The sequence below is a fragment of the Xenopus laevis genome, chromosome 1S, assembly GCF_017654675.1.
Source record: "Xenopus laevis strain J_2021 chromosome 1S, Xenopus_laevis_v10.1, whole genome shotgun sequence".
NCBI lineage: Eukaryota > Metazoa > Chordata > Amphibia > Anura > Pipidae > Xenopus > Xenopus laevis.
In genome coordinates, this window is record NC_054372.1 from 76,590,828 (window position 1) to 76,662,916 (window position 72,089).

General features: G+C 41.2%; 1 long non-coding RNA gene across 1 annotated transcript; it reads left to right on the forward strand.

Moving 5' to 3' along the window:
• Nucleotides 1-28,438: 28,438 nt before the first annotated feature.
• Nucleotides 28,439-55,485, forward strand: LOC108704106. The gene is made up of 3 exons (XR_001933532.2): nt 28,439-28,565; nt 54,058-54,093; nt 54,859-55,485. It is a non-coding gene; the product is annotated as an uncharacterized LOC108704106 (long non-coding RNA).
• Nucleotides 55,486-72,089: the final 16,604 nt, after the last annotated feature.

Consider the following 72,089-nt stretch of genomic DNA (forward strand, 5'->3'; position numbering starts at 1 on the left):
TTCCTTTTGGGGCCCCTATATGCCACATGCTTGGGTACACCTATACATATTGTGTATCAAACTGTTCAGAGGACCCTAGGCTTTCATATTTGGGGTGATTTCTCTTGATACCTAAAAGTATGTGGGAAATACGATGCTGCAGGGTGGAAAATTTGAGGTGATTTTTGAAAATGTCACCAGAATTGCCAAATTTAGGAACGTTTTGCAGCTTGGTGCTTTGGAGTAGAAAGACATGCATACCCAATTTGGATTCTTTGGAATGTGTTCTTTCAGAAAATATATGGTTTTCTCGGGTGAACGTACTTTTTTCTACCTTTGCCGCCCCCCAAAAATGATGTAAATGTGTTGATTTTGCAGTACCTGAAATGACAGACCATATGGGGGGTCTTCATTTTGGGGCCCCTATATGCCACGTGCTTGGTTACACCTATACATATTGGGCATCAAACTGTTCAGAGGACCCCAGGCTTTCATATTAGGGGTGATTTATTTTGATACTCAATAGTATGTGGGACAAACGATGCTGCATGGTGGAAGTTTTGAGGTGATTTTTGAAAATTGCCAAACTTGGGAAAGTTTTGCAGCTTGGTGCTTTAGAGTAGAAAGACATGCATACCCATATTGGATTCGGGGGAATGTGTACTTTCCGAAAATATATGGTTTTCTGGGGTGAAGGTACTTAATTCTAACTTTGCCCCCCCCCCAATCTATGTAAATGTGTTGATTTTGCAGTATCTGGAATAACAGAACTGATAGCTCAAATGAGGTGTCTACATTTTAGGGCCCCTATATACCACATGTTTAGGTAAACTGATACATATTGGGCATCAAACTCTTCAGTGGACCCCAGGCTTTCATATTTGGGGTGTTTTACATTGATACCTAATGATGTGTGGGAGATATGATGCTGAGTGGAAGCTTTGAGGTAATTTTTCAAAAAATTCACCAATTTCTATAAAACATTATAATTTTAGGAAACAATTGCAACTTGGTAGTTTGGAGTACAAAGATATATTTACCCATTTTTGATTCACCAGAATCTGTTCTTTCTAATAATGGGTAGTTTTCTTGGGTAAACCTACTGTTAGTGGAATGTTTGGCCTTGAAATCAGAAGTATGTCGTTTGGGGAGCGGTGCTTTGGAAATTTGGTAGTGTACTGCTTAGAGATTTTGATCTATACAAGTGAGAAATTTCCATAAAACTATATATATTTGGTATTGCCGCGTTCAGGAGACATAAACCTTTCCAAATCTGCTGTGTTCTCATACATAAAATAAATGATGTTTCTGATATATGTGATTGTTCTTTGTGAAACATGATTTTTTTCATTTTATTAGACACTTAGAAGCCTATATTTTTTTTCAGAAGTATAATTACAACAAAATTCTTGCATATTTTTAAAGTTCAGGTTGTCCTGAAAAAAACAATATATTGTTTTACTGGGTAAACTAAAAGACCGCCCCAGGAAAGGCCCTTAAAGTGAAAGAGTACAAAATGTCTAAAAACTGCTTGGCAGTAGATGTTCGCATCTAGGACAAAATGGCTTGGTTCCAACAGATTTAACAAACAAGGCATCTATTGTTTTTTTTTTATATAGCTACCTGACAATTCAGTGTTTCTCTATATTACAGTACAGAGAATAGGCACTGGAAGAATGGATTGTCTTTTTACATAGAAAAGCATCAGTGTATTCAAACACTACATAATGCTGAATGTGGTCAGCAGTATTGATGGTCTAATCTCTATCGCTTCGCCCAAAAATTCGCAAATTTCCTGCAAAATTTGCGAAATGGCAAAAAATTCTAAAAAAAACGTGGAAACGGAAAGTTCACAAACAATTCGTGAAATTCGGCCGTTTTCAAGAAAAATTTGTGAAATTCGGATTCCAAATAACCAATCACAGCCCTTATTTGGCACCTGAAACTTTTTTTCATGTGTGTTGCTCCCCAACTCTTTCTACAATAGAATGTGGCTCATAGGTAAAAACGATTGGGGACTTCTGCTCCGGAATTCCTGGCTTGTTAAATAAAGTTATTTTTAATATTGACATCACACTCTTTTTTTCACAATACAATCTAGTCTTGGGCACAGCCAAATTTTCATGCAATATTATCTGAGCGGGAAGTAACTAGGGAAGGCAGTGGTTTCTTTGATGCATGTGATCTGAGAAATTATTTGTATAAGCGAGCATACTTTGGTATTGGAGAAACTAGACTCGATAATGGCAGCTTTTCTGATACATGCTGGAAAGGGAGTGCTGGGGCAGTTCATCATAACTATCTAAATTATCTTTTACGGGGTTCCCTATCGTAGCAGGTTTTTAGGACCGGAAGGCTCCGACTCTGAACTCTGTTGGATCCGGTTGCAGGGAGCGGGTCTAATTAACAAACAGCTGATAAGGGAGTTAAGGACTGCCAAGTAGAGAGCGGCTTCTGACTCTGTATAGAGATTTATGGGGAATTCCTGCTGCTTGTATTATCAGCAGCAGCGTGGCTGCGGGGGCTGAAGGCAGAGCAGTAAGTCCTTCAGCTGCGGACGTGAAACAAAGTATTCTGTCTGCTTCCCCCTTCGTAGCAACAATGTTTCAAATCAGTCACTGACTGCCAACAAAGTTTAACTGAAAATAACAGCACCTGCTGAAAGCAAAGTCCAACACGGAATTACACCGAATAAGTTTTAGCCAATTTAACAGATTTTTCCCCAACCTCTTAACCACCGACCAAACCAACCATATTCCCAATTAACACAATCTGTAGCTCAAGCGGGGAAATCAGGTGACCAAGGGCTATAAAAAGCCTCCCCTCACAGAGGATTGGATGTCTGAGCTGAAGGTAATTTAAACCATACCTGGCTTGCAGACAACTCCTAGCCAGCTCCTAACACAGCTGTATTAGAGCTTAAATAACTGATTTCAACACACAAAATTTTAACAAAACATCTGGTACAAATCATGCATGTAGAGAATTTCTGTCAGAGTTGGTTATTTTAAAAGAGGAAGCTCTGATTTATATTTTTTAAGGGATTACCTACCACCAAAGGATTTATTAGACCTAACTGTCAATTAAAATCTGACTCCAACTGCATGAGGAGAAAATTAAGAGTCACAGAATTTTTTAATGATTTTATTTAGAAAATGTCTTATTTCAGTGTGGCTTCAGTTGTATTTTCCTAACAGCTCTACATTCTTTCTACCATTTAGCCTAATTCAAATTGCCAGTAATGATAAGCAAAAGTGCTCACTTTCTCTGTACCAAAACAAAAATTGTGAAATGGCAAATGCTTTAGACTCTATGTTCTTCAGCTCAACATTTTTTATCATGTCAAATGCATTGGAGTCAATGGGCTTTTTTTACACGTTTCTTTTTCTAGAACAAATTTTTTTTTTTTTTACTATTCAAACCACATGGAAAAATTCTAGTGCAGATTTGTGAATATTATCACCACTCAGGAAGGTATATTCACCCCAAATCTGTATCAGGAGTTTTCTCAGTCCTAATTACCAGATGTTCTGTCTTATTCTTTCCAAACTAGGTATAGCATCAGCCATTGGTGCCCACTGTCACCATTATTATTCACCATCAGTATATTACCACTGATTATGGCAATGCAGAACTGTCCTAATTATTTACTTTTAATGACCTAAAGTTTAGACGGTCAGTTTATAAACTGAGGATATCTGCAGAAGATTTATAATACACAAAATCTATGAATATCTTGTAAATTATATCCTTATAAACAGTGAGTCCTGATGTCATCAGTTATAAACGGTGAGTTCTGATGTAATTTCGGCCTCGTGTTTTTATATGGTCATGAAACTCCTCTGTAACTTATAATATCCTTATATTTTACAAGAGGGGGTACTTTTTCAGACAGAGTATGGACAAATGTCAGGTATAAGATACAGTTTGCCGAACCCCTTGCTAGAACAATTAGAAACTCAACTTCTGTCAAGGGAGTACTGGTGGCGAATACACAGCACAAACTCGCAATGTTTGCAGACGACATTATCTTTACATTAACAGACCCCGAATAGTGATGTGCGAATTTGCGCCGTTTCGCGAATTTCGCGCGAAATTCGCGAAATGGCGAAAAATTCGCGAAACGACGCCGGCGTCTCGTTTTTGACGCCGGCGCCCGTTTTTGGCGCCGGCGCCCGTTTTTGGCGCCGGCGCCCGTTTTTGGCGCCGGCGCCCGTTTTTGGCGCCGGCGCCCGTTTTTGATGCCAGCGTCCGTTTTTCGAAAAAAATTCGCTGCGAATTCGCGCCTGGCGAATAAATTCGCCCATCACTAACCCCGAACCATCGCTGGAAGCCGTCACACAGATTCTCCGAACTTTCAGCTCTATATCCTACTATAAACTTAATGAGTCAAAGTCACAAATTCTACCGATCGGAATGACGAGAGAGATCATACGAAAATTGCAAGCCAGATATACTTACCAATGGCAATCTCACTCCATAAACTACCTAGGTGTTGAGCTGGCCAGGACCGTAGCCGAAACATATGAGGCGAACTATCCCAAACTATTAGCGGATGTACAGGAACAACTACGGAAATGGTCTCTTCTATATATGTCTTGGCTAGGCAGAATTGCAACAATTAAGATGATGATATTGCCTAAATTCATTTATCTATACAGGACCTTACCGATAGCCGTTCCATTAACCTATTTCCGCAAAGCACACAGAACCATTCAAGACTTTATCTGGGCTAAACGAAAACCTAGGATTAAACAAAAATTTATGCGGCGAGGGACACGAGAAGGAGGATTCGGAGTTCCTTGTTTAGAGAAATATTACCACGCCACAATATTGGACCAAATGAGAGCTTGGAATCTTGCACTTACTGAACTACACTGGCTCCAGCTGGCACAAGACTTCCTATCTCCCCTCAAGCTTAAAGGACTCATATGGACTGAGAACATGAAAGACGCAGCATTGCCACACACAGCGTGCCATACCACTCAAACTGCTATGACTATCTGGGTTAGGATCACTAAAAAAGAACCACTCTTAAACTACCCAGCACATCAAGCAGGATTAGAGATGTTAGAAACCAACATCCCAAACCTAAACTTACAGAACTGGAAAAAAACAAACCTGACTACGCTGGGCCAATTGTACAATGGTAACCTCATTAAAACTTATGAACAGCTAACCAAGGAATACAACCTGCCACCACATGATTTCTACAAATACCTCCAGATAAAACACCTGTTAGGTACTACCAGGTCAACTAGCAGCACCAAACACACCCCATTTGAAAAATTACTTGCTCATAATCCACGTAGCCCCAAAGGCATAGCACAAATCTACAAACTGCTCACAGCAGACGATATAGAAGTTAAACCGAAGCATTTCGAGAAATGGGAACAACATCTCCAAGTCTCAATACCCATGCCACACTGGATAAAAATGCTTAACACTGCGTATAAACTTTCCAAATGTGTGAATCATATTGAAAACTCGAGAAAACTGTTTTACAGATGGTATAAGACTCCAACCGTCCTCCACCAATATTACCCAAATGTTCCTAATGTTTGCTGGAGAGACTGCAAGAGGGAAGGCAACCTAATACATATCTGGTGGCAATGCCCTAAGATTAAAGATCTATGGCTAGCCACTGAACAAATCCTGGTGCAGGCAACGCAGTTGCAAATACTATTGACTCCAACGCTTGCGCTGTTGAATTACAACCTTAACGAGTATCCGAAGCTAGTACAACACCTGATTTTTCACATATTGACAGCGACCAGGCTCCTGATTCCCAGATATTGGAAAAAGACCGAAGTGCCCAGCACACGGGAACTGATAACCTTAATTGACTCGAATCTCACATATGAACAGATGGTGCTCGGATCCAACAAACAATTACATCTCAGCTCAACCTCAATGCAAATGTGGAAGCGATGGAAAGCAGCCTATTTCTTCCAAGCCCAGACGTGAAAATATCCCCGCCAACAAGATGATAGGCAGACTGGCATAGACCCATACCCGGCGAAGACAAATGGAAGAATTGATGGCCACCAGGCCCCATATCTGTAGGTTAGCCCTATTCTAACGTCAATAGCCCCCCCTGCCCTTCCCTCCCCCTCCCCTCTTTTTCTTTGTTTTTCCTTCTTCTCTCATCTTTTTTTTTTTTTTTCCTCGTCTTGCTCTTCTATTCTAACAGCCTCTAGTGGGACGCTAGTCCTTCAGCAAGTCAATTTAACTAACTGTTTCCTCTGCTATACCAATGCTTGACTGGTGTTTACTGTGAGGCTGTGTTTGAAACTGTTAAAACAATAAAAACCTTTGAATTATAAAAAAAAAAGATACAGTTTGCCTCCACACCCTTAACTGAAACTCCTTCAATTAAACTTTTCATATAACTGAACTGAAACCATTAATAAATATTTTGGTATAAACTCAGATTATCTATCACTTTATTATCTAAATTAAAACAGGATTTTGTAAGTGAATGGATATTTACCTCCTCCAAACATTGGTATTTTTTTTTATAAATTTCTAGTTCAAATTCCAGACATATTATGTATTCTACAAAACATTTGGGCAGTATGTTTTGCAGCTTAAGTCAAACAGGCTAGGGATGGAATGGAGTGAATCTTACTCCCTAAGCAGAATGAGCTGAATTGGAAGTTAATTATATAAATTCCCCACATTTAGCTCCTCTGCTGTGGCCAAAAAGAGAAGCCTTAATCAGCTGAAAAGGGTAATTTTACACCCCACAACCCATACTATGCATATCTGGTTAAGAATTATGGGACCATTATGGAACATCTACATAACTAACCACCATTGCTCAAATATCCTATAACATTTCAAGCAGGATTTTAACCAGACTTGGTTAATGCACTGCCAGCCTCTGGAGATCTTTTTCATATTGGCAGACAATTGCATGGACAATTTCAGGATTTGAGAAGTGAACGTAACTTACGCAGTCTTACTATTACAATACCTCCAGATGAGACACGTAAAATAAAGATATATATATATATATATATATATATATATATATATATATATATATATATATATATATATATATATATATATATATATATATATCAATATCAAAACAAAAAAGTCCAGACTCCAATTGCAAGTAAAAAACGTCCTTCTTTGTCAAGCATCACCAAGAAGCGGGAGCTTCGAAACGTTACAGCAATTTTGCACATAAAGGACTTTTTTTACTTGCAATTGGAGTCTGGACTTTTTTGTTTTGATATATGTTTGTCCATATTTTGGACTAAGTCACGGACTGGGATACCGCTCCACCTCAGTTTGTACGTATATATATATATATATATATATATATATATATATATTCTCAAAGGAAATTAACTTCCCTATGGACTGTATCATCATCTTGATGATAGAGACCATACTACTTTGAGACACTGGTTAAACAGATTCCTTTTGTTTTAGACTCAACAAGAACTACTAACATTAATTTTAAGTAAGGAAATTCCTCACGAAGGGAAATGAAGGAAATAGCAGGTGCAGAGGATACTAACCTATACTTAGAAATGATTCATTGGACTCCTTTATCTGGGGAAGCCGTTCAGGAGTACTGACCAGAACATACCTGCATGCTCAGTATGTATTATTATGATAGTACTCACCATATCAGATCAGTTTGATAATGCTTTTTGAAAATCATACACAAGACAAGACACACATTAATTGGCACCAACAAAGTAAAATTCATCATTAAACAGTTACTTACTGTTGTATACCAAGTGCAATTCATTCTTTATATAATACCCTTTAAATACCACAACTTGAAAAGCATGGGGCCACATCCCTTGAATTGCAAGCTCACACCCATTTCTCACTTATTATTAGGAAACATATAATCAGCCAGTCTACCTGACATAAAGTGGCAACTAAAACTGGCAAACAACAGGAAAACTGAAACTGAACCAGTACAGCAACAGAAAAGCAAAGGATAATTAATTAAACACAAAAGTGGAATTTCCATTAGGCAAACAAAATTACATTTAAAAAAAAATGGTATGAGGGGCGTGGCATGATGTGGTGCTGAGCAGACCCGTGCAGAGTCAGCTCCCGGCTCGTACATTTTAACTACACCACTTTTCCAGCTGCTAACATCCTGAAATGGGCAAGAGTGGCAAGAAACCACCTTCGACCACCTCGACATCCACTCACAGTGGTTGAAACGACATGACCAGATACCTAAATAGACGCTCCAAGCACGGGGCCTTGCAGGAGGAATCCAAGATGGCGGAAGCAGGATCTACAGCCTCAGGGTTTAGCTCTGCATCTCTTTCACTGGACATACGCTCTATTCTTGCTAACTTACCAACTAAAGCTGACCTGAATGCAGTGGCACAAACAATTCAGGAAGCTCACAAAGCGGATTTAGTGGAACTCCGAGCTAACTTGCAGGCTATGGGTGATGCACAATCGTGACTCGACTCTAGGATGGAAATGGCCGACTCCAAATGCAGTATTCTCATTGATCGGGTTAACAATCATCATCGTTTGGTCTATTCACTGCGCAAACATATGGAAGACCTTGATAACAGAGGTAGGAGAAACAACCTCCGAATTCGGGGTATACTGGAGATGGTTCCACAAATTGAACTTCGATCCACGGTATGTGCCATATTTAATGCTATATTGGGCAAAATATCCACTGACCCCCTGGAACTAGACAGGGTACATAGAACTCTAGGACCCCAGAGATATAGGTCAGAGAGACCTAGGGACGTCATCTGTTGTGTACATAATTTCTCCATTAAGGAGGATATTCTACGTAAAATGCGTGATCAACAGACTTCTCCTATCAGACCTATGACGTCGACATTTTCCCAGATTTGGCGTGGCTCACACTGCAACAACGCAGAGCGTTAAAACCCCTAACAATGGCCCTATGAGATAAAGGCATTCCGTTCCGGTGGAGTTTTCCATTTGCCCTCATTTCCTCCAAGGACAACAAACAATACTCCTTGAAGGAACCTGACGACATTGATTCTTTTTGTCAAGCGATAGATCTCCTCAAGATACCACTTACTGATTGGGCTGGTTTAGCTTATAATGAAGATTTTTTGGACCAACTAAATACAGATCACTGGAAATCTGCACATCAACGGAGCATGAGGGGTATGGCAAAGGTCCCAATGGCAAAGGAATAGGGGTGAAAACCTTTATTTTGGCAGTAATGGCCTATAGGATGGATACTGTTTTTAGAGTTATCCACTTTATGCACATGCTCTAATCTACAACTGTTCATGGATTATCCCCACAGAATCGACCCAAAAGGACTGGGATATTCAACACTGCACTTTGTGTGCTAGACAAGGTACTTTTACCAGGTAACTAGTTCCGTCAGCAACGACTATTGGATTTTATCCGTACGATTTGCTCCTTCCCGACTCGACACCATACGAAGACCTATTTGACTTAACAGTGGATATGGACGGGTCCATGGCACAGTTGCAAGAGCCTTGGAGCATTCACTTATGTTCATATGTTGGAATGAACGGACCATCTAACAAAGCTGTTGGCTCTGGATCTCTCTCTACACTTACTGTGAACATTACAGGAATATGGAACCGTCAGTACCATATAAATAAAGGAAACTCGTATCTTAGATCATATGGACTGCTGCAAAATGCTGACAACTATCATGGATAAATGGGACTAGAGGCCTTTGATCCTACGTGGGAGACATACTGCGCTGCAGCTTGAACAACACATATACCTACATTACAAGCACCGGTTTTGGAAGACTTTGAGATGAATGTAGCTTTAATGATTGTTTCTTCAGTAGACTTTCTCCATATAATTTCTACAGTTCTCCTTTTCCCATTTCTAAGTATACTTTTTGTATTCTTGTTTACTTCCTTTCATGCTAGGGTGGGGGTTTTTTTGTTTTTTTTTCATAAGGGTCCTATATATAAGTGTTCAATAACGCAGAATAATACAGTCACAAGGACCCAATGGCATTCACTGCCATTGCTATTAAAGAAACTGAGAACTTGCAGATAGTAAGCTGGCGGGGTATTTTATAGCGTTCTTAGATTGGTACCTGGACAGTAGTTACAAATAGTTAAAGGGTGATGTCTATCTAAACTACCTCATAATACCTAATAAGAACCTATGCCCCACACCTCCGCCTACTGGGAATTTTTTTTTTTTTTTTTATCATTGGTACGATTACTTTGGATATAAGTGTTAAATTAAGCAAAATAATACTGCGCCATAGGCCAATAGCATTCAATACAATCGCTATTAAAGAAACCTGGTGGTTGGAGAGTGAAAGCTAGTGGGGTATTTTATAGATTTCTTAGTTTGATACCTGGGAAGTGGTTATAAGTAGATCAAAGGTGATATTTATCTCTTCTACCTCATAATGCCTAGTTTAGTTTTTTTAATTTTTTATCTTCAGGAAGATCCCCACTCACTCTTCCTTTAATTGGAAAGCAACTGGTTAATCATAACTTGAGTTATATTTCTGTCACTCATACTTACTTTGTTATTATAGTTAAACAGTCACTAGTTATTTTTACTTTATGGATACACTCCATTCCTATTTGGTGTATCACTATAAAAAATGAAGCACGAGCCGGGACAGACCTCTTTTTGGTCCCACCACCTACAACCCCCTTTAGTTGGTAGCCGGGAAGTTAAGACTGTACGATCTTATAGTACGGGAATTGGCTGTGTTTCTTTCATACCACTTTGTAATATTTTTTTTTACAATATGAAAAGTGTATTTGTTATGACCTATCTTTTCACTTACTCTCCTTCTAGTCAATTACTCATGCCAATTACTCCAGGCACACAAGGGGCATGAATAGGAGGTATCAGACCTCATCCACCCTCATCTCCTGATGGCTAAGGTAAACGTTTGTACCCTCAATTTGAAAGGTCTTAACACCCCTTACAAGCGCCACAGACTTAGTCAGGATATGAAACGCTTACATGTACACATTATGCTCATTCAGGAAACACATTTTAAAAGTGGACAAGTACCAAAATTACGGTTCAAAGGGTTCTCCACGTCTACACGAGTAAACCCCACTAAAAAAGAGTTACAGCGATTCTGATTTCAGATACCCTGGGATTCTCCCCACTTGATGTGCGATTGGATACCCTTGGTAGATATGTGTTATTAAAAGGTAGTATTAACAAACTATAGGCTCAATATATCTCCCTCCCACAGAACAAATATCAGCATTAACTGACTTCATTTCAATACTGAATGAATTCGGCCAAGGCACCTTGGTAATAGGAGGTGACTTTAATATCGCACTTGAACCTAAGCTTGACTCCTCATCGGGTCTGTCGAGCCTTTCTCGCAAAACCCTGACTACAGCTAAAACTCTGCTTAAAGACTGTCACGGCCTGCACCCAATACCAGAACAAATGCCAAGGACCCTGGTCTCGGCTTGGCTTCACCAGTAGTGTGACCACCTTTGGGCTTCGGGAGGAGCCCTCAGCTTAATTGGGTGCCACCTGGACTTAACGAGGGGTACAAGGCGAGGAGTTCTGGCTGGCAAAGGGGCACGACCGGATAGCAAGAGTCTTTGGGCAGAAGGTCAAGGACAAGGCGTCAGGTGGAAACGGAACAGACCGGATCAGGACAGGCAGATAACAGAATCGTCAGGCAGGCAAGGGGTCAAAACCAGATAATCAGACAGACTGGATAAGGCAGAAGGATGGTCAGACAGGCTGGGTCAAGGCAGGCGGATATCAGAATCGTCAAACAGGCAAGGGGTCAAACCGGGTGATCAAGCAAGGGGTTAAGCAGGAAGAGTTGTCGTAGGCAGGTAAGGGTCAGGATACAGAATGCAGAGTAGTCAGGAACAGGCTGGGTCAAACACGGATAATCAGTCAGGATAGCAAATTCAGAAACAGGTAGCCAAAGCTCAGGAAACCACAGGATATGATCATATAACAGGCACTTGCTACAGGTCTGAATGGGCCTTAAATAGGGAACCAATTCGCGCCAAAACGTGCGCAATTTCGCGCCGTTGTCTTTAAGAGGTGCGCAGGCGCGCCGCGCACGCCCTTGTAATCAAAGATGGCGTCGGCAAGGGCAGGATAGGAGCGGCGCAGCGGGTGTCCACGCCAAGGACGCGGCGTGGACCCCGCTGCCCACTAGACCACCAGGGTAAGTTTCTTACATTACCCCCCCTCTATGAGGGGTCACTGGACCCTCAACCTTAACAGGAGACCGGGGATGAGACTGTCTCCTAAGATGGTTACCCTTGTCATCTGATTTGGCCAGAGTCTTAGCCAATACTGGGGAAGGGCAGGATTGCTGAGGGACCTGTATGGCTGGTTTCAAAACAGAAACATGAAATAAATTAGATAACAGAAATAAATCAGGCAATTCAAGATGGACAGAGGTTGGGTCTACAATCTCCACTATGGGGTATGGACCAATAAACCTGGGCCCCTGCTTAAAAGATGGTATTTTAAGCTTGATATTCCCCGTGGAAACCCAAACCAAATCCCCAACCCGATATTTAGGTACCTCCCCATGGGACTTAACAGCTGACTTTTTCAGAGCTACAGGGTTAGTCAAAAGGGAACTATGTACCCCTGAACAGGACTTGGAGCAAAATTCAGCAGAAGGGAGTTTTGTGAGGGAAGCAGCTGCCACCCCAAGTGTGGAAACTAAACCGGAATCTTTACACCCAGAACCCCACTGAATAACCTCCCCAGTTACCCAATCAATGTGGGGGTTGTGTGCCTGCAGCCATGGTAATCCTAAAATCAGAGGAGAAGATAGAGAACCCTCGATAGCATGGAAGGATATCTCCTCTGAGTGCAAGTTGTCAATGCACATAGTCAAAGCCACAGATTTCCGGGTTACCAGCCCAGACTTCAAAGGGTTTTTATCAATGGCCAGAATCCTTACAGGAGGAATGAGAGGTGTTAAGGGAATATTAAACTTCTTTGCAAAGTTAGCATTTAAGAAATTCCCCGCCGCCCCAGAATCTACCAAAGCGGAAACCCTTACAGAACCAGCAGGCCAAATTAAATTAACAGGAACCACAATCCTGGAGGAAATTTGGGGAGAGGAAACTTCTTGACCCAAATGGAGCTCCCTACCTTCATCTAGGTTTTTGAAGCTTCCTGGCCTCTTAGGACACAGGTTAAGGAAATGACCCATCTCCCCACAATAGATACACAGACCCAGAGACCGTCTGCGAGCCTTTTCCTCAGGAGTTAAATGAATAGTACCCAATTGCATGGGTTCCTCCTGAGGCAGAGACACAGAGGGGTAAGGAGTTTTTACACTAATATCCTCGGGAAGAGAATAAGTGCCCTTTTCCCCCCTATTCTCCCTTTGTCTTCTATCAACTTGGATGGCTAAAGTCATTAGATCATCCAAGTTAGCTGATAGGGGGTAATTTACCAAGCTGTCTCTTTCAGACACAGAAAGCCCTAAACCGAATTGGCTGCGAAGAGCCGCATCGTTCCAACCGGTCTCCACTGACCACCGGCGAAACTCTGTACAATACTCTTCCCCATGCGAAGTTTACGAATTGCGGCATCAGCAGAGGAGGCACGATCCGGGTCATCGTAAAGGATTGCCATAGAATTAAAGAAAGCTTCAAGGGAAAGGCGGGCAGGGTCAGAGGGGGATAACCTTAGCGCCCATATTTGTGGGTCGCCCTGTAATAAGGTCATAATAAACCTGACTTTATCCTCTCCAGAAGAAAAGGAGTGTGGGAAAAAACTTAAATACAATTTACATGCCTCCTGAAAGACATAAAATTTGGTCCTATCCCCACTGAATTTGTCGGGGAAGGAGATTTTAGGCTCATGGATTTTACCCGACACTGCAGAAGGACCCACTAGCAACTGTTCAGTGGCATCCACTCTACTCGACAGGTCACGGAAGCCTTGCAGCAGGTGTTCTTGTCTTTGCGCCTGACTCTCCAAACGCTGCAACAGAGTAGAGAGAAGCAGTTCAGTGGTGGAGGGAGCCTCGGCAGCAGCGACTTGACCTTCTTCATCCATCATGGCCCGTTATAATGTCACGGCCAGCACCCAATACCAGAACAAATGCCAAGGACCCTGGTCTCGGCTCGGCTTCACCAGTAATGTGACCACCTTTGGGCTTCGGGAGGAGCCCTCAGCTTAATTGGGTGCCACCTGGACTTAACGAGGGGTACAAGGCGAGGAGTTCTGGCTGGCAAAGGGGCAGAAGGTCAAGGACAAGGCGTCAGGTGGAAACGGAACAGACCGGATCAGGACAGGCAGATAACAGAATCGTCAGGCAGGCAAGGGGTCAAAACCAGATAATCAGACAGACTGGATAAGGCAGAAGGATGGTCAGACAGGCTGGGTCGAGGCAGGCGGATATCAGAATCGTCAAACAGGCAAGGGGTCAAACCGGGTGATCAAGCAAGGGGTTAAGCAGGAAGAGTTGTCGTAGGCAGGCAAGGGTCAGGATACAGAATGCAGAGTAGTCAGGAACAGGCTGGGTCAAACACGGATAATCAGTCAGGATAGCAAATTCAGAAACAGGTAGCAAAAGCTCAGGAAACCACAGGATATGATCCTATAACGGGCACTGGCTACAGGTCTGAATGGGCCTTAAATAGGGAACCAATTGGCGCCAAAACGTGCGCAATTTCGCGTCGCGCCTGCGCCTTTAACAGGCGCGCCGCGCGCGCCCTAGTAATCATAGATGGCGCCGGCAAGAAGTGGTTACAGTATTACGTGACTATTTCAAAAACAATGCCACTGAAGATATGGCCCCATGGATAATTTGGCAAGTGCATAAATGCGTTATTCGAGGTGAACTCATCAAATTAGGTGCTAAAAAAACCCAGAAAAAACTCAAGCATTACAGCAATTAATTACTAAGATACACAACTTGGAAGCCCAGCACAAACAATCTGGTACTCAGATAATACTTACTGAATTAACGAACGCCAGAACACAGTTAAGAAACACATACACAGCGTTTACTGAAAAAGCGATAGACATGAGTTAAAGAATGTTTTTTGAGCATGGAAATAGATGTGGCAAATTCTCGGCCTCCGCCTTGAAGCAAAGACAAACACGACAACAAATTCAATCGATAAAATTCAATCGATAGCACATTTGTCATCAGATATAGCAGAAATTTTCAGAGATTACTATACCACTCTTTATCAATTACCCAACACTAAGGGGCCGATTCACTAAGGGGCCGATTCACCAAGGGTCAAATATCGAGGGTTAATTAATATATAATTAATATCGAAGTCGAAGGATTTAGCGCAGATAGTACGATCGAACGATCGCAGGATTATTCCTTCGATAGAACGATTAAATCCTTCGAATCGTTCGATTCGAAGGATTTTAATCCAACGATCGAAGGAATATCCTTCGATCAAAAAAACTTAGGAAAGCCTATGGGGACCTTCCCCATAGGCTAACATTGAGTTCGGTAGGTTTTAGATGGCGAACTAGGGGGTCGAAGTTTTTTTTAAAGAGACAGTACTTCGATTATCGAATGGTCGAATAGTCGAACGATTTTTAGTTCGAATCCTTCGATTCGAAGTCGAAGGTCGAAGTAGCCCAAAAAACACTTTGAAATTTGAAGTTTTTTTACTTCGAATCCTTCACTTGAAGTTAGTGAATCGGCCCCTAAGGGTCGAATATCGAGGGTTAATTAACCCTCTATATTCGACTAGGAACTAAAATCCTTCGACTTCGAATATCGAAGTCGAAGGATTTAGCGCAGATAGTTCGATCGAACGATAAATTCCTTCGAATCGAACAATTCGAAGGATTTAAATCCAACGATCGAAGGAATATCCTTTGATCAAAAAAAGTTAGGCAAGCCTATGGGTACCTTCCCCATAGGCTAAAATTGACTTCAGTAGCTTTTAGATGGCGAACTAGGGGGTCGAAGTTTTGCATGAATGGATGTGTGAAGTGTTCTGAATCCGTCGGGGTACAGATGTTAGAACAGCATTGTATGTAGCAGACAGGTGGTGTCGAAGGCCCCCACCTCTGTTCAGAGATGGTCTCTCCACCTTGACATGAATCGCCTCTTTCACGCCTCGTTCAAACCAGCGGTCTTCTTTATCCAAGATTTGGACCTTGCTGTCTTCAAAGGAGTGTCCCTTGTCTTTTAAGTGTAGAAAGACAGCTGAGTTTTGCCCTGTAGAGTTCTCCCTCCTGTGCTGAGCCATTCGCTTGGAGAGCATTTGTTTTGTCTCCCCAATGTATAGATCTGTGCATACCTCGCTACACTGGACTCCGTATACCACATTGCTTTGTTTTTCTTTTGGTGTTGGATCCTTTGGGTGTACCAGTTTTTGTCTCGGTGTGTTGCTAGGTTTGAAAAACACATGGACATGGTGTTTGTTGAAAATCCTCCTGAGTTTCTCTGACACTCCAGCTACATATGGGATGACTATGTTTCGCCTACTATGTGTCTCCGGGCAGTTATTTCTATTGGTGTTCCTCTTGGGCTTGGTTGCTGCTGTTTTGACAAAGGCCCAGTCTGGGTAGCCACACGCTTTCAAAGCTCCTCTGAGATGTTTTTGCTCTTTGTCTTTGGACTCTGTATCCGTTACCACACATTCCGCCCGGTGGTGCAGGGTTCGAATGACACCCAGTTTGTGTTCCAGTGGATGGTGGGAATCAAACAACAGATATTGATCCGTATGAGTGGATTTCCTGTATACTTCCGTCTTCAAGTTACCCCCCTCTTGGATACATATCAAACAGTCCAAAAAAGCAAGTTTGTTCTCGTGGACATCTTCCCTTGTGAACTTGATGTTATTGTCCACTGAGTTAATGTGTTCTGTAAAGGCCGCCATTTCATTGGATCTGATTTTAACCCAAGTATCATCCACATACCTGAACCAGTGAGTCGGTGTAGTTCCCTGGAATGTAAGTAAGGCTCTCCTTTCCACTTCCTCCATGTACAAGTTTGCTACAATGGGAGAGATTGGAGAACCCATTGCACAGCCATGTTTCTGTCTATAAAAAAGGTTCTTGTACTTGAAGTATGTGGTGTTAAGGCACAAATCTAGCAACACACAAACTTGGTTGGGACTGAGCTTCGTTCTGCTGCTGAGGGTGTTATCATGTTGCAGTCGATTTCTTACAGTCTCAATTGCCTCTGTAGTAGGTATACATGTGAACAATGAAGTGACATCATATGACACCATTGTTTCTTCTGCCTCTAGTGTAACACCGTGAATCTTGGTTACAAACTCTTTGGCATTCTGGATATGATGCACTGTATTGCCTACCAACGGGGCTAAGATGTTAGCCAAGAATTTTGCAATGCTGTATGTCATTGAATTTATGCTGCTGACAATGGGTCTTAGTGGGGCTCCTTCTTTGTGTATCTTGGGGAGTCCGTATAAGCATGGTGTGACTTCCCTGGGATACAGACGGTGGTGTAAAATTCGATCAATGGCTTTCTCCTTTTCAAGTTGTTGTAGGCAACCGATCACCTTTTTCTTGTAACCACTGGTTGGGTCTTTCCCTAAGGGTTCATATGTATTGCTATCACTGAGCAGAGTGGTTATCTTGCAGTCATAGTCAGTTGTGTTGAGCACAAGGTGGAGAGGTGGAGAGACCATCTCTGAACAGAGGTGGGGGCCTTCGACACCACCTGTCTGCTACATACAATGCTGTTCTAACATCTGTACCCCGACGGATTCAGAACACTTCACACATCCATTCATGCAACTCTCACAAGTAACACCTGTATCTAGGAGTCACATGACACATTGGATAATCCTATCGCAACTACACAGAATCAACACCTCTGTGAGTTTCTTCAAATGTCACCTCTTTGAAGAGTTACAATGTGCCATTGTAAATGGATTAGTGGAAGAGTTTATATGCCGAGAATTTCCCACACCAGTCAGTTGAACTGAAGAAGCTGCTCGGATGAGTAGTGAAACGTCTTCGTTGATTACTCAGCAAGTCCAGTTGTTTTTAGATTGACCTATACTAGATATACTATGACCTGGATGAATGAAAATCTTCATAGTCATTTTAAAGAGACAGTACTTCGACTATCGAATGGTCGAATAGTCGAACGATTTTTACTTCGAATCCTTCGATAGTCGTAGTCGAAGGTCGAAGTAGCCCATTCGATGGTCGAAGTAGCCCAAAAAAAACTTTGAAATTCGAAGTTTTTTAACTTCGAATCCTTCACTCGAAGTTAGTGAATCGGCCCCTAAGCATTCTAATTCGCAAAATACGCAACTGCAAGACATAATACGCTCATATTTAGCAGAGGCTCACTTGGGCAAAATAACGCAAGAACAGTCACAAGACCTAGATGCCCCTTAATAAAAAGCGGAATTCTTGCTAGCAATTAAAAAGGCCATAACAGGAAAGGCTCCGGGACCTGTTGGCTTCACCATTGCCTATTATAAGGAATTTGGAGATCTCTTGACTCCTTATCTTACCTCAGCAGCCAACTCTATAAATTCAGAGAAACCAATCCCCAAGGAAGCCCTTGAAGCTCATATCTCACTTATACACAAAAAAGGTAAGGACCCACAAGATCCGGGAGGGTTACAGACCTATTTCTCTACTGAATGTAGATCTTAAATTATACTCTAAATTGGTAGCGCAGAGGATCCGGACTCTTCTCCCAACTCTTACTAATCAAGAACAAGCTGGTTTTATACCTGGTCGTGAAGCAAGGGATAACACCGACAGATTATTTGCTTTTATGCACCACTCTCAAAAACAGAGGACACCACTGATTCTTTCATCAACGGATTCTGAGAAAGCGTTCGAAAGGGTAGATTGGAATTTTCTGATAGAGTCACTCAAAGCAATAGGAATAGGTCCCAAAATGCTCATCAGGATTACAACATTGTACACGGCACCCTCAGCTAGGTTGAGGGTGAATGGTACCCTGTCGGACCCTTTTCAGATCCGTAACTGTATGCGCCAGGGGTGCCCTCTGTCGCCCCTTCTATTTGCAATTTTGGTTGAGAGTTTCCTTAATCAGATCAGGCACAATCCGGATATTGCAGGAATAGAAGCGGGAGGTAAAACACATAAAATAGCGGCATACGCCACAGATCTCATTACCTAACCTACTGGCGGAATTCACTCAATTCAACCGGTTTAGCAATTTTAAGTTAAATTTATCCAAATCTGAAGCACTAAATTTAACACTACACCATAGGAAATATGACAATTAAATGAATAACTTTTCCTTCAAACGAGCCAAGTCCTACTTCACATACCTCGGCCTGAAAATCGGTAAAGTCAAATTACGAAGTACGGCATGATTTAAAGCAATGGGAAAAGCCCTCATTTTCATGGTTTGGTAGGGTAAACATAGCCAAAATGAATATCTTGCCAAGATTTCTATATCTGTTCCAAACCATCCCATACCCCCCACCTGAACACATTATTCCAAATCTTAGGCGGCTGATAGTACAATACATCTGGACTCGTAAAAACTAGTGATGGGCGAATTTGCGCCGAAATTCGCGAAACGGCGAAAAAAAAATCTCGTTTTTGACGCCGGCGCCCGTTTTTGACGCCGGCGCCTGTTTTTTTTACGCGAATTTTCGCAGGCGTTTCGCGAATTTATTCGCTGGCGGCGAAACGCGCAAATTCGCCACGAATTCGCGCATGGCGAATAAATTCGCCCATCACTAGTAAAAACCCCAGACTAGCGACCTCAAAAATAATAGCAATGAAATCAAACGCAGGCATTGGTCTCCCAGACTGGGATTCCTATCTTAAAGAAGCACAGATTAACTGCTGCATAGACTGGGCATTTTATGGATACCATAAACTATGGGTTTGCATCGAACAGGAATCATCGTGGACACCTTTATGGGCACTTCAGTGGCTGTCACCTATAGACAGACTTCTCATACAAAGTTGATGTATACCTTGCACACATGGGATAAAATTATTAAATCTGGAAAGTGGGTGGGTACAACTTCACGATTTACTCCAATTTTTGGCAACCCCTTATTCCCACATGGATTAGATCCACAACCTTTTCATCACTGGCCACTTAAGTTGTACCAGGGGGTACACTTCTTCCTGTCAGAACGATTTCCTACTTATATAAAAGCATATTGAATACTAAAACTTCACTGACTCATATTTTCAAACTTAAATGGGAAGAGGAATTAGGTCTTACAATAGAGGAAGAAGAATGGCAGAAAATGGTTAAGTTAATACATTCAACTTCGGTATGTTGTAAAATACAAGAACTGAATTACAAAATATGAAGTAAATGGCACAGGACACCGGTGAAATTTAAAAATTTATAGCACATTATCACCCGCTTGCTGGAGATGTAACACAGCACAAGGTACCTTATCGCACATCTTCTGGGGATGCCCGATACTTTCTGATTTTTGGATTAAAGTTAGGGAAATTATTAAAGTGGTTACTGACGTGGAGATACCCAATGCACCCCTACATATACATACTTCTAAACCGATACATGTATATCGGAAGTCGTTAGTTCCAATTATGTTGGATATGGCAAAAGCGTTAATTCCTCAGAAATGGAAACAAACTACAGCTCCCTTAATCACTGAATGGCTTAACAAAATTTCTGAAATAGAGCGTTTTGAACGTTATAAAACATCGACCACACAAGACACACAACGATATTCTCAAAAATGGATTCATTGGCTTAGTTTTAAAGAGACAGATCAATACAAAGAGCTTCTACAAACATAATTCGATTAAGTCTCAGTATTTGAGCCCCCCTCACACATTCATACTACATATCACTCTAGATGTGGCATTTGGGTGTTGGAGACCTTTCTGGGTGAGGTGTCACTTCATAAAAGAAGATTTCACAATTACCTGGCTTCAATTGCTATACTTAACTCAATGGACATAAGAGGCTGCTCTACCTCCTGCTCGCTCCCCCTCTTGAAACACGGAGTAAAGGAGGTGCCCCATATTGAGACATGCCTTGCACAGGACATAACCTCCTTTGCGGAAATACTATTAATACATCTTACTTTACTTACAAATTCCTATTGGCTAGAAGGACCTTTGCTCTTTTCTTTTTACGCTTCCTCTTTTCGGTTTTACTATCCCCTATTTCTTTTCTCTCTCTCTCTCTACTCAGGGACATAGCACTTGATTCTGTTAGACCTCCATTCTCTACAGTAATTTTCATATTACTTTACTCAGCAATATAGAGAATTGTCTTGACTTTCAGCCCTACTCTTCTTTTCTTTTTCTTCTCTCTTTCTTTTCCATTCTTTTATTACATGATTATTGTACATTTTCTGACTTGTTCAATATAAAACTTGAATTAAAAAAAAAAAATGGTATAGTGGCTTTTAATGTTCTCATGAGCATGTACAATCATGCAGTCACTGACAGTCATTCTAATGTAACAATGTCAGTTGGCCAGGTTCTACTTCTTCCAACTATATCAAACTGAATACTGCTGTTAGAGCATACCCACTTAAAAAAATATATGTGGCTGTATTATTACTGTAATTAGTGCCTAATAATTTGTAAAATGTGTGCACAAAAAAAGTGAACATTGCCTACTAATGCAAAATTGCAGTCTTTTCTGGTTTGTGCATTTCTAAGAAATAATTTAAATATAAATTATTGTATGAATAGGTCATTAACCATAACAAAAATAATATTTTCTTATGCATACATTTTCCTTGATTTATCCATCACAGATTCTACTAAGAACACTATGGACATGATTTTCATCTCTATCATTCAAAACTTTCTTACTTGCAAAAATAACTATTAATTGATTTGTATTCTCTCTTGGGAAATAAATATCAATCTATATTATATTTGTCTTTCAATAGTAGAAGGATACTACTAAAATATGCCCTTTGGAAGCTGAGAACATCAGCTCATATGACACCCAGTAAATAATTTAGTGGGCAAATGTTGCTGTTAGAGAAAGGTTGAGTAAAGTCTATTGTTATTTGTTATGCAGTGATCTAATTAACCTTTTTGCAGAATTAAAATGACCTTGAATCAAATTGTGACCTAAAATGCTTAATGTTGTTGATTTTTAACAAGCTTTTTGGGATGACTAGGAGCAGCATCTGGTGAAATGGGCAAAAGGTTGAATCCATTAATTTAGATGAGGCCCACCACTGTCTTGTTTTCCTATAAAAAAAAAATGGGAATGTGTGTATTAATGATATCTTTACAAAACTGATCAATTCATTTGAAGTATTTAAATTTTTTTCAAATACATTACATATTTGAGCCTGCTGAATCAAGCATGCAATCGTTTTTGAGGGTTTTCTTTTAGTCTTAGATAATGTAGGGCCAAATAAGTACTTTACTGACAGATGAAGCACACTACATGAAAATCAACATGATCCTGTTTATTGTACTGTAGTACAGGTATGGTAGCTGTTATTTAGAATGCTTGGCACCTGCAGATTTCCGGATATTTCTGTAATTTGGATCACCATACAAGGTATTGTGTTATTATTACAGAGAAAATTTTTTTTTTTTGAACATGTGAATTCATTGTTTAAAATGGAATATATGAGATGGCCTTCCGTGATGTGTAGCTTCTGAATAATGAATCCCATACATTTCTTAATCTTTTTTGAATGGGAAAAGAAAAACATTAAAAATAGAATTTGCTCAAAATGGCCTCTATAGTCTAGATGAGAAATTACCTCAAGTATAGAGGTAAGAATAAACCTCTCTTCCCATCGCCCATAAATCAAAACCCCTTTTATTATTAGTATTATTATGTTTCACCTGCAATATGTGCAAGTGGGTGGCTAGGGGGCAGCAGGAGAGCATGTGAGCATGCACTCAGCCCCACCAAAGATTTTTCTTTGGTGGGGGACCAGCACTGAGAAGGAACACCACTGGACAATACCTTGTTTGCCCTTCCTGCTGCTGACTGCCATTGCTTGCTATATGTACCCTGGTTTTTCTCCATAAAGGATCTGTCTAGCTTAGTTCCCATTAAGACTATGAATTGCTTGCAGCATTGAATCTCAAGTAATTTCATCTTCCCAGGCCTTCATTGCATTCCAGTGAAATGTTGCAGTTTCTATAATATTTTGGCAGTTCATACATCTATACATGGTATAGGAATACCACTTAGCCAGCAAGATTACCAGTTAGCCAAATTCCACTGCAAAGATGCCATATCCTTCATTGACTGTATTGCCCTGCATAGCTTTGGTTCATCAGCAAATACAGAATGCCCTCCTACAAGTTATTTATAAACAAACTGAATAAAACTGGACCAATAAAGAACCCTGCAGAATCCCACTAAGATCCCAACTCCTAGTACAGAATGTACAACTGACAACCACACTCTAAATCCCATAAGCAGATGTCTATCCATGAACAGTTTTCTTATGCAAAATAAGGCATATAGAGCACAAATATCCATCTCTTGGGTAGAAATACTTTTAAACCAATTAATAAATTATCTCACCCAGAAGAAAATCATACTCTCTGTGATATATGAGAGCCTCAACAACACCAATAGCTATATATTTTGTGGAGAAACAAGGCACATACTACAAACTTATCTTGCTTCTCTGAATAAACTACAGATTGTTTTTTATGAGTGAAACGAATAATGGATTTAATATTTGTTTCAAGAAATATTTTACTGCCACCACAAAAATAGCTGGATAGATAAAAAATAGGCTCATTTAGCTAACACAGGGCAGGGTGCAAAGTGCAAAAACACAGGCACAAACCACCATCTTTTTTGTACTTTTCCCCCTGTTCTTTGCTTATTGCCAGTAGGGACAGATCTTGGCAATTCAAAATGAGAACAAACACCTGTGCTTTACCTGTGGATATGATGCTGCCTAGTGATGAGTGAATTTATTCACCAGCCATGGATTCACAGCGAAATTCCGAATTTCGCCATGTGCGTGGGTTTTTTCGTGAAACTGCGGCAAATATTCGATGCAGAAAAATTTGCAGAAAAAAACGCCCATAAGAAAAAAAATGCCCATTGATTTTAAAGCATTTGACCCATTATAGACAGATCACATTGACCCTGTAGCACTGTGTGAAGGCTGCACTAAGGGCCACAAATTGTGAACATTAATGTCCTAGCAGAGGATTTCATAAAAGTCTCTCGCACCACAATAATTTATACAAAAGTATAAATGATTGTCATATTATCTATAAACATTGTAACATTAGACTAATACTGTATAGCTTTTCTAAGTAGAGCTCCATTAAGGTACAGTCATAAAGCCTCTGTTAAAAACAAAGCAAAGTTAATGAATATCTGGCTTTTGTGTAAATGTTCACATTACCAGATACATTTTTCCCCTGAAATTTTCCCTGAAATAAACATTTCTCCCAGGCAATTCTGCAGTCTGCTTATGTTAGCTAACTGTTTAAATGCCAACATTAAGTTCATTCCATTATCGTTTGTATCAGTTATCTGTTCTCAAATGGGAGTTAAATCACATATTCTATGCAGAGCATCGCACGCAATCTCATCAGAATCTTGTAGAAGGGGAGCACTGGGGGCTTTGAAAAGTCAGATCATGATGCAAAAGCCATTTGTAGTACATTAACATAGTGCATTAACATTTGCAAGGCACTGATTATTTTACATAATCAATACAATCAAGTGCCTTTTCCTTGGGACCTTGTGTTTATATACATCAATTCCACACACATCACTTTCCATCAAGAGCAAAACCGATTTTCTTGTCCTGCATATGCTCTCAAGATAACCTTAATTCCCCATAAAATAAATCTACGTGTTTTTATTATATTGTATCTGTTTATGCTCTAAAGTGAGGAGAAATTAATCTGAGCATGGCTATTAAGCAGGCCACTTGGTGTGGGAGCTCAGAATGTAATTTTTTATAATTATTTTACAGAAATATCTGTTTATGATGTGTTGCATTTGAGCCTAAGCATATTTGGTATATTATTCTTTGGGTACACTTGTCAGAACATGTGTGTGTGAATAAAAAACTAATGATCCATATTAAAATAATGACAATATAAAAAGAAAAATATCCCATACATGCAGCTATAATGTAAACCACAGACTTGATAAACCTATGGATAAGGCATAATCAGATAAAGCACTAGCCTGTTCCGTCTTTGAAAATTATATTTCTTGTACACAATGTTGGTTTTATTAAAACAAATTAATTCAGTCATTAAGGAATCATAAGGCAAGTGTCTCACAAGTCAGGACCTCCAGTGTAACAAATTGATTAAATGACTGTGTAATAGTCTCTTTAAACAAATCTAGTGTAAAAAGTCAATAGATCTGCTCAATTACTGTGCTAGGGTGATGAGGATTTGGGCCACTCTTTCATTAAATCTGTGAGATTGTTCTTGCCTTTTTTAACCTCATAAAATTGATCGCTGATCTAGCAATTAAAAAAAGGAAATCTGATGATTTTAGGTGACAGTGATATGGATCCAGTTTCTCAAAAATACTGTATTTTTGATGTTCTAACTTTTTATTAAAATTCTGGATAAAAGAATTATCCTGCATATACAAATTACGGCAAGAAAATATTAAACTGCAGTACGCATTTAAAAATTTTGGGACTTCCTTATCTGTGTGATTTTCAAGATTTGGATTTGGTTCGGCCAGGCACTTGGATTCGCCCAAATCCTTAATATATAAATTCCTAATATATAAAATGTAACACAATTTCAATATATAAAGGATGCATACCAAAAGTTTGGTGTATTTATTTTACTTAATATCTTTCCAAAGTCTCTCTCTGACAGAGTAGCCAGAGTAGAGAAGTCTCTCTACTTGGCATCAGAGGAGTATTTACCATATAGGCACTCGAGGGTCTGTGCCTAGGGTGGCAGCTTTAAGGAGGCAGCCCTCAGATGCCTATATGGTAAAGAGTCCGGCAGCAGAGGTGGGGGGGGGGAAATGCTTTACATGCTATTTGCAACCTTTTCTGTTGACAGGGCTTTTCATGCATGCTCAGTAGAGACTTCCTGGCAGGGTCAGACTGGGGCATGCAAGGTCCAATGGGGCTGCTACCCCAGGAGCCCCCACACTTTCTCTAGTGCTCCTGCCACCCACCCCCTCACCAGGACAGGGGGTCCACATTCAGAGCTTTGGCTGGAATAACTGGCAGTCCCCTTATTTTATTCATCTGGAAGAGCTTTACAATACATCCATCTAATGTCTGTATTTATTGTTTGTTTTTTTATTTACAAATTTTGTTTTTTCCACTCCCATGACTATTGCATGTTTGCATGTCTTAGAGAATAAAATAAATTACTTGGCTGCCGGGGCCCACCAACGAAATCTCAGGCAGCTCATGAAGAAGGTGGGATATTTTTTTTCATTTCTGTTATTATATAGTAACATAATAAGTTAGTTTAAAAAAGACACACGTCCAACAATTTCAACCTTTATATCTATATATAACCGGCCTATATATAACCTTCCAGAGGAAGGCAAAAAATACCCTCAGAAATCTCTCTAATTTGCCTCAGGGGGACAAAAGATGGCAATCAGATCTCACTAGCCATCCTGATTTCTGGGTGTGGGGTATACAGAAAGTACAGGGTTAAAGATCTTAGCACAAAGTTAATCCAGAAAATGGACCAATTGCATCTTGGAGTCAGGAAGACATTTTCTGAAGCAAATTGGAGAAGTTTTAGAAGGGCTTGTTCTCCTTGCTTTGTATCAAGGAGAAGTTAGACAGGTCTTTTTTCAACCTGAATTACTATGTTTATATATAATTATTATGCTGATGCAGTGGGATTGATGAATTTGAACAACTGCCTCATTATAATATAACATTGCTGTCTAACTAGCAGAAAAGGGATCCATGTAGTGAGAGATATTTGAATTTTTCACATTACTAATGCAGTCACTGCATGGCTTTCCCTACTACAGGTTACACAATGCTCCAGGCCTGCAGTTCCTCATACCTTGCAGTTTGGCAGAGCATCGGGAGGTGCTAGAACTTATAATAGGCTTGGAGTTTCTGTGCTAACTGATTACTATTATTAGGGATGGGCAAATTTTTTCGCCTTGTTTTGCCGCGGAAATGACGCCCATAGACTTGTATGGCATCACGTGTCAAAAAAAAAGACGCGTGTCAAAAATATTTCGACCACCTGACAAAATTTTTTTGACACCCATAGACTTTAATGGGCGTCGGCGACATTTTGTGGGCGGCGAATTTTTGGCAAAACGAAACTGGTTAAATTCACCCATCCCTACTTACTATATAATGCATTCTTGTATTTATACCTACTTACTGATATTGTGGTACCTTCTCTATATTATGTTCTTGGGAGATCAGTACCTACTGCTCCTTTGTATGTCTTTTGAGTACCTCACAGTCTCTGCATGTAATGTACATTAGGTGCCAGAATCTTTTTCCCCCTTTTCCCATAATGTGCTTGTAGTGCAGCATTCACAGCTCTCAGTTAAAATTGTACATGTGGAGTTAATACCCCCTTCCTGCAGTGCCAAACTTTTGCCCCTACTGCTATAGTTTGCTTTTCCTGAAAATTCTGAAAAGTGCTGTCTGTACTATTCTTCCTGCCCCCCCCCCCTCCACAGCTGCCTATGCTGTTTAACAGGCATGGATGTTTCAGTAAAAAGAAGAATTTGGTTTACATATTTAATTTGAAAAATATTTTTATAATACAGCTTTTTAAGTCATGATTACAGTGTAACGAACATACCTGGTGGTCTAGGGGGGGGGACGACAGGGACGCCTGTCGCCCCCTCGGCGGGGACGCCCGCCTCGACGAGCGGCTCTGTAGGCCGCAGGCGCCGGCGTCTTAGGGCGCGCACGGCGCGCTCTGGATTTTCTTAAAGGCGCAGGCGCGCTGACGTAGTGACATCAGCGCGCAAGGGCGCGCAATTCAAACACTATTTAAAGCCCATTAGGGCTGTGGGACTTTGCCCGTGATAGGATTTCGTTCCTGGTGCTTTTTGAGCTTTTGCTTTATTCTGAACCTGTTTGATTCCTGTTTTTGACCCCTGCCTGGCTATTTGACTATTCTGAATTCTGGATCCTGACCTTGCCTGCTTACGACTACTCTACTGTTTAACCCTTCGATTGATCACCCGGTTTTGACCCTTTTGCCTGTTTGACGATTCTTGTTATCTGCCTGCCTCGACCCAGCCTGTCTGACGATTCTGTTGCCTGTTCCGTTTGTACCGTGACCTTCGGCCCAAAAGACTCTGCTACCTGCCGTGCCCCTCTGCTAGCCAGAACATCTTGCCTTGTACCCCTCGTTAAGTCCAGGTGGCACCCAAGTAAGCTGAGGGCTCCTCCCGAAGCCCAACGGTGGTCACACTACTGGTGAAGCCGAGCCGAGACCAGGGTACTTGGCACCTGTTCTGGTATTGGGTGCCGGCCGTGACAGACAGGTTGCAAGTAAATGTATAAGAGGCCTGCATACTTTTTCATCCCAGGTGTATGAACTTACATTTATTGACATTGAATCTCATCTGTCACTTAGCTGCCCAGATTGCCAATTTGTCAAGATCCTGGATGGAATTGAATGGGCTGCATACTTACAACACCCTCCCCTGAGTCATCAATGAACAAGGAAACAATTAATGAATAATGAAAAAGAATTTTACCAAACAGGTATATATATTTCAGTAAATATTGCTCTTTTACATCTCTTGCTTTGAACCACAATTTTGTGATGGTCTCTGTGCTGCCTCAGAGATCACCTGAAGGAAATACTCCAGCTCTAACTGTAGAAGGAAGAAGTGTAGAAGCAAAAGACAGAACTCTGTCTGTTAATTGGCTCATGTGGCCTAACATGTATGGATCAAAGAGGCTGGCCCTTATTTTTTAAAAGGCAATTTTATATTTATGATTACCCAATGGCACATACTACTTAAAAAGTATATTATTATGAAAATGGTTTATTTACATGAAATGGTGTTTTACATATGAGCTGTTTTATGCAATATATTTTTATAGAGATCTACATTGACTGGGGGGGGTATAGTTTTCCTTGTACAATCACCCTCCTTATCTAATAATGTAACTGATTACTGAGACCAGCATACCTTAGTTTAGAAAGTAGTCATTTGCGGGGTACTTTATCAAAGACTTTGGCAAAATCCTAATAGATCACATCTACTGCTCACTGTCCAACGTCTTACTAACCTCATCATAAACAGTATAGCAATTAAACTTTAAACTTTAATATTATTTCTGATTTGCATGGTTTATACAGTTTACCATTATGTCTATTATGCAATGTGCTTAAAAATGCCTAAAGCTTAAATGGCTTTGCCTATTATTGGCCACCTGGAAACTATGATGTGTCTCTCATACACAAAACTGTGTACTTACCCTTTTTTTGCATGTTTTGTAAAAAAAAAAAAATCTAAATACAGAGTTTAAAAAAACTTCAATATTGGAAAAATGGTCACAAATATAAAATAGCAAGTAACTGAAAAAAGTCTTTATTTCTGGTGGAATATCTGGAAAAAAATGAACTGAAAAAAGTGTTGGAAGGTGAACAACCCCTTTACAACTGGCACCATTGTGAGGATTTTGCTTTATTAGCACCCCCAACCAAGTCTTCATCCCCATTTTCCCTTACTATACCCACTACATCATCTAACCTATCTTCCCCAGGTTAACTCACTGCACCATACCCCCCTGCAAGGCTCTGCTGGGGCTTGAAACCAGGACCTCCTGGTTGTTGGCTATCCACTGGGCCAGGAGAGGAGCCCATGGGGCAAATTCACTTAAGGACGAAGTGGCTAACGATAGCCACAATTCAGCAGAGTTGTCATCAGCAGGGACATCGTCAATTCACTAACAAGGCGTAGATGACTATATGCTTGTGAAGTAGACCATCGCTAGCACGCTTTCGCACAGGCATATTTTTGCTCTGGCGAATGAGCACTACTCCACAAATTCACTAAATATTTTCAACAACATTACCTCTTTTGCCAGAGTTTCCTTCGACAGCTTAGACCAGGCAAACTGAGAAGCTACATCTTGCACACTGTTGTACCACTTACATAATTACTCTATTAAAATTCCGTCACATCCTGGAGGAAAAAATGCCTGCGACTTTGCAGATTGATAATGAATCCCAATTTAACACCTGCTGATGGTTGTGCTCCTCCCACAAACATTATTATTTGTAACTGTAACAATGTGCATTCATGCATGGTCAAATCCTAACCTATGTACGTGACTGTTTACAAACATAAACAGTCACGTACATAGGTTAGGATTTGACCATGCATGAATGCACTCACAACTGGAAACCCCTTTGTTGCAATGTCTTGTAGTGTTGTAGTTTAACTATAACAATCATGTTTGTTTTCAGCTTCTCCCTTTTTGTTTTTCCTGTACCTGACAACAGAAGAGTGTTCTATGTGCCGTTTATGTTTATCAATTTTTACCCCTTACACATTACAATAATATCCTATCATGTACATTCTTTCTAACATATATTTAGCATCAGATTTGTAAAAAAAAATTCCAAAAATGTTTTTAACTTTTTTTCTCCTGTTCCAGGAGCTTCACCCTTTTTTTTAGTAGCTGGAGTAAGGGTGGGCTCCTGGCTTGCTCCCTCCCGGCTCCCTTCCTGCCTGGCTTCCAGGCTTGCCTGGCTTTCTGGCTCCTGGTTGGATTGGGTTTGGCCCGCCTGGCGTGGGCATGGATTTCTAAGTAAAATTTATAAAGATTGTGTTTTAGTTATGTTTTTGTTGTTCCCTTCATTTCATGGTTTTCCCTTTTTACAGGGTTTTAGCTCATTAACACTTCAAGAGAGTGATGGGAAAACAAGCTTCAAGGAAGACATTCATACTAAAAATTACCTTCCGATGTTGGGCTTATTTGTGGTGACTGCCTAAAGTCATTCACCCAGATGTCTAAGATAAAATGATGTAAAAATGGCATAACGAAAACAACACAATATTTAAATAAATACACACATACTACTGCATCACATGTCCTAATTTTTGCCCAACATAACTTCAATGAACTGTCAATGTAGTCCATTTCTCATCACAATATACGTACTGGGATAGTCATGGAGATGTCTTTGTGGTTAAAAATGTACCTTCCCCTATATCCAGCTCTCCTCCCTCCTCCAGTTCTGCCTCTGGTGCAGGAGCTTCTCCCTCCTCCAGCTTTCCCTCTCCCTCCTCCAGCTGTCCCTCTCTCTCCTCCAGCTGTCCCTCTCCTTCTGGAGCAGGATCTTGGGGCTGTTGCTGCTGCTCTTCCTCGACCACATCCCCTTCTGCCTCCTGCTGCACAAGGGCAACTTGTCTTCCTTAAGTCAAAGAAAGCATTGCTGTAGTACATTTTTAGCTTTAAAGCATTAACCCTTTTGGACTAAACATGTAACTATTTACTTTATAGATGCAGCTGAACTTGCATCACAAATTTGGCCTCCCTCCTTTTGATGTCACTCCACATCCTTTGCAGGATGCGGAGCTCAAATGTTGTTCCGCAGAGGCACCGAATCCTCTGAGTTGGTCAGCAAAAAGCTGACCAACTCAAATGCTGCCTGGTCACTCAGGGCCCCAAGTCCAGGCATGTTTACCCTTTCTCAGTGTGTGCTGTGTACAACATTATGGTGTTATTTGTTAGGCACTATTTAACCTGTCAAAAGAAAGCGCACGCATTCCTGCAGCCAGCCGGTGAGGTAAAAGAAGAAGTTATCTCATTAAAAGTCAAAATGTCCTAACGCGTTTCGTATCGATGGGCCCCGGGTGAGCTATGGTTTCACAAATATACATAGTAGTTTTGTTTCTTGATTAGTTTTTCCATTTAATTGGTAGCAGGACTAGAGCCAACACATTTGCCCTTCACTATTTAACCTGTGCCATATAGGCTTTTTCTATGTCCACCATTGCTACACAGCAGCTTGTTTAGATGAACTATAGTAGTGTTTCTGAAGCAAACACTGCATTTTTACCAGTGCAGGGTACCAGTCCTCGATTTTTTCATTGCTTTAAAACTGTTTATTTTTTTGCTGTTACTGTTACTTTCAATATTCAAAACCAGGCACAGATGTGATACACCATTTCCCATAGAAAAACAGTGTGTGATTGAAGAGTGATTGTTGTCCTGAAGTCCAGATTCCGCTGCATGGACAAGTCTGGAGGCTGCTTACTCTATGAGCCCAAAAAGGTAACCAACATGATAATAGTGTGTTGCATCTTGTACAACATTGCACTGAAACATCGAATGGCAATGGACATTGCAGACAATCTGATGCCAGAATTTCAAGGCCAAATAGCCACAGAGGGGGATGCTACTGAGACTGGAAGACGTATGCCAGCACAACTAATCACTTTTGACTACTAAGCTTCTTCATTTCACAAACTTCACTTCAAACAATCAGTGTATAAATGGATTTTCATTAATGCCAAAACCACACTTTTTCTAACAAGCTTACATTGTAAGTTCTTCCATACAAAATCAATTATTTAGATTTAGGTAACTGTTTTTTTCTTTTTTATTAGATTGTAAGGAAAACATGTGGGTAGTTAAATGATATTGCTGCCAAACATATGTAGATAGTGGTGAAAGTTGCTGATTATATAATACTATTGAGGTCAACTTCAACTTAAATGACCCTAAATACCTGATCAAATGTGTTTTTCTATTATAATGTAGCATGTGGTGGTTTTGACCTTAACAAAAAAAAAATTACAAATCAAACAATTTAAATAATCAAAACATTACATTTTAACATTAAAATATTTAATTTAATTTGTCAAGAAATGCATGCCAGCAATACATCACAATTCAAACACCCCTTGATGAAGGCCTCCCCCTAACTTCAGGGCCAACCCTTTTAGAAGTAGTCGACCCACAAGCATGTACGATGGAAGGGCTCAAATGTTCCATGAAAGATTCCCCTTACTTGAGAATTTGTCTGATGAACAAATTGTACTAATGTTTCGCTTGAACCATCAGGCAATTCTTGAGCTATATGCTTATATAAGCCAAGACCTTGAATCCTTGATGGCTACAAGTCATACTGTGCCTGGGATGTGTAAGCTTCTATCTGTGTTATATATTCTAGCTAACATGCCAACATTTGTGACTATACTAAAAAGTAGTATAGTGATCTGAAAATTACTACTTAGATAATGACATTAGTGTGGTTACTCTACAATTAGTAATTACATGTACTAATTACATCATTACATTAGTGTTGTAATCCCATAGTAACCCTTTTTAATTATTTACATTTAAATACAAAATGTATGTAAGCACATAGTGAAAGGTTAGGTACTTAAAATATTTTCCTGGACTTGCTATCGGACATGTACTATAGCAACTACATTCTAAGCACTTGCAAAAAGACACTTATGTTGCTATGGGACAAGTACTATAGCAACTACATTCTAAATACTTGCAAAAAGACACTTATGTCGCTATTAGACAAGAACTATAACAACTACATTCTAAACACTTGCAAAAAGACACTTATGTTGCTATGGGACATGTTCTATATAATTACATTATAAACACACGCAAAAGCATGGTTTTTCATGTAGTTGCTAAACTGCATGTACCATAGCAACAAAATACTTTTCAGGAGCTGTGACAATATGATAATGGACAAACAGTTTAGAGAAACGTGATGGTTCATAATTAACTCCTTTACAATAATTTCAAGACAAAACACATAAACAGGAGCAATGTTAAAAGAAAACAAAAAGAAGCATTGGAAATATTTTGTAAAAAAGTATGTAATAGACCAACCTTTTAATTTCCAAATATTCTTTATTATTTTCAAAAAAGAAAAGCAAGTTGGGTATACAGCATATTTTCATTCAATATACATATTTCTCTACACATTACTGGGTATACCATAGGGAAAGGGAGGGAGGGTCGTTAGTGAGGATAAGTATATGGGTAGAGGTGAAGAGAGAACAAAAGAAGAGGGGTGAAATAGGCACTTCCTGTACTTAAACCATAATCTTATTGCTCCAAAAAAAACAAACAGCGTATTACATAGTACATTCCGATCAGGTTGATCGGACCGTTGACCCTTGAGTAGATAATGCCTGCACAAGTCGAGCAGTTGAGTGCGTCTCCACACTCTCCATATGGCTGTGTTTTGGGTTGCCCGTTTGATATCACAGTCAATTAATTCCTCCATTGACATGCTGTATTGAGCATCTTTAATTACTTGATGTATTGTTGGTGCTGTATTTGCCTTCCACATTCTGGCTATGGAGGCCCTTGCCGCAAACAACATGTGATGCAGTATAAATTCTTCTTCACGTTCAAGATTTGTTGGGAAATTATGCAAAAGAGTTATAGCTGGTGTGAGTATTACTGATATATTCAGCTTTGTTGTAATGAGTCTCTCTATATCCTGCCATAGCGGCTGAATTTTGGGGCAGTCCCAAAAGACATGCTGTAACGTACCAACAACTCCACATTGTCTCCAACAAAAAGCAGAGGTGGTAGGATAAATATGTGCTAACTGGTGTGGAGTCAGGTACCAGTTAAGTAGGAGCTTGGTATACTGTTCCAAATGATTGCCACATCTGGTGGCCCTTTTGACGTGTTGAATGACTCTTTCCCAGTCAGCAGTCTCCAATTGTAATTGAAGCTTAGTTTCCCATCCTTTCATTTGGTTACTTTTTGTCTCTGAATATGTCGATAGCAGCAGTTTATATAAAGAGGATACCAGGCCTTTTAATGGCTTATCTTGGAGGCAAACAGTTTCTAGCCAGGTTTTCATGTCCAAAGGGAAGGTTGCTTGAGTGGAGAGATAGTGGCGTACTTGCAGGTATTTGTAGTGATCAGCATTAGGTTACCCATATTGTGGCACCAGGTTGGGAAATGATTGTATATTACCCTTACTTGTAATCGATGCTATATTTTGAATGCCTTGTTGTTTCCAGGTTCGTAGTGACAAATCCGGTATAGCTTTTTCCAAGCTGGTTATTGGTTGCAATTGAGATAACGTAAAAGCAAACTTCTAATGTTTCCTGACTCGTCTCCAATTCAGGAGTAGATCTTTGATAGTTTGTAAAGCAAAATTACATTTAAGTGGATTAATTGCTTTTTGAGACCAGAGAAGTTCTACAATATTCAGCGGGCATACAGCTTGTTTTTCAATGTCAACCCAGTGTTTGTTGGGTTTAGTTATTGACCAGTAGAGAATTGCCTCCAACATTATTGCCTTGTGGTATTCCCTGAGGTTGGCAAACCTAGACCTCCTGAGATCCTTGGTCGGAATAAAGTATCCTTAGCAACCCGCCTTCTTTTGCCATTCCATATAAAGTCCAGTATTAGTCTCTGAACTGACATAAAAAAGATATCTGGAGGTAATATGGGTATCGTTCTGAGCATGTACAAAATTTTGGGTTACATCAACATTTTAACCACAGCAACTCGTCCCAACCATGAAACATATGTCATTTTATACTGCAAAATCTCTCTGTTTAAGACTGTTGTCAGAGTACAATGGTTTTGTTTATATATAGTGTGTATAGTTTTGGTGAGCCTAACACCTAAATAGTTACAGTGATCTGTTCTCCAATCAAAAGTGTATCGTTGTTGTAATTCCGTTACCACTAGTGAACTGAGGCCTATTGGCATCGCCTGCGTTTTTTCTGCATTGATCCTGTGAGATGGCACCAAAGTCTTTTATAATTTGTAAAAGATGTGGGATTGCATTTTGAGGGTTAGTGGTCATGATGATGACATCATCAGCATAAAGCCCTATGTTATGTTCCGTTCCTGCTACATTAATTCCATCTATCAGTTTGGCTTGCCTTATTTTTTGGGCTAGAATTTCCATTGTCAGGTCAAATATGATCGGGGATAAGGGGCAGCCCTGCCTTGTGCCATTCGTAAGGGAAAATTGATGGGATAGAAATCCAGCTGCATTGACTTGGGCCTTTGGGTTGGAATATAGGGCCAATGTAGCTCTTATAAATAATGGCCCTAGTTCGAAGCGTTTCATTGCTTCTTCAACCAAGCCCCAGTGAACCGGGTCAAAGGCCTACTCTGCATCTAGGGCCAATAATAACATTGGAGTATGTTTATGTTGAGCTATTTGTATAAGGTCTATCATTCGTCTTGTTGCATCCGACGCTTGACATTGTCTAATAAAGCCAACTTGATCCGGGTTCACTAGGAATGGCATGAGTCGTTGGAGCCGAGTGGCTAACAATTTGGCATAAATCTTTACGTCCGTATTAAGGAGCGCTATTGGACGGTAATTCGATACCAGTTCAGGAGCTTTACCTGGTTTTGGAATAATGGTAGCTCTAAGCATTTCTGCCGGAAATGACATTTGTCTTTGTGCTTCCTGAAATACCAGGAGAAGACGGGGTGCCAGGACATCTGTAAATTCTCTATAATAAACATTAGAAAATCCATCTGGGCCTGGTGCCTTGTGGAGAGGCAGAGCCTTAATAGCTTCTTGAATTTCAATTAGGGAAAAAGGGGCATTTCATCGTTCTTGTTGTTCCAATGTCAATTTGGGGAGAACTAAACTGTCAAGGAAACCTTGAATTGCCTCTGTGGTAGGTTGAGATATACTGCTTGTCTTCTTTAAGATTGTACAACTTGGTATAATAATCAGCAAATGCGTCCGCTATTTCTTTTGGGTTGTAAAGGATACTATCTTTGTGCTTAAGTTTGACTATTGAGTTTCTGCCTCTTTGGTGTTTGACCTGTCTAGTTAAATAATTTGAGGCCCTATTACCCTTATAGTAATGCTGTAATTTAAGTGATCAAAGGGCAATCTCGCAGTTAGCCATGTCTAGTTCTTGCAACTGATCTCTAATTTCTTGGATTTGGGTCGCCCTATGCCCTGTTGGGTTCTTTTTATTAAGGGCTGTTAAACTGGTCAATTTTTCCCCATAAGTCTTTTTTCTTTTGAGCCTTTTGCTTTTTGATATAACTGTTTTGTTGAATCAGTAGTCCCCGAATTGTGGCTTTATGTGCACACAATATAGTGGCCTGCGATAAATTGGGAGTATCGCTATCAACAAAAAAGTTGTGGACTGCTGTTTTAATTGCCTTATGAAACTCTGGATCAGCAAGTAGAAGTGGTTTTAATTTCCAGCCTTGGGTTTGTGGCAAAGAAGCACCATTATCAATTTGCATTGTTACAGGACCATGGTCTGACCATGCTATCGGGCCTATATTGATACTAATGGCACGTTGTAGTAATGTTACATCAGTAAGGAACAGATCTATCCTAGAATATTCCTTATAAGTGGGGGAATAATATGTGTAGTCCCTTGCCGTAGGATATAGGGTTCTCCATATTTCATATAAATCTTCAGTATGAAACAATTTCCTAAGTTTTGCTGCATTTTGCTAATATCCGTTTGTAATATCCATTAATGGCGTGGGTGGAGTATGCCTGATTAGTGGTATCTATTGTTGGGTCTGGGGGGAGATTAAAACACCTCCTATTATCAAAAAACCTTGTTTCATCTGATTCATTTTCGAGAAAACTTTGTGTAGAAAGGGATTTTGACCTTCATTGGGAACATATACATTTACCAAAGTATATTTAACTTTCTTAATGCAACCCACTACAATAAGGGCTCTACCAGCTGGATCAGATCATTCATCAGTTATCTCCAAACTTAAATCGTGTTTGACCAAAATGGCAACCCCAGCAACCTTAGTTGGAGCAGATGCCACTCGTATAACTGGATATTTTGCATTATGTAATTGCATAGGATCACATTTCCTAAAATGGGTTTCTTGTAGCCAGATTAAGTCTGGTTTCTGAATTCTGGCTTCGTTCCAGAGTTTCGATCTCTTGTAGGGGGTATTGAGACCTCATACATTAAGTGACATACATTTCATTGACATTTTGGTCGGTTGATAACTGTTATGGGGTGACCCACCTGGCTATTTGCTCGAAAATAATTTGTGAGCAAAGATAGTACATACAAATTCTATTTGTTTGGAAGTGCCTGTAAAAGTATTAGTAGAAAGTAAAGAGAGAAAGATTAACATATTAATCAAAAACAACTGGGTAGCATAGCATTCTGGAATCCACATAGCTTCCGGTGCTAGCCAGCAATAGAAATATTTTCCCATGTGGGGGGAGGTAGTAGCATCTGCAATATAAAGGCATTTTAACAAAAAACAATAAGTCCAGAAAAACAAGCCAGTGCTGTGATTCTTAGAAGAAAAAAAAAACCAAAAGAATAAACAATAGTTGGTTTTTTAGGTATATAAATTGAAACAAAAAATAAAAGCTTTTGCTTGTGTCCTTCCATATAAACATGTAAAAGTGAAGTAAGAATAATGCTGCGATCAGCATATCATGCCACAAGTATAGGCAGGTAAACAGTCTAAGTTATCTAGAGAAAGAAAAGACTTGCGCCATTGTCTGGGCTTATGTAGCAGTGGTGCTATACTCACTCACTTCTCGATGGGGAAGTTTGCCAACTTGGGCCAACTTTAGGGGAGTGCTGTGGTGATGCTTGCTTCGATGTGTCTGGTACACTAAGATCCCACTCCTCAATTAATCGCTGCCACTGGCAATTGTATGAAGATGGGCTTATTTTCTTTCATTATGATGAGCTTGGTGGGAAACCCCCATCTGTATAGTATCCCATGATTGCGGAGTATTAGGGTGGCCTGCTGGAATTCCTTCCTCCGTTGTATCGTCTGCGTTGAGAGATCCGTGAAAATTTTAAGATCTTTGTAGGGATCCGGTAACTGCTTCATATTGCGATGAGCTTGTTGTAGTTGCTCTTTGGCATGAAAGAAATGTATACGGGCAATGGCGTCTCTTGGGGCTGCTTTAGGCGCGTTCCTGGATTTAGGGAGTCTGTGCACTCTATCGATCTGTAGTAGTGTCTGTTCCATCTGCGGTAATAGCACTTTAAAGAGTCCTTGCAAGTAGTCCTCTAACCCCGAAAGCGTAAGTTGTTGCGCCTATTACGGTCTTCTAAATCTGCCAATTTAGATTTACCGTAAGCCCGGCCACTTCTTCCTCCAATGCATGCGTTGTATATACAATGTTATTGTGTGCCATGACCATCTCCGACATTTTACCTTCCAAGTGGTCAGTGCGTTCCCCTATGGAGCATAGTTCCAACTTCAGCTCTTTCACTGCCCCCGCCAGGTCTGAACGTAGGTCCGTTCGAAATTCTGCCAGCATGTCTTTAATGGCAGGTAAGGGGACACCTCTGCAAATCCTAAGTCCTGTATGTGAGACACGGTTTGGATTGAATGGCTCTGACGCAGTTCTCAGGGTCTGTGGACTGGCGGCTCCGCCATCTTGGCTGTCTTCCATGCGGTGGGCCGAGTCTGGAGTTTTCTTACCATAGAATTCAGTTAGTTTCAATGGTTGCTTCTTGCCCCTCTTTACCATGTTGCCAGAGTGCTATACAGACACTCCACTCTGTTTGAATTCAATAGTCGGGCAAATCTCTGAAAAATATCGCCTTCACATGCAGGAGCTCTTACAGTGCGCTGCTACTCCATCAAGGACCAAGTCCCGCCCCTAGACCAACCTTTTAATATCAGCCAAATGCTTCTGACAATTCTTGATGCTTCTATTTTGGCACCCCATAGCATTGACAGATTGAATTTCTGTCCATAAAACTGTTTTGTGAGCCATGGAGGTGTGCTGGCAGTCCTTTCCAAACAATTTGGGTCAGTGTCTAACTACATGATGTACTAATGCAGTGTTTTCTGCAAAAGAGAAGGCTACAGCCCTATGGCCCTTTTCACAAAATTCTACATTTTACTGGAGGAGGAAGAGATGATGCTGAACTTGGACCCTCACCAGGGTCTCATTTGGGGGCATATTTATCAAGAGTCAAATTTTGAATAGGTTCTAGGAGGTCCCCCATAGGGTAAAATAGCAATTCGGCAGGTTTTAGATCACGAATGTTCGACATCTAATTTTTAAAGAGACAGTACATGATAAATTTCGATATTTGAATTTTCAAAGTTTTTTTTCAAATTCAAATCAAATTTGGGCTATTCCCTAGTTGAAGTACACAAAAAATAGCTCAAAATTTTAATTTTTTTCATTCAAAAATTCACCTCGACCTTTGATAAATCTGCCCCTAAGAGAAGAATAAAAACTGTTTAAAGTTACATTACTAGTTAAAGAAGAAGATCTTGTTAACTGTGCAGCAGGACCAGCAACAGGAGTTTGAAAAATAAAGGATCTGTGTCCTCCTCTTCAAAGGTGGAGGATGATCTTTTTGTTTGTGTAGGCTAAGTCTAATGTGACATCAACAGTTTCTTCACCAGTGATTTTCCACTGGAGGAGAAACAGCTGATTTAGTTCCATATTATAAGCATTAGAAAACTTATAATTCACCTGAGCACAAAGGTGGCTTATTGTCTAAAAATGCACTACAATATGAAATCTGTCACATTCATGGTCTGACTTAAGACAAAGGGGCTTGCCTCGAAACGTTGCACTTCCGGTAATAAAACTTTGCAAGGTGTTCACCTGCATTCACAGCTTGTGTGCCAGTGTGCCTTTTCTTAGTATCTGACTTAAGACCTTCTAACGTATGGGCCCACTGTCCTCTTGCTTCTTTGAACATTTGGAGTACCGTGGAAACAGGCACATGTCTCCCAGCAGATTTAGCAGCATCCCAAAAAGGCAACGCTCCAGCTGCTTCATATATACCCTTTAATTACATTTCATTGGACACTAGCGTAGTAGAATAAGTAGTAGAATTTTCCCGTCAAAACATATGCTAGCGCAAGAACGCCTGGCGAATTGTGCGAGGTATGGCAAAGTGGTTACTGGCGACAATTCGCCCTTTAGTGAATCTACCCCCAAGAGTTCTCATCTCCATTATTCCTGTTGCCCTGGGTCTGTTGAATCACCCCAGCAATCTTATTGGTTGGGATCAGATAATCAGGGCTGACTGCCCAGCCCTCCTCACAATGCCTGAGCATTGGCCTTGTTCTGAGCATCGTGTCTTTGCTCTAGCTCACATGCTTTGTCTTCTCTGTCTTTTATTCCTGCCTTTGTTATCTCGTCTGCTCTTGCCCTAATCCTGCGTTCTTTACTCTATTCCAGTCCTGTTTCATCACTTGCTCCATCCTGCCTAATCTAGATTCTTTGCCCATGTCAAAGAATCTGTTGAACCTGTTCCTGCATCACCCCTTCTTGTCTATATTCACAGTAGCAGCTCTGAAGGACTTAATCCCTTCTTTAAAGAAATCCCTTACACCCCCATGCCTAGTTTGAAATGTATTCCATACCTCTAGCCATATTCCTAATCCATTCTATCTTTATTGGAACTTGGTCATCAATCTGTATAAACCACACTTGTCATTTAGTAGCCTGGAAATGGTTATGCACTAATTTCCTTAATTTATTATGAATGGATATATAAAATGAGTCTCAATGCTGACATTTTAGAACAGTAAAAACATATCCTTCGAAGAGCCCTACTTTATACTGTACTTCACCATAACATTGCAGTTATGCACTTATGCTAATTTGAATTCTACATTATGACACCCCATGGCTAATAACAGAGAAGCAAATCCCACTACCAATTTATGCAGTTTGACCTGTAACTGCTGATCTTTCCAAGCACATGTTAATATATGTAATATATATCAATTTAAACATAATAACATAGTAAGTTACATGAAAAAAGACACACGTCCATCAAGTTCAACCAATTAACTCTATTTATCCTGCCTTACTGCTAGTTGATCCAATTTGCCTCAGGGGGGAAAATCCTTTCTGACTCCAAAATGGCAATTGGACTAGTCCCTGGATCAACTTGCACTATGTACTATCTTCCATAACCCTGTATTCCCTCACTCAACCCCTTCTTGATTTCCCCAATCAGCATGTACGACTGATTTGGGGAAAGAATTCCACATCTTCACAGTTCACTGTAAAAAAAAGAAACCTTCTGAATATTTAGGTGGAACCTCCTTTCTTCTAGTCGGAATGGGTGACCTTGCGTCAGCTGGAAAAACCTACTGGTAAATAAAGCATTAGAGAGATTATTATATGATCCCCATATATATTTATATATAGTTCTCATATCACCCCTTAAGGCTTCTTCTCCAGCGTGAACAACCCCAATTTGGCCAGTCTTTCCTCGTAGCTAAGATTTTCCATACCTTTATCCAGCTTAGTTGCCTTTCTCTGGACTCTCTCTAATTCAATAATGTCCTAGTGCAGTCCCATTAAGGGTATAAGTGGCTTGGATATTTTTACATCCCAGGTGCATGATTTTACATATATCAACATTGAATCTCATTTGCCACTTAGCTGCCCAGATTGGCAGTTTGTCAAAGTCCTGTTGCATCCTGGATTCAAATATGAATTACCGTATGTTAGAATAAACAGTGTGTAAGACACGCCGGGAGATCAGTGCCTTCCCTTACCTCCCGGCTCGTCCGTCAACGGGTCCTACGGCACATGCGTGTTTGGTGCACAGTCCCGGTTGTCGCAGGTGTCCGATGTCCGCACACTTTTTGATGCAAGCATTTTGACGCGGAGCTTCATGACGTCATCAGACGGCGTGAGGCTCAAAAATGGCCGCCAAATCCCTTTTAAAAGCTCTGCTCTTTCTGGTAATAGTGCCCAAGCTGGCTTCTGTTTACAGATCCTGCCGAAAACATATTATACTTGATTGATTCCTGGTTTTTTACTTCTGCCCGTTTGACCTTGATTCCTGCCACGTGCCCAGAACTTCTTGCTTGTTTGTTTGCCGACAATTTGCCTAATCCTTGCCAGTACCTCGTTATGGACTTCTTACTACCCAAACACACAAAAGGGCGTCAGTGAACACCGGAATCCACAGGGGTTCCCTTGTGCACCTGAGTGTACAGCTGCCTTCAAGGTTCCTGTATGATGAGTATGTTATAGTTAGCTTGGGCCCTTAAAGATGGAACCTTCCCAGGCTGCTGCGTCCTCTGTGTTGGAGGGCTACTTTGATGTGATGATGAAAAACCCTTGATAGTCAAGAGGCTCAGCAAGCGCATCTGTCACAGGCCTTGCAGCATATTACGACTCACCTGGAGGCCCTTCAGATTTTCAGGACCACTGTTCATCACTCCGTTTCTGCATAGTCCTCTCAGGCTGCACGTCCTTTGGTTCCCAAGATTCCAGCCCCGGTTCATTACGGTGGTGATCCAGAGGCTTGCCGTGGGTTTCTGATGCAGTGCAAAATTCAGTTTGAGGTGGCTCCTTAACAATTTTCGTCCAAGAGAACGAAGGTGGCGTATATTATTGCTTTTATTCTTGGACAGAGATGACCCTTTGGTACCTGACTCTACTGCTTTTCTCACCACTTTTTACCAGGTCTTCGATGCTCCTGGTCTCAAACTCAACACTTCCGATTGGCTCATGAAAATTTAGCAAGGATCCTTTTCAGCCTCCGAATATGCTTCAGGACCCTGGCTGCAGAGGTTTCCAAGAATAACGAGGCCCTTGTGGCAGCCTTCTGGAGGGGATTAAGTGAGGATCTAAAGGATGAGCTGATAACTCTGGATCTTCCTACTTTGTTCGAAGAATTAGTTTATTTTGTTACATAGTTACATAGTTACATCGGTTTGAAAAAAGACAAAGTCCATCAAGTTCAACCCCTCCAAATGAAAACTCAGCATCCATACACAGGATTCACCAATTCTTATCGTAAGTTCATAAAGAACTTCTCTCAGATAGTGGCTCCCATTACAGTCCTCACAAAGAAACCATACAGACTTCTTGGACTCCTGAAGCACAAAAGGCTTTCTGTAGACTCAAACAATTGTCCAGTTCGGCTCCTATACTCACTCATCCAGATCCTGCTCATCAATTTATTTTAGAGGTTGATGCCTCTGAGGTGGGCGCAGGTGCTATGCTCTCCAAAAGAGTGGAATTCCAAGGAACCCTTCAACCTCGTGCTTATTTTTCTCACAGGCTTTCTCCAGCAGAAAGAAATTATGATGTGGGCAACAGCAAATTATTGGCAGTAAAACTCACTCTGGAATGGCGTCACTTGTTGGAGGGTGCTAATCAACCTATTACCATCCTGACAGATCACAAAAATCTAGAATATATTTCTTCTGCCAGAAGGCTCAATCCTCGTCCAGCTCGGTGGGCCTTTTCCTTTCCAGATTTAATTTCCTAATTTCTTATCGACCGGTTTCCAAGAATATGAAGGCAGATGCCCTATATAGATGTCTCATGGAAATGGAAGCTGGTCCAAATGTACCTGGATTTTACTCCTGAATGTCCATCTTGGCAGATTTTTATTCCTCAACAAATAGTTCCTCAAGTTCTCAAGTGGTCCCTTTCATCTAAGATTTCTGGTCATCCTGGGGCTAAGAAGACGCGCGAGTTTGTGTCAAGATACTGTTGTTGGCCTTCACTTGCCAAAGATGTCAAGTTTTTTGTTTCAGCCTGTTCTGTCTGTGCACAACAGAAGATACCTTGTTCCTTATGTTGTGGTCTTCTTCAACCTTTGCCTATACCTACTCAGCGTTGGCTAGACATTGACATGGATTTCATCATGGAATCGCCTAAATCGCCGGGATGACTTCTATTCTAGAAGCAGTCGATAGATTCTCCAAGATGGCTCATTTTATTCCTCTGAAGAGACTTCTTTCGGCTGCTGTTCTAGCCCAGGTTTTTATCAAGGAGGTCTTTTTGTCTGCACAGTGTCAATCTATTGTGTCGGACCGAGGAGTGCAGTTTGTCTCCAGATTCTGGCGTTCCTTCTCAAAATTTTGAACATTTGGAACTCTTTTCATGTATCATTGATCAAACCTCTGGTAAGAAACATTTTTTCCTGTGATCAACCTCCTCCTGCTTCCATTTTTTTCAGTGATCATCAAGAGTTTGAGGTCCAAGAGATTCTGGATTCTCAAAGATTTAGAGGCAATGTTCAGCATTTGGTTCAATGGAAGGGGTTTGGGTCTGAGGAGAGGTCATTGGTAAAAGCTTCCAATACCCGGTTGATCAAAGCTTTTCACAGAAGATTTCCTGACAAGTTATGGTAGTCCCCGGAGGGTACTCCTGAAGGGGGGGTACTGTAAGACGTGCTGGGAAATCAGTAACTTCCCTTACATCCCGGCGTGTCCATCTTCGGGTCCCACGGTGCATGCGAGTTTAGCGTCCAACGTCCGTGCACATCATGGCGCTAGCATTTTGTTGCGAAGTTTCATGACGTCATCAGGTGGTGTGAGATTCAAAAATTTACACCAAATCTCTTTTAAAAGCCCTGCTCTTCCTGGTTACAGTGCCCAAGGTGGCTTCTGAAAATGTATTATACTTGATTGATTCCTGGTTTTTGACTTCTAGCCATTCGACCTTGATTCCTGCCACCTGCCCTGACCTTCTTGCTTGTTTGTTTGACTACGATTTGCCTAATCTTTGCCGGTACCTCGTTACGGACTTACTACCCAAATGTACAAATTCCTTGTTGGTTTGGCACCAGGGCCCAAAAAGGGTGTTGGTGGACACCAGAATCCACAGCGGTTCCTGTGAGAACGCACGCTTGCGTCCTGTCCGGCACAGGCGCGGACGCGCTAATGCGCGTCGGCGTCTGACGCGGGACACTGGCGATGGTCGCGGGCGCAAGGACGTAGGCGGAAACGCCTGTGACGGACGTGCTGGCGTCAGTTCCGCGACGTCAGCGCAATGACGCCAGTTTGGCGCCAAAACCTCTGTATTTAAACCCAAACCAGATTAACATGCATTGCCTGGTTATTAGGTTATTTGACTGAAACCCTAGCGACTCTGAACTTTGGATTCCCGATTACTGACCCTTGCCTGAACCTGGACTTTGATTACTACCGCCTGTCTCGACCTTCTTGCCTGTTTATCGTTTACGAATATTGCTGCCTGCCTTTTGACCTCGGATCTCCTGACTACGACTTTGCCTAATCCCTTGTACTTCGCTGATCGTCTCACTGGCTACTCTCCACAACCCTGCTCCCTGTTCCACTCCAGGTGGGTAGCGGTTGTGTGAGGCGCTTGTGGGTTCATTAACTTCTGCTCCAGCCTCTTCTACGTCTGGATTATACTGGTAAATCCTGACAGGTTCCCTTGTGCACCTGAGTGTACCAGCTGCCTGGTTTTGCCTGGATTGACGAATATGTTACACAGTGTAACTTGAGTTTTTTTTTTACCTCACACATTTTCTGAAGTACAGTACCTCTCTGCAATAAATGTCAGTACACAAAGCTTAAAAATTCTTGAAGTGTTTCCTTTAGACATCTTCAGGTATTACTGGGGAATCAAAGAGAAAAAAAGGAAAAATATGGAAAAGGAGACAAGAAAAATATTAAAAGTAGAAATGGAGAGATCAAGAATGAAAAATAAGATGGTGGTAAAAACTAGAAAAATAATTCCAAACAAAATAAAGAAAACAATTGCCACTCCAACCCAAACAATCTCTCTACTCTGTCCAAAATATGCACATTGCAGTTCTCAAAGGAGGACTGCTCAGTCTTGTCCTGAGGATTTAGCCCTCCTATGTTGGCCCATTATTTTGCTAAATGGTTGTCTAATCTCCCCCATTGTATAGATCTAAGCATTCTTCACTCCATGTGAAAACCTAAAAAACTTTACTTTTTATGTGCTTTGGTGTTGGGTCTTTTGAGTATACAAACTTATATCTCAAGGTGTTGCTTGGTTTGAAAAACACATCATAGGACAGCATTGTCTCACCTGTCTTGAGCTTTACCTTGAGTACTTTGTTGACATGGAGTTCTGAATGTGTTGTTCTGTGCTACCAGCTTACATGTTGGCCACATAATTAGCAGTGTTATTAGTAACAGAGTTGATGCTGCTGACAATTGGTCTCAAAAGGGCTCCTTCCTTCAATATTTTTGAGAATCATATAAGCATAGAGTGGCTTCACATGGGTAAAGCTGACAATATGAAGCTGTTGCATGCAGTCCATAATTTCTTGCAGCTGCTCATATGATCATTCTTGAGTGAAAGACTGTTGTGTTTAGTACCACTGTACATTCTTTTTATCTGCTGGCAGAATAGTGACACTCTCTCTACTCTGTCCAAGCGAAGCAAGAGAAGCAAGAGTCCTCCTCTCCAGCATATTTAGTGTGGAAGGGGAAGCTTTAGCATTGGCTATGGCCACTGATACTTTCAACCAGATGTTTTCAGCCTCATCCAATTTTTTATTTTTTAGATTTTAATATTGTGGATGAAAGATTCTGTGGCTATGGAAATTCAACACTGAAACATACCGTTCCACAATGAAGTTTAGTCCTTTGGCTAAGACTTCCTTAGATCCTTGATGTTGTGGGTGTCTCATTTTTATCTTCCTTCCTCCCAGCCCAGCCAAAAATGTTAAGTTAAGAGGAAGTAGCTGCGAATCAATCATAATGGTGCGGTTCCGGGCCTGTGCTGATTGCTCCGCTGGGGAGGTTGGGCTGCCAGTAGACAGTAGAGCTGCTGGAGCAGCAAATGGGTACTTGGTGGAGTGGCAGCGGGGCCCACTAGGTCCAGGGGAGGCCATATTGCTGTGGGAAACAAATATTTGTTTGCATAAAACTGAAGCGCATGATCAAAGCACTGGAAAAATTGTAGGGTAGCGAATGGTCTAGTGGACCCAGGGGCCCACAAGGACTGGGGCCCACTGGGATTTTTCCAAGTGTCCCTGTGGGCCAGTCCAACCCTGACTGCAAGGTATTCAGTCAAATATACTCAGTTTTTAACCATTCAGTTTTATCTTTGTAAACTTCTTCTGTGTTGTTATCCTGCAAATTAAATCCCCTAAAGCCTAGAGCAAAGTTTACCAGTTATTCAAATTTTTGACTGCCAGCTTTAACATTTTTTGTCAAATGCAATAAGCAAATTGTATTTGGTGCCTGTGTCCCGAAGGTGTTGATGATCCTTCTATACAGGTATGGGACCGGTTATCCAGAATAATCAGGAAATGGGGTTTTCCAGATCTGTCATTTAGATCCTCACACCTTAAGTCTACTAGAAAATCATTTAAACATTAAATAACCCAATAGGTTGGTTTTGCCTCTAATAAGGATTAATTAAATTTTATTTTGGATCAAGTACAATGTACTGTATTATTTCAGAGAAAAAGTAAATAGTTTTTAAAAATTGGGATAATTTGTATAAAATGGAGTCTATAGGAGATGGCCTTTAGAGCTTTCAAGATAACGGGTATCCAGATCCTATGCCTTTTTTGAAAAAGAAAAAATTAACTAAACTAAAACAGTGACTGCAGATATGTACAAGATTAACTGACAACATAACTGCAAGTCTGCTACATAGTGATGAGACTACACCTAACCCAACATGATACACATGTACAATATCAAACTTCTGAAATGACCAATTCACTGCACTACATGATTGCTTGGCCTACCTTGTGTAACACCTATTTGGGCCACTCGGGGTTAATTCACCAGCTAGAACACTAGAGTATGGGTTACACATAGGGATGTAGCGAACGTCGGAAAAAAAGTTCGCAAACATATTCGCGAACTTGCGTCAAAAATGCGAACGGTTCGCGAACGTCGCGAACCCCATAGACTTCAATGGGAAGGCGAATTTTAAAAGCTAGAAAAGACATTTCTGGCCAGAAAAATGATTTTAAAGTTGTTTAAAGGGTGCAACGACCTGGACAGTGGCATGCCAGAGGGGGATCAAGGGCAAAAATGTATCTGAAAAATCCATTGTTGACACAGCGCTGCGTTTTGTGCTGTAAAGGGCAGAAATCACACTACATTTCTAAACCTGTGTAATAAAATGCTTTAAAACGTCCGGCGTCTACATGCCAATCAAGTCGTGTAAAAGTTACAGCCTGTTCACACGCAAAGACGAAACGCGGTGCTTACTGCAACGCTAAAAGACGCAAAGAGCTTTAATGAATGATACCGTCAAGTGAGCAAATAATAGTTTTTAATTACTAGTTGCTTGTCACCTCCAGGATGTTCGTCCTGTTGGTGGCAATATTTCTGTAGTGGTGTGTTTAGCAGTCACCGTGCTTGTGCGCACGTGCACGGTCAGGCAGAGGTAATTCAATGTACAGTGAAGTGAACCAAAAAACACTGATTCTGCAGTGTGGGTCCAGTTTTGGTCTACTTTATTGATCACCTGCGGTGACCATAAAAGATGCGATTTTGCCACTGTTGCAGAACCCTGAAAAATTAGGCATGTGTACTTTCCTGAAAAATTATGTTTTTTTTGTCGCAGCCACTGAACCAGAAGTCCAGAAACAATATGCCATATAAATGCTGAAAATATTAATTTTTTTTTGTGGCAGCCACTGCAGCACAGAGGCCAGAAAAAATATGCCATATAAATGCAAACAATATTAATTTTTTTTTGTCGCAGCCACTGCAGCACAGAGGCCAGAAAAAATATGCCATATAAATGCAAACAATATAAATTTTTTTTTTTGTCGCAGCCACTGCAGCACAGAGGCCAGGAAAAATATGCCATATAAATGCTAACAATATAAAAAAATTTTTGTCGCAGACACTGAAGCACAGAGGCCAGAAAAAATATGCCATATAAATGCTGAAAATATTCAATTTTTTTGGTCGCAGCCACTGAAGCACAGAGGCCGAAACAATATGCCATATAAATGCTGAAAATATTCATTTTTTTGTCACAGCCACTGAAGCACAGAGGCCAGAAAAAATATGCCAAATAAATGCTGAAAATATTCATTTTTTTGTCACAGCCACTGAAGCACAGAGGCCAGAAAAAATATGCCATATAAATGCTGAAAATATTCTGTTTTTTTTGGTCGCAGCCACTGAAACACAGAGGCCAGAAAAAATATGCCATATAAATGCTGAAAATATTCATTTATTTTTGTCGCAGCCACTGAAGCACAGAGGCCAGAAAAAATATGCCATATAAATGCTGAAAATATTAAATTTTTTTGGTCGCAGCCACTGAAGCACAGAGGCCAGGAAAAATATGCCATATAAATGCTGAAAATATTCTGTTTTTTTTGGTCGCAGCCATTGAAGCACAGAGGCCAGAAAAAATATGCCATATAAATGCTGAAAATATTCATTTTTTTGTCACAGCCACTGAAGCACAGAGGCCAGAAAAAATATGCCATATAAATGCTGAAAATATTCATTTATTTTTGTCGCAGCCACTGAAGCACAGAGGCCAGGAAAAATATGCCATATAAATGCTGAAAATATTCTGTTTTTTTTGGTCGCAGCCACTGAAGCACAGAGGCCAGAAAAAATATGCCATATAAATGCTGAAAATATTCATTTTTTTGTCACAGCCACTGAAGCACAGAGGCCGAAACAATATGCCATATAAATGCTGAAAATATTAATTTTTTTTGTCACAGCCACTGAAGCACAGAGGCCAGAAGACGAGGTAGAGAGCGAAGGAGGAGTAGAGGTGGTGGCAGAACCGCGTGCAATCCGTGGCGGTGACACCAACTCCACTGTCGTTGTTGAGCCACACATTTCCTGCTTCCCAGCCATGACCAAGTTCACCCAGTGGGCAGTGTAGGTGACATACCTGCCCTGACCATGCTTGGAGGACCATGCGTCAGTAGTCATATGGACCTTTGGCCCAACACTAAGTGACAGAGATGCGGTGACTTGGCTCTGCACATGGTGGTACAGGTGTGGTATTCCCTTTTTTGAAAAAAAATTGCGGCTGGGTACCTTCCACTGCGGTGTCCCAATTGCTACAAATTTGCGGAAGGCCTCAGAGTCCACCAGCTGGTATGGTAAAAGCTGGCGGGCTAAGAGTGCAGACAAGCCAGCTGTCAGACGCCGGGCAAGGGGGTGACTCGCAGACATTGGCTTCTTACGCTCAAACATGGCCCTCACAGAAACTTGGCTGGGGGCAGATGACTGGGAATGGGAACTGGTGGTCAAGGTGGAAGGCGGAGTGGAGGGTGGTTCAGACGGGTCAAGGACAGCAGAGGTAGAGCAGTAAGATGCTGGACCAGAAGGAGGGTGGCTTTTAGTTTGCCTGTTGCCTTTGAGGTGTTGCTCCCAAAGTGCTTTGTGCTTGCCGTTCATGTGCCTTCGCATAGAAGTTGTACCTATGTGGCTGTTGGGCTTCCCAAGACTCAGTTTCTGACTGCACTCATTGCAAATTACAACGCTTTTGTCAGAGGCACACACATTAAAAAAATCCCACACTGCTGACCTTTTTGAGGCTGGCAATCTGGTGGTAAAAGTAGAAGTCGGCGGCGTTGGCGGCAATGGCGGGTGCGTTGGCCGGCTGACCACAGGTGCCGATACATGTTGTTGCCCTACTGTTCCCTGCGAGCTGTCCTCCCTGCTTCTTCTAAGTCTTATTCTCCTCCTGCCTCTCTGACTCTCCGTCTCTCCATCTGAACTATCCTCCTCTTGCTCTCTTCTACTGGGCACCCACAAAACATCAATCTCCTCATCATCATTCTCCTCAGATGCATCAATTTCTTCTAACAGCTCACAGAAGGAAGCAGCAGCGGGGACCTCCTCGTCATCACTCATTATGTCCATCTCTGTTGTGTTCTCTGCCAGAATTAAATCTGGTGTAACGTCCTCATCTCCTTCATCTTCTTCTGCCAATAATGGTTGCGCATCACTCAGTTCAAGAAACTCATGTGAAAATAACTCCTCTGACTCCAGTGAAGAAGGGGCGCCGGTGGTGGAGGAAGTGTTACGTGGGGTGCTCATAGCAGTGGAGGATGAGGATGTTGTGGTAAAGTTAGAAACGGTAGAGGATGGGGTGTGCTGTGTAAGCCAGTCAACTACTTCTTCAGCATTTTGGGAGTTCAGGGTCATTGCCTTTTTAAAACTGGGCAATTTCCTAGGGCCACAGGATAGCATAGCAGCACGGCCCCTAGTGCCTCTGCGTGGCGGCCTGCCTTTGCCTGGCATTATTTTTAAAACAAAAACAACAACAACTCAGGTGGTGTTTCTGGAGACGGTATTATTATTGATATTTAGACAGAATGTGAACAAGCTCACAGAGCTAGATGGGAGTTGTTTGAAAATGAAGAAGAAGAAGAACACACTGGGCAAACAATGCCTACAAGGTCAACGTATACACTACAGCAGTGGTGGATACGGAATATATTATTGCTGCTTGAAAAACGTCACTCAGGTGGTGTTTCTGGAGACGGTATTATTATTGATATTTAGACAGAATGTGAACAAGCTCACACAGCTAAGTGGCAGTGGTTTGAAAATGAAGAACACACTGGGCAAATAATGCCTACAAGGTCAACGTATACACTACAGCAGTGGTGGATACGGAATATATTATTGCTGCTTGAAAAACGTCACTCAGGTGGTGTTTCTGGAGACGGTATTATTATTGATATTTAGACAGAATGTGAACAAGCTCACACAGCTAAGTGGCAGTGGTTTGAAAATGAAGAACACACTGGGCAAATAATGCCTACAAGGTCAACGTATACACTACAGCAGTGGTGGATACGGAATATATTATTGCTGCTTGAAAAACGTCACTCAGGTGGTGTTTCTGGAGACGGTATTATTATTCATATTTAGACAGAATGTGAACAAGCTCACACAGCTAAGTGGCAGTGGTTTGAAAATGAAGAACACACTGGGCAAATAATGCCTACAAGGTCAACGTATACACTACAGCAGTGGTGGATACGGAATATATTATTGCTGCTTGAAAAACGTCACTCAGGTGGTGTTTCTGGAGACGGTATTATTATTGATATTTAGACAGAATGTGAACAAGCTCACACAGCTAAGTGGCAGTGGTTTGAAAATGAAGAACACACTGGACAAATAATGCCTACAAGGTCAACGTATACACTACAGCAGTGGTGGATACGGAATATATTATTGCTGCTTGAAAAACGTCACTCAGGTGGTGTTTCTGGAGACGGTATTATTATTGATATTTAGACAGAATGTGAACAAGCTCACACAGCTAGATGGCCACTGGGCAAATAATGCCTGCAAGTGCACTACTATTGGTGCACTACTATGAAGAACAGCAAACAGCACTGGACACCTTAAAGAACAGTAAGATAAGTAAAATAAAAAAAAAAATTATATGTATATTAAAAAAAAAAAATATTCTCGGGTTGGTGCTGCTGAACTACTAGGAGCAGCACAGTAGCACACCAGTCCCACTCCCCAACACTGCTAGACTAATAGCACTTAAAGTAGCAAAGTAAAACAACAAAAAAGAAAATAAAAGCAGTCCTTACAAGGACTATTGGGTTATTACAGCAGTCAGCAGATGAGATCAGAAGAGATCAGTGCCCACAGCAGGCAGCTACATACAGAGCACTGCAGTAGAAGGTAGATTACTAGCCAGCAAAGCTACCCTAAAATGTCCCTCAAATCCCTGCAGACTTCTGTCCCTCCAATACAGAGCAGTATCAAGTAGATTACTAGCCAGCAAACTTGTCCCTCAAATCAGTGAAATCACTAGCAGCTCTCTCCCTACACTAGCTCTTCCAAGCACACACAGGCAGAATGAAAAAACGCTGCAGGGCTTCAGTTTATATATGGAAGGGGAGTGGTCCAGGGGGTGTGGGGGTGGTCCAGGAGGGAGAGCTTCCTGATTGGCTGCCATGTATCTGCTGGTCTGGGGTGAGAGGTCAAAAAAAAGCGCCAGGTAAGGCGAACCCAAAATGGCGAACGTCGCGCGACGTTCGCGAACTTGCGGCGGACGCGAACAGCCGATGTTCGCGCGAACAAGTTCGCCGGCGAACAGTCCGCGACATCCCTAGGCAGGGTAAGGAGGACATTGGATCGGAGACAAAGATTAGCATATCGTCAGCAAAAGCTATTGTCTTATACTCTTTCTCTCCAACCTTTATTCCCCCTATACTTGCCTCCAGTCTGATATGCGATAGTAGTGTCTCAATCACCAGCACAAATAACAGTGGTGATAGCGGACAACCCTGCCTGGTTCCATTACAAATATATACTGGGTCAGATAGTTTGCCATTCACTTTAACCCTTGCATAAGGGTCTTTATATAGTGCTAAAATACGATTTATGGTGATCTCCCCTATTCCAAATCCTCTCAGTGTTTTTTCCAAAAACGACCATCCCACTCTATCGAATGCTTTTTCAGCATCTGTTGTACTTAGTATTAATGTAGGTTGTACTTTATGTTTATCCATTTGCCCTATTTTCAGTAATGATAAGATTTTATAGATGTTGTCTTTTCCCTCCCTCTTAGGTATAAACCCAGCCTGGTCGTCTTGAATTAAATCTGGTAAGTATTTTTTCAGTCTGTTTGCTTTTAATTTGGCATATATTTTTAAGTCTATATTTATAAGGGATATTGGCCTGTAGCTTTCACAGAGCTGGGGATCTTTCCCCTCCTTTGGGATAATAGTAATGTTAGCTTCTTTTGCCTGTTTATGGAACCCTTGAGTTTGATCAATAGTATTATAGAAGGAGCACATCAAGGGGATTAGTTCTATTTTATATGTTTTGTAATATAAAGCGCTAAAGCCATCTGGACCTGGACTTTTTTCTGCTGCCAATGAGTCTATAGTATTGCTTATTTATGAGGTGTGAAAGGTGCGTCCAATATAGATCTTTCATTTACTTTTAAAACTGGTAATTGTGCTTCCTCTATGAATTTTTCCATTGCCTCTAATTTATCTTTTTGATCGGCTCCTTCCTGTAGTCTATATAGTGTTTGATAGTATTGCTGAAATGTTTTGACAATGTTATACAGTATGTGTCGTAGTGAATCTTTTGATCCCTACCTTTTATTGATGTAATATGGGTAGCCCTATTTTTTTTTTCAATCTTTGAGCGAAATATTTATTACATTTGTCCCCCAGTTCATATCCCTTCTGTTTACTATACATATATGCTTTATATGAGCCCTGATCAAGTATTGCTTTCAATTGCAGTCTTTTCTTTTCAAGTTGTTCTAATATATCCTCTGTCATTTTTGTTTTATGAATCTTTTCCAGTTTAGAAATCTCTTTAATTAAACTGTTAATTTGTTTCTCTTTTTCTTTAGGTTACTACCTACAGCTATCAGCTGGCCTCTGAGCACACATTTCTTAGTTTCCCACAATGTCGCCAAGCTAACATCTGGTCCCAAATTCTCTTTAAGTATTTGTTGAAGCATATCCCTAATTTTATTTTTTATATCTTTTCTGTGTAGCAATAAATTGTTGAACCTCCAAGTGTATTCTTTTTCATTTATTTATGGTAATTCCAACCTGAGAGTTATTGGGTAGTGGTTCCCCTTTATTATAACATATCTACCTTCCTTATCTATTTTCTTCTCTTGTAGTACAAACGGTAAGTCTTTGTGAATCATTATTAGTACTCCTGTTGCTTTCTTCTCTGGGTTATTACTATAATAAATCTGTGTATAAAGTCTATCCATTATCCTTGGGGTGTGACCTTCTTTAAAGTGGGTTTCTTGAAACATTATTATATGTGCCTGTAGTTTTTTACATGTGTTTAGGATTTGGCTTCTCTTAACAGGTTCGTTCAGCCCATTTACATTATAGCTTAAAATTAAACACATTTACTTTAAAATACCTTCTTGTAACGTGTACCATTATATTTTTAACCTCTCGTCCTATATCATCTACTTTATGAAAGTTAAAGTCCACACAGAGAGAAAATGGCCTGTGGCCACAGAAGACATATACAAAAGATAAGATATATATAAAAAAAAAACAGATTAAAGAGTAGAAAAAAACATGATATCCCACTTGCATGGTGGGAAATTAATACGCCGCCTCAGACTTATAGAGAATAAATCCTCTTGCTGTTCCCCAGGGGCGGCTGGGTGCGCCTAGACGCACTTTCGTGGGGAGTTTAAGCTGCCGCTTTACTGTCTCCTTTCAGAGACAGTCGGGTTCTCAATCCAATTAAACCTAAGCCTACTTGGGTTACTTGCCAGAGCTTTTCTCTCTTTTTTTTTTTTTACCCTTTTTTTTATTTATTTATTCATTTTTTTTCTCTGTTGTTTGTTATAAACCTTGCTACATTGCTACCCTCCTTTAACCTCTCTTCAGCGAATAGGAAGAGAAAAAAAAAGGAAAAGAATGAAAAAAATCTTACATTTCTACCGTTGTTGCCTCTAACCACTTCAGAGCCGACTTGGCTTAAAGGGGCATTCTATGCATGCAAATGTGGCAAATCCCATTCCTCCAGGGTTTTATGCGAACTAGTTATATTCGTGCCCCATTTCCCCCTTCTCATTGGTGCTAACTCCCTTTTATTTACTGTATAAATTGTGTAGCCCTTGTCGCGCTATTGTGATATCTTGAATGTACAACCAGTGAAATTTACTGCTACCCCCCCTTGTGTTGCTTTATACACCTCATTATATACTGTGTTTTATGTGATTTAGAGTGATATTTTGTTACTCCTACCCCCTTCATGTGGCAGCTATGCATCCAAACCCACTCTGAGTATGTTATACTTAATCTGTACTTGTCTACAACACCTAATGTGCCTATTGTTAATTGTTATTACTACCACCTCCACTCTCTATACCTCTGTGTGGGTCACTCTCTAACCCCAATGATATATATATAAATATCCGTGAAGTGTTTATTTTCCCTAGAGGAATTATGCTATCTACCCCAAACACATGCATGGTCCTCCCCCCCTCCCCTTGTCGTACATACCACAAAACCATTTGAATAAGCATCAACAGCCGATGGAAATTCCCGAGCACATATCTATACTTTCTTTTCCTCACATCTGGCCCAAACCTTTTTTTTTTTTTTCCCCTCCCCTTCTTCCATGCCCTTGTGTACTGATAACCCGCTTATCTATGCATATTTTACTCAGTTCGGTTTGTAACAGTTCATAACACCCAGTCTCTGAAAGTCTTACATATTTACCCATCCTGAAGGGTGGACTCTCCTTTTAGTATCTTCTGCTTGACCTTACAGGACATTCACTGATGTCACTAGAGGTCGGGGTACTTGCTTTCTTTTTAGATGTTTCCTTCTGTTGCCACAGTCCCTGCTGTAAAGGGCCCCAGTCTATTTCACCAGGTTCTTCTAATATCCAGCCTGGGAGATCTACGTCAGGCAGTTTCATCCTCCTTAGGAATCTTTCCGTGTCCTTTGGGAAACGAATTGTCGCTTGTTGCCCCTCGCTGTTGGCACTTAAAGAGAATGGAAATCCCCATCTATACTGTATATCTTTATCTTTGAGGGCTGTTGTCAGTGGCTTCAGTAGTCTACGTTTGTTTAAAGTGCTCCATGAGATATCTTGGAAGAGTTTCACTGTAGATTCTTCAAAAAGAATTGTGCCTCTCTCCCTTGCCTTCCTTAATATTTCTATCAGAACTCACCGAATGGAAGAGGTTTTTGATGAAAACTGACCTCACCTACGCCTCCCTCCGAAAGTAACAGTCACTGGAAATGGGAACAGGCCTGTACCTCAGTAGCGGAGTGGGCAGGAGTGCCGAAAATCCAAAACGTCAAAGCAGGCAGGGATGATCAGAAGAATGGTAAAGACGAGTCCAAGGTCAATGCAGGCAGCAAACAGCAGAAGTCAAAACAGGCCGAGTCGAATCACAGGAATCAAGTTTGAAGAAAATAGCTTAGGAATCAACACAGGAGCGATGATCACTTCGCAATGCAACAAAGTTCAAGGTGACCTTTTAACCTATAGCGCCGGCGTCGAAAAGGGCGCGAAAAAGCGCCAGCATCAGGACGCCGGCGTGACGCCCGCAGAGCGACCGCGACGCACGCGACCGCGTCGAAACTAAGCGCCCGCGAGGCACCCGCGACGGACGTAACCGCGACGAAAACGGGCTCCTGCGTATGACGTGGTGCTGGTCACGAAACTGGAGGCACCATCTTGAAAAGGGGCAGACATATCCTTACATTGCCCCCCCTCAACGGGCGGCCTCTGGACGACCTGAAGATTAGGTTTACTTGGAAATCTAAGGTGAAAAGTCTTGATCAACCGAGGAGCATGGATATTGTTAATTGGTTCCCAGGAGTTATCTTCAGGTGGATATCCTTTCCATTGGATCAGATACTGAAGTTGGCCTCTATAGATCCTAGAGTCCAAAATCTTTTGAACCACAAATTCTTGAACCCCTTGGACAATTGAAGGTTTCGGTGGTTGTCTCACCCGATTAGGAAACACATTCTTAATAAATTTCTTCAGTAAAGAAACATGGAATACAGGATGGATCTTGTATTTGGCAGGTAATTGTAATTTAAAAGCAACTGGGTTAATTTGTTTAATAACAGAAAAAGGACCCAGGAACTTCTGTCCTAATTTTTTAGACGGACAAGATAATTTCAAGTTACGTGTAGAGAGCCACACCAAATCACCGACCTGAAAATTAGAATTCTTCAAGCGCCTTCTGTCCGAAAATTTTTTAAAAGACCGTTGCGCATCTTGAATATTTTGTTGAAGGATTTCAAAATTGTGTTTCAGAAACAAAAGTCTCTCTTGAGAAGCTGGAACCGGAACTTCAGTAATACCTGGAAGGGACGTAGGATGAAACCCAAAGTTTGCAAAGTATGGAGACTGTTTAGTTGAATCATGAACTGCATTGTTATATGAGAATTCTGCTAACGGTAATAATGAAGCCCAATCATCCTGTGAGAAAGAAGTAAAATACCGAATATACTGTTCTAAGGTTTGATTGGTTCTTTCAGTCTGCCCATTGGTTTGGGGATGAAAAGCAGAAGATAAAGAAAGCTGGATATGAAGACCTTGGCAAAGAGATTTCCAGAATTTGGAAGTAAATTGTGACCCTCGGTCAGAAATTATTTCATTTGGTAACCCATGTAGACGAAAAATTTCCTTCACAAAGACGCTAGCTGTAGTAGCTGCAGACGGAAGACCTCTTAAAGGTATAAAATGTGCCATTTTTGTCAACCTGTCTACTACAACAAAGATGGTATTGAACCCTTCAGATACAGGCAATTCCACAATGAAGTCCATGGAAATACTATCCCAAGGTCTCTTAGGAACAGGGAGTGGATGTAGTAGTCCCATGGGTCGGGAACGTGGTTCTTTAAATCGAGCACATACTTCACAGGACAGGACATAAAGTTTACAGTCCTTAGACATCCCAGGCCAATAAAATCTCCTTTGAGCCAACTGCTGTGTCTTCCTAACACCAAGATGACCGGATAAAGGATGATCGTGAACAAACTGAAGAGTCTCCAGACGGAGATCTTTGGGAACGAACACCTTATTGTTGACTAAGACAAGACCATCTTGGACAACAGCATCCTTAGGGCAGCAGTCTTTCGAGTTGGCGGTTTCCCGAATCTTGGTTATTAACTCCGCTTGGAGAAGAAAAAAATTAGCTGGAGACAATATATTTTCGACTGAAGTATCTTGTTCATCCATCGAATATAAATGAGATAGGGCATCAGCTTTCCCGTTCTTGGACCCAGGTCTGAAAGTAACATGGAAGTTGAACCTAGAAAAAAAAGGGCCCATCTCGCTTGTCGTGGACGGAGTCTTTTGGCAGAACGCAGGTACTCCAGATTCTTATGATCAGAAAAAACCAGCGTAGGATGATTAGCTCCCTCTAATAGATGTCTCCATTCCTGAAAAGCAGCTTTGATGGCGAGTAATTCTCGATCCCCGACATCATAGTTTTGTTCAGATCTAGACAGTTTCTTAGAAAAGAAAGCAATGGGGTGGAGTTGCTCCTGAATGTTGGCTCTTTGAGAAAGAACAGCACCTATAGCTGACTCGGAGGCATCAACCTCGAGAATAAAGGGCAAAGCTGGGTCCGGATGTACTAAGATGGGTGCAGAAGTAAAATGACTCTTCAACTCTTCAAAAGATGACTGTGCTTCCTTTGACCAATGAAATTTCTTAAGGGTACTGGTAAGAGAGGTGATGGGAGCAATAATTTTAGAAAAATCTTTAATAAATTTGCGATAAAAATTGGCAAACCCAACAAATCTTTGCACCTCTTTTCGGCTGGAAGGAGTAGGCCAGTTCAACACAGCAGAGATCTTACGGGTATCCATTGCTGTCCCATTAGCGGAGATTATAAAACCGAGGAACTCAATAGTGGTCTTCTCGAACTCGCACTTTTCTAGTTTGGCATAAAGTCTGTGAGTTCGTAACCGTGAAAAAACCTTTTTAACATGAGTTCTATGTTCTTCCAAAGATGAAGAAAAAATGAGAATGTCATCTAGATAAACAATAACAAATAAATCAAGAAAGTCTCTGAAAATGTCATTGACAAAGTGCTGAAAAGTTGCAGGGGCGTTGCACAGACCGAAAGGCATAACGAGATATTCAAAATGCCCATAGCGTGTCCGGAAGGCTGTCTTCCATTCATCACCTTGTCGAATACGTACCAAATTGTAGGCTCCCCGAAGGTCTAATTTGGTAAAAATACATGCTGAACGAAGCCTTTGAAAGAGTTCTGGAATTAGGGGCAGAGGATATCGATTTTTGATTGTAACTTTATTCAAGTCCCTGTAATCAATACAAGGTCGCAAAGAACGATCCTTCTTTTCCACAAAGAATATGCCAGCCCCAGCAGGCGACGTGGAAGAACGAATGAATCCCTTCTTTAAGTTCTCATCAATGTAATCTTTAAGAACTTTGAGCTCAGGCTCAGATAGGGGGTAGATTCTACCGAAAGGAATAGCTGCTCCAGGTAATAAGTCAATTGGGCAGTCGTAGATCCGATGGGGCGGAAGAATATCCGCTGCCTTTGCATCAAACACGTCAAGGAATTCATGATAAGGTTCAGGAACCAGTGACGATCTAGCATCCTGAGACACCATATGTAAGGAAGTTTTACACGGAAGATGCTGAGAACAGAAATTGGAAGAAAACTTGACTTGCTTAGTGTGCCAATCAATAATTGGGTTGTGAACTCGAAGCCACGGGTATCCTAGAATCACAGGATATAATGGGGAAGAAACAACATCAAAGGACAGGGACTCAGTATGCTGTTGAATTTTTATTGACAGGAGAACAGTTTCATGCAACACAGGACCAGAAGAAATGTTCGAGCCATCAGCCAATCTCACCACCAATGGGTTAGTCTTAGGTAACAAAGGAATGCGATGCCGAACAACCAGGTCTTGGTCAATGAAACATCCGCACGCTCCGGAATCAATTAGAGCTGGAATCTGGAGACTTCCCTTTGACCACTGTAAAACAACATTAATGGAGATAAGAGATTGACCATTATTAGCACCAGTCTTTATAAGAACAGGTTTAACCATCTTACTGGCAGGCTTGAGTGGGCAGGTAAGCAGGAGATGACCCGCAGCTCCACAATACATGCACAGGTTTAGGCGCCGTCTTCGGAGTCTCTCCTCAGTGGATAGGGGAGGACGAATGAGACTGATCTGCATTGGCTCTGGGTCCGTGGAAGTTGCAAAAGATGTGGGTACGGACTTGACGGGAGGTAAGGCCTTAGGAACAAGCCAACTGGGGGAAAAGGCTCCAGCCCTCTCCAGACGTCTCTCCTTGATACGTCGATCAATCTGGATAACAAGTCTAATGAAGGGCTCCAATTCATCAGGTGGCTCCACACGAGATAGTTCATCTTTTATGGCCTCTGAGAGACCAATGCGGAACTGGTGTTTGAGGGCAATGGGACCCCAACGGGTATCAGCAGCATAATTACGAAAGTCTGTAATATAGTCTTCCACTGGTCTTTTCCCTTGGGTTAGACCTCTCAAACCGGCCTCTGCAGTTACCTCTCTCTTAGGATCATCATAGAGCTGGCCATGGCTGATGCGAAGTCGTTGAAGTTCCCCAACAACGGACTATGTTGCTCAAGCAGGCGGTGTGCCCAGGTCTGAGGTTCATCAGAGAGGAAGGAGATGAGGAATCCCACCTTGGATTGTTCAGCGGAATAGATATGTGGGTTCAACAGGAACTCCAATTTGCAGCTGTTTACAAAGGACCGAAATTTCTTACGATTTCCAGAGAATCGTTCAGGTGTAGCCAATTTAATCTTGACAGGCGAAGAAGCAGGAGGAGGTGCAGCTATGACAGGAACAGCCGCCGCGGCTCCAAAAACTCAGGAGGAGCAGCTGCAACAGCAGGTGAAACAGAGGGACCAGGCAAATTCTAGAGTTGGGTTTGGATTTGCTGATAACCCCCTTGGAGATCTTGAACCACCTGGGTGAGGGCTGCCAATTGCTGAGTAAGGCGATCCATGGCGGAATCAGTTTCGGACTCTTCCATCTTTTTGGCGAAGTGATACTATCAGAACTCACCGAATGGAAGAGGTTTTTGATGAAAACTGACCTCACCTACGCCTCCCTCCGAAAGTAACAGTCACTGGAAATGGGAACAGGACTGTACCTCAGTAGCGGAGTGGGCAGGAGTGCCGAAAATCCAAAACGTCAAAGCAGGCAGGGATGATCAGAAGAATGGTAAAGACGAGTCCAAGGTCAATGCAGGCAGCAAACAGCAGAAGTCAAAACAGGCTGAGTCGAATCACAGGAATCAAGTTTGAAGAAAATAGCTTAGGAATCAACACAGGAGCGATGATCACTTCGCAATGCAACAAAGTTCAAGGTGACCTTTTAACCTATAGCGCCGGCGTCGAAAAGGGCGCGAAAAAGCGCCAGCGTCAGGACGCCGGCGTGACGCCCGCAGAGCGACCGCGACGCACGCGACCGCGTCGAAACTGAGCGCCCGCGAGGCGCCCGCGACGGACGTAACCGCGACGAAAACGGGCGCCTGCGTATGACGTGGTGCTGGTCACGAAACTGGAGGCACCATCTTGAAAAGGGGCAGACATATCCTTACAATTTCCTCCTTTAATGTAAAACTTTTAATACAGCAAACAATGTCTCTAGTTGCATTTAAAGGACCTGATTTAGATTTTTGGACTCTGTGTGCTCTCTCGATGTCAGTTTCCAGCACCCGTTTTCCTTCCATAATATCTATGAACATTCTACATAAGACTTCTTTAATGTTCTCTTCTTTGTCTTGTTCTTTCATCCCTCTAACTCTTATGTTGTTTCTCCTTCCTCTATTCTCTTGATCTTCCATCTGTTTTTGCAGATCTGACAACCATGAGTTATGGGATAACACCGTCTTATGTATAGTTTTCTGGTTAGTTATTATCTTACTTTAAAGCCTTTCCACCTCCTCCGTTCTACTCGCCAGAGTCTCAAAATCTTTCTTCAGATCCTTTATTTCCTCCTTTATTGTGGACGTTACTTCCTGCAACATATGTCTTATGTCTGCTTTGGAAGGCAATTTAGTCAGGTATGAAGCTATGTCAGTGATACCCTCGCTTTCACTTTCATGTTCTGAAGATTCCTGTTGTGTATCAGCTGTTTCATCCAATTGGTCTTTGGCCAGCGTCTTCTTCCTGTATGTCCCAGCTACTTTCCCTTTCGTAAACATTGGAGCAACTTCTATTTGCCCATGTGTTTGTTGTTTTTCTTTGACCTTCTCTTTCTCGCCTTTGGTTTTCTGTGGTTTCCCCATCTTCTTTTCCTCGTTTGGCTTCCCAACAGTTACCAAATTGCTGTACTTATGTGCCTTTATAGCGAGCTTCCTTCAACTCTAAAGAAATTAAATTGCAAATTCCGTTGTAATGCCTTAATGGAATATGGTCAGTAACTGCGTAGCTGTAACAGTTATGTGGCCGTAGAGCTTGGTATTAGGCAGTGCTACTGGTTGTGGCTTTAAGATACAGTCTTTTCTTTTAACAATACAACACAGAAATAAAGATGGGGGGGGGGAACAGTTCCGCCTGGGGTTCAATAAAAAAGTTTTGTTTTAAAAAAAAAGATACAGTCTGTACTTTCCAATAACCTTTTATATGTTAAGAAGTAAGGGTATATAATTATATTCAGGCTGTAAACAGAGTATAGGCAGGTTATTGACCGTGTTTTTAACTCGCTTCCCAAACAGGTGCAGGTAGAGGAATAAAAAAGGAAAATTTTTTACAGTCTCTTTAAGCTTTGGCGAGCCTGGGGGGGTAAGCCTTCTCACAACATACCCTGCTTACCCTTTCTTGTATTTCTTTACAGCACCCCTTCTCCTCCTGGGAGCTTAGATGCTTTTCTTCTGTGCCTGGATTATCCGTGTGGCAGGTTGGCCCCTCTAGGCCCCGCTGTAATTTCAAACAGCCCCAGCCAACCAGTTCCCTGCAGGTCCTCCGCGTCTCTTGCTGTACTAGCGGGTGCGAGTCACTCAGTGCCGCAGCAACGTGCGGCCGGGTGCAGACTTTTCTCCCGTCCGTCCTTCCCTGTCAGCACTAGGCGGCTATCGCTGTTTCCTCTGCGCTGCGTGCAGCGCCCCTCCTTCGCGTCTGATCACGCTGCAAATCCCGAGCCTTGAGGATCTCCCGCGGCTTCTCTCCTTTACCGCCCTGCACTCCCTCCTCCGTGGCTCCCGCAAGGTATTTACTTTAAGTTAATTTTAGCATTCTCTGGCCCTGGCTTGCTCCCCCGTGCTTAGGTGCGTGCAGCCATCTTGCTGACGTCACCGCCCGTGTTTAAATTGGTTTAGTTAAAAGAAATTAACCTAGAACATTTAAAAGATTTTTTTGAATTTTAAAGATTTTATGCTCATTAAGCAAACTGAAATAGAGATAATAAGAAATGGATGAAATACTGAAATTTAGAACATAAACACAACATTGTAGTAACTATTCACAGAAGTATATGACAATTAATGAGACAAAGCAAGATGTTTGGGTTTTATTTTACTTTTTGATAGTACAAATTGGATTCAATGCAACATAAGTGTAGGTAATTGTTCCCATTTTTTACTTGTTAAATCTAGACAAGTGCTCCTTTAGAATCTCCTCTTTATCTGGTCTTTCCAATGGTGTAATATTTTTTGGAAGCGATGCTGCTTGATACTCCCAACTGCTGCTGATATTGCCCAAGCAAATATCGATGACATCTTCAATTATATCAAATATAAAGTCATTTTTGGTTGGTTCATAAATTGGCTTTGCCATCTAAGTCTTCTTCCATTTTGGGCACACATAGGAAAATCCTTTTTGTCCTAAATCAAGAGCTGACCTTCTTCTATCTTTAATGGTTGCCTGTTTTCGATTTACATTTCTATTGTGGGACAAAGCTGCAAGTTTTGTTCTTGCCTCCATCGCATCCATTTTAAAATGTAGTCTTTTTGGACGGAATGATGTTGTTTTGCTGTGGAACACCTCTATCGCCCCAGTATGACAGAAGCACTGCAAATGTTCTATATCTTTGTCAAATCGAGGATCGTTGAATATGGTAAGCAGGCTTTCATAAGCTGGATCCGATTTTTTTATCCACTGGGTTTCATTTTCTTCTTCCTCTGTCAAAGTGTCGTGTGCACATCCGCCCAGTCCATCTTCCCATTCGTGAATACCCTGGATGTGGTTTAAAGCTGAATTCCACTTTTCTTTTAGGACATCAACGTCACAAGTTTTTTTTCTGAGACTTTTTGTGAAGTGCCAAGTATCATACTGATGAATTAAAGTTTTAAAATCATCTTGAACTGCTTTCTTGATGCCACTGTGCCTGTCTGTTGCCACTATCTGTACATCAAAGCCATCTTCTTGAATTTTTTTCAAACACTTGCAAAAGGCCTCTTTGTAAAATTTGTAAAATTTGAAAGTGCAGAATCTTCTCTGAAACCATGTCCATCATCAAACAAATGCAATATTTTGCACAGTGTCCTGGGCTGTCATACTGCCCATCACCAGCAACACATAGTGCCTTTTCAGACAATTGAGTGCGCAAAGACTCCTGTTCTAATTGCCATTGTCTGTTGATAGCTTGAAACAAATATTCACGTTGAAACCTGTAGTAAGTTGTTTTTGAAATATGTAGCAATCCTAAAATATTCAGCATGTCATCCACTTTTTGAAAGCTAGCTCCACTGCATAGTATTGCACAACTTAAGAGTAGATTTCCAGCAGGCTCTGCCACAGCTGAAATTCATGGCTACTAATGCAAGTAGCAGTAACGGAGAGGGAAGATCCAATAGTTTTCTTGTTTAATTTTTCTATAGGTGAAGTGCATTCAATACTGAAACCACATCTTACTTTGAATAACAAATCATCCAAGCAAGATTCGAATACCAAAAATTTGCGCTCCTTTATCAAATCTTTTTCATTTTTCTCCTCCTCTTCTTCAAAGGTTGTCTCTGTGTTTTCAAATTCAGTTAGGGGTTCAAAATCGTCATCTTTGCATTGTTCTGTAGACTCTATTGTTGAATCTAGACAGCTGAAGCTCATGGGCTCACTACGATTTTGGCTAAGGTCGTCAGTATTTATTGAGTATTCTTTTTGAAATTCTTGATCACTTACCGATTCTTGGCCAATCTTCAAAGGTGTTGAAAAAGATTTTGGGTAAAAATGATCCATTTGTACTACACATGCTTTTTCTTGGATTGTCGTTTCAGGAATCGGTAAAAGCAATGAATGCTGCAATTCGATGTAATGTATTTCAGTTCAATTTGTGTTCCTGAACTCTTTGAAATTAACTTCGGATTGGTCATGCAAGCCACATCTTTCGAAGTCCCAGTGAAAGTTTGAATCCAAGTGTCAGTTTGGGTCTGGGAATCTCTCATGATGGGTAACTGAATTCTGGAAGGTTCAGATGCCTCAACTACAAAGTCTTCTGTTCTCTGTCGTTTTGATGGTGGACATATGACTGGGTCCACTGAAGTGTCAATGTCTTGAAAGACTGTAGGGACTGCGCCATTCTTAAGAAATGTCTTCGTTTTTCTTTTCTCGTAGCAGTCAGATGTGAAATGCAAAGAGCAGATCCTGTAGAGATCATTTTTTTCCCCTCAAGAACTTTTTGGGCAAATTCATCGATGTTTCCAAAATCCTGTTTTATATGAAGGAGCCAGGTTTTTATTTTTTGTGTATCATTGGGAAATCCATGTAGTATGACACCTTCAGATCCTTTTCTTCCAGTCCAGTGAGGATAATTTTTTACAATGCAACATGGCATTTTTGAATCTATAAAAAATAATATATTTTTAAGTTATATGGATAATAAATTGATATAATTGAATACTTTTTATTAAAAATTATGTTTACTACATTCACATTTTTGAGGCTTAAATAGGGATTACTTTGCTGTTGTGTCAGTCAACAAATTCAGCCAACAAACTATTTTCTTGTTGGTAGTAGCCCAAAAAAATTAATTATGTACAATTATATTCTGTGTCTGCGGTTTATCATTAATTTTCATATAAAATTAGTGTTTACTATAAATTTTTAATAGTCATACTTACCAAGCTTTAGTCAAGGAACAAGAAAGGAACAGGACTTAAACTGTTGAAAAGTGACCAATGACAACTGTAGGGGGGAAAAATTAAGAATTGTAAAATAAAGAGTAACAAAAATATCTCAGTCAAACAGGAAACTATGTACACAAATAAGGCAAATATCCCAAAAATGTTAGTTTGAGATATTCTTACCGAGGTATCAGTTAGTCGGGGAGCACAAAAGGAAATCAACCTGATATCAATGGTTGAAAAACGACGATAACCACTGTAAAAAAAAAAATAAATAAAAATCAAAAGATACCAAACGATAAAAAGAAAATATAGTAAATACAGTAATAACAAGTGTAGTTGGACTTTGATCAACTTACAAAGATTTAGTCAGGGAGCACTGACGAATATCAACCTGATAACTACAGGTGAAAAATGCTAACTGTAAACTGTAGGGAAAAAAAAGGTATATAAAAACTGAAAAAACACATTGCAGGAAAACTAGCAAACTAATTTTAGTATTCATACTTACCAGTTTTTTGTCAAGGAACAACAAATCAACTGGTGAAAAAAAAAATGATGAAAACTGTAGGGAAAAAAAACAAACAATGTTATTGAAAAATAAAAAGAGTGATAAAAATATCCCAGTCAAACAGGAACCTATATACACAAATATGGAAAATATCCAAAAATTGGAGTTTGAGATATTCTTACCGAGCCGCAGTCAGGGAGCACTAAAGGAATTCAACCTGATATCAGTGGTTGAAAAATGATGATAACTATAAAAAAAAAATTCAAAGCATACCAAACCAAAAATCAAAAAGAAAAAACATTAAATAAATTTAATAACGATTGTAGTTTGACTTACCAAGCCTTAGTCAGGGAGCATGAATATCAACCTGATAACTACCCGTGAAAAATGATCACTGACAACTGTAGGAAAGAAAATACGTTATATAAAAAAGTGAAAAAAACATTAAGAAAACTGCCTGTTCCATAAGACAAAAGATTTTAGAAATCAGGTTGAACTTTGATATCAATAGAACAGTATTACTTACCAGCTATTTTGAAAAATTCTCCTTCGGAAAAATAAAGACCTAGGAGGGAAGTAAGATTTAAAGTGAGTATGGTTCAAATAAATAATTACAAAAGAATTAAGCATATAACACAAAGTAAAACGTCATGATATACACAAAGTAATATTACATATGGTTCTTTTCTACAAAGGCCAACACATTTTTAGCACTATTGCACCGGAAAAAAAAAAATCTTTGTGCAGTTCCAGGCAGTGCAGTTCCAGGCAGGTGGAGAATGCATGCAAATAAACACCACATGTAACAAATTTCAACAACAACAAAAAATATTACTACAGATTAGGGATGTCGCGGACTGTTCGCCGGCGAACTTGTTCGCGCTCGCCGAATGTTCGCGAACGTCGCGCGACGTTCGCCATTTTGGGTTCGCCTTACCTGGCGCTTTTTTTTGACCTCTCACCCCAGACCAGCAGATACATGGATACATGAATCCCCTTGACAAAGGCTTACGCCGAAACGTTGGGGCCATTCTCATACTGGTGGTAGGTGTATCTGCTCCTTGCTGTATAATTGTAATACTTACTGTTTACTGTTATGTAATTGTGGCTATGTTTAAACGTTAGGTATATACCATGTAAGCTTATGTATTGTATTATACAGGCCTACTATTGTGGCTTTGTGTGTATTATTTGCATAAACAAGTAAAATTTTATTTTAAATATACCATACTTGCCTTCTTTTGAGTGTGCATACCTATCTATATATTGTTACGTTGTGGGGTACCCATTGTAGGGGTACCCTTTTGATGTTTGCACCTCTTGCACTGTTTACCTACAGCATTTGCTGAATTGGTGTGCCCTCCACCCATTACTAAATTCTTTTCTACAAAGGCCAACACATTTTTAGCACTATTGCACCGGAAAAAAAAAAATCTTTGTGCAGTTCCAGGCAGTGCAGTTCCAGGCAGGTGGAGAATGCATGCAAATAAACACCACATGTAACAAATTTCAACAACAACAAAAAATATTACTACAGATTAGGGATGTCGCGGACTGTTCGCCGGCGAACTTGTTCGCGCTCGCCGAATGTTCGCGAACGTCGCGCGACGTTCGCCATTTTGGGTTCGCCTTACCTGGCGCTTTTTTTTGACCTCTCACCCCAGACCAGCAGATACATGGCAGCCAATCAGGAAGCTGTCCCTCCTGGACCGCCCCCACACCCCCTGGACCACTCCCCTTCCATATATAAACTGAAGCCCTGCAGCGTTTTTTCATTCTGCCTGTGTGTGCTTGGAAGAGCTAGTGTAGGGAGAGAGCTGTTAGTGATTTGAGGGACAGTTGATAGTAAGTTTGCTGGCTAGTAATCTACTTGATACTGCTCTGTATTGGAGGGACAGAAGTCTGCAGGGATTTGAGGGACATTTCAGGTTAGGTAGCTTTGCTGGCTAGTAATCTACCTTCTACTGCAGTGCTCTGTATGTAGCTGCCTGCTGTGGGCACTGATCTCTTCTGATCTCATCTGCTGACTGCTGTAATAACCCAATAGTCCTTGTAAGGACTGCTTTTATTTTCTTTTTTGTTTTTTTACTTTGCTAGTTGCTACTATAAGAGCCCAGTGCTATTAGTCTAGCAGTGTTGGGGAGTGGGACTGGTGTGCTACTGTGCTGCTCCCAGTAGTTCAGCAGCACCAACCCGAGAATTTTTTTTTTTTTAATATACATATAATTTTTTTTTTATTTTACTTATCTTACTGTTCTTTAACGTGTACAGTGCTGTTTGCTGTTCTTCATAGTAGTGCACCAATAGTAGTGCACTTGCAGGCATTATTTGCCCAGTGTGTTCTTCAAACAACTGCCATCTAGCTGTGTGAGCTTGTTCACATACTGTCTAAATATCAATAATAATACCGTCTCCAGAACCACCACCTGAGTGACGTTTTTCAAGCAGCAATAATATATTCCGTATCCACTGCTGTAGTAGTGTATACGTTGACCTTGTAGGCATTGTTTGCCCAGTGTGTTCTTCATTTTCAAACAACTGCCACCTAGCTGTGTGAGCTTGTTCACATACTGTCTAAATATCAATAATAATACCGTCTCCAGAAACACCACCTGAGTTGTTGTTGTTGTTTTAAAAATAATGCCAGGCAAAGGCAGGCCGCCACGCAGAGGCACTAGGGGCCGTGCTGCTATGCTATCCTGTGGCCCTAGGAAATTGCCCAGTTTTAAAAAGGCAATGACCCTGAACTCCCAAAATGCTGAAGAGGTAGTTGACTGGCTTACACAGCACACCCCATCCTCTACCGTTTCTAACTTTACCACAACATCCTCATCCTCCACTGCTATGGCCACCCCACGTAACACTTCCTCCACCACCGGCGCCCCTTCTTCACTGGAGTCAGAGGAGTTATTTTCACATGAGTTTCTTGAGCTGAGTGATGCGCAACCATTATTGGCAGAAGAAGATGAAGGAGATGAGGACGTTACACCAGATTTAATTCTGGCAGAGAACACAACAGAGATGGACATAATGAGTGATGAGGAGGTCCCCGCTGCTGCTTCCTTCTGTGAGCTGTCAGAAGAAATTGATGCATCTGAGGAGAATGATGATGAGGAGATTGATGTTTTGTGGGTGCCCAGTAGAAGAGAGCAAGAGGAGGATAGTTCAGATGGAGAGACGGAGAGTCAGAGAGGCAGGAGGAGAATAAGACTTAGAAGAAGCAGGGAGGACAGCTCGCAGGGAACAGTAGGGCAACAACATGTATCGGCACCTGTGGTCAGCCGGCCAATGCGCCCGCCATTGCCGCCAACGCCGCCAACTTCTACTGTTACCGCCAGATTGCCAGCTTCAAAAAGGTCAGCAGTGTGGGATTTTTTAATGTGTGTGCCTCTGTCAAAAGTGTTGTAATTTGCAATGAGTGCAGTCAGAAACTGAGTCTTGGGAAGCCCAACAGCCACATAGGTACAACTTCTATGCGAAGGCACATGAACGGCAAGCACAAAGCACTTTGGGAGAAACACCTCAAAGGCAACAGGCAAACTAAAAGCCACCCTCCTTCTGGTCCAGCATCTTACTGCTCTACCTCTGCTGTCCTTGACCCGTCTGAACCACCCTCCACTCCGCCTTCCACCTTGACCACCAGTTCCCATTCCCAGTCATCTGCCCCCAGCCAAGTTTCTGTGAGGGCCATGTTTGAGCGTAAGAAGCCAATGTCTGCGAGTCACCCCTTGCCCGGCGTCTGACAGCTGGCTTGTCTGCACTCTTAGCCCGCCAGCTTTTACCATACCAGCTGGTGGACTCTGAGGCCTTCCGCAAATTTGTAGCAATTGGGACACCGCAGTGGAAGGTACCCAGCCGCAATTTTTTTTCAAAAAAGGGAATACCACACCTGTACCACCATGTGCAGACCCAAGTCACCGCATCTCTGTCACTTAGTGTTGGGCCAAAGGTCCATATGACTACTGACGCATGGTCCTCCAAGCATGGTCAGGGCAGGTATGTCACCTACACTGCCCACTGGGTGAACTTGGTAATGGCTGGGAAGCAGGGAATGTGTGGCTCAACAACGACAGTGGAGTTGGTGTCACCGCCACGGATTGCACGCGGTTCTGCCACCACCTCTACTCCTCCTTCGCTCTCTACCTCGTCTTCTTCATCTTCTTCCTCCTCTGCTGCTGGGTCCTCCTCCTCCACACCTGTGCACCCCCAGCTCCCCCTAGGCTATTCGACGTGCCAGGTACGCCGTTGCCATGCTGTCTTGGGGATGACGTGCCTGGAAAGCAGAAACCATACCGGATCTGTACTCCTGTCATCTCTGCAATCACAGGCCGATCGGTGGCTGACCCCACACCAACTGAAGATCGGAAAAGTGGTGTGTGACAATGGAAGCAATCTGTTGGCAGCACTGAGACTGGGCAATTTAACACATGTGCCCTGCATGGCACATGTTCTGAATTTAATAGTCCAACGTTTTGTCTCGAAGTACCCAGGATTCCAGGACGTTCTCAGGCAGTCCAGGAAGGTGT